Raw genomic sequence first — 72,089 nt, forward strand, 5'->3', positions numbered from 1 at the left:
CAGGAGACACGAGTTCCATCCTGGGTTGGGAAGATCCCCTGGAGGAGGGCATGGCAACCCACTCCAGTATTCCTGCCTGGAGAATCCCATGAACAGAGGAGCCTTGCAGGGTACAGTCCACAGGGTCACAAGGAGTCAGACTCAACTGAAGCAACTGTAATCATCTAATACCCATTTATTTTCCAGTTTTCTCACTTGTCTCAAAAATGTCTTCTTAGAGTTGACTTGCTTGGGTTACATTCTTTCCTTTTAAATTTCATTTCTCTTGTTTTTTCTCCCCTTCCCTATTCTAGAAACCACTTAGAGAGAGGATCTTTCAAAAATACATATGGGACAGTGAAACAAATTAATTCCACAATCAGTGAGAAAATATGACAAAAGGGTGAATACAAGTAGAAAAGACAGATGGAGCCAAGACTGGGTGAGGACGCAGAACACCTGCTGTGAAGTTTCATGAGCCTCCCGTTTCCTTTTGCGTTTTCTAGCAGACATTATACAGAAGACACATTCACATTTATGGGACTCAGAGTTGATAGCTCACAATAAAATTGCTTAGGACAAGCAAGAGTTGAGAGGCATTTTCCTGTGGAACCAGACAAAGGAACATTGAGTAATCAGAAAAACCATGTTCTCCATAGACCTCCACGTTCCCCTGAAATACAAGAGCAATGAGTTTCATGAGGATTTTTTAAAATCACATCCTGAGTATTCTAATGGTACATTCTAGAATCAACTCCCTTAGAGCATAAACATTTCTTGGAGTTCAGTCATGACCATGTCCAGATCCCTTAACAGCTGCCTCGTTGATCTTTCCTAGAGCAGCTCCTCATCTCACCCAGCCAAGCCTCCCTGGTGTGAAGGCCCTACAGGCTGACCTTCCTAAGGGACCACTTTCAGCCTGTTGCTCCCTTGCTCAGGGCTCTCCAGTTTTTCCTTATCGCCCACTGCATGTTTCAAGTTTCTCTACTGCAGTGATGCTTCTCAGCTTACTCTGCTGGTGCTGAGTGAGGACAGAATTTGAAGAAAGAAGGTTTGCTTAAGAGTTTCAAAAGCATCAGAGAGACAGAGGAAAATGAGAGCCTAGAGAGGCCCATGGACTTGGTCACTGATTGTTCATGGAGGGATCTTGAAGAGAAAATTTTCTGAAAAATGGCCAAGGCAAGACAATGCCTAAATTCAGGACCATAGTGTTTAGCTCTTAAACCCTCTTGGCTTGTTTTGTGTAGGCTTTGCCTTTGTGATCCTAGTGCCTAGATTCCAGGCCCAGACACGTCGTTACTTTGGACAAGTCACCTAATCTGGCACTACCTCAGTTTTCTCATCTGTAAACTGAGGATAATGCAATGTCCATCAATAGATGAGTGGATAAAGAAGATGTGGTACATGTATGCAATGGAATATTACTCAGCCATAAAAAGGAATGAAAATGGGTCATTTGTAGTGATATGGATGAACATAGAGTCTGTCATACAGAGTGAAGTAAGTCAGAAAGAGAAAAACAAATATCATCTATTAATGCATATATATGGAATCTAGAAAATGGTACTGATGAACCTATTTGCAGGAACAGAGATGCAGATGTAAAGAATAGATTTGTGGACGCAGGGAGGGAAGGAGAAGGTGGGACATACATATGCTACCACATGTAAAATAGCTAGCTAGTGGGAAGCTGTGGTGTAGCACAGGGAGGTCAACTCAGTGCCCTGTGATGACCGAGAGAGGTGGGATGGGGGAGTCAGAGCAAGGCTCAAGAGGGAGGAGATATGTGTGTACACACAGTTGATTCACTTTGTGGTACCGCAGAAACTAACACAACATTGTAAAGGAATTATGCTGCAATTTGAAAAAAAAGAATTTGCAAACTCAAAAAAAGAGTAGTACTTCTCTGCTGCTGCTGCTCTAGAGCATACTTACAGAGAGACTGAGTGAGCCACACAGAGGAAGCGGTAGATGTCATCCCCCAAGGTTGAGTGCCTTGCCTCTACCTAACACAGCAAGTCTTAATGTTTATTACAGTCTGCATCCCTTATATTTTCAAGAATATAGCAAGAGGAACAATTGTTAAGGTTAGTTCTTTCGATTAAAAACTATATTAAATAGTTACCAGGGTTTGAGGGGAGGAGAATGGGCAAGTTGGTGTTTAATGGGTTCAGTTGCATTTCTGGATGATGGAAAGTTCTGGAGATGAATAGTGGCAGTAACTACACAATAATGTGAATGTACTTTATACCACTGGATTATACACTCAAAGAGTGAGACTGGTGGAGGCTATGTATATTTTATCACAATAAAAATACCATAGGTAATATAGGCTAAGAAAGAATACAATTTAATTAACTCAATAGAAAATGCTTGAGGATGCATAAGCAGTTATACAACTGTAAACTTTAAAAAGCTTACTGACTCACTGGTAAGAAGTGATTTGGTCAGTGATATTCAGCAATAAGGAGCTCTTTCTAGTCAAATGCCTTGTTTTGAGGTCTATAAAGAGGTACGATAAAAACCCCAGGTCACACCAGCAGATGGGCCCTTTGATACTATTGTAAGATGTGGAAATGGGACTGGTTTGAACATATTGGAGATTTTCAAACTTTATTGTCTGTAACTCTATTTGCATTCAGCCATGACCCATGTTTCCATGAGATCATCTTTCATCAGATCATATTATTTGTGAAATCTAATTTTCGAAGAAACAGATCCAAAGCCATTCTTTGGCCACATCAAGGTGTTCAGCGGGATGGCAGAGTCAAGGCGTCTGGTCCCACTTTTCTTTTTGAAATCCACTGAGCACGACTAAAATAGTTCTTGAAAGTTAGAAAGGAAAATATACATGAAACTTGAAAACAGCCCAACTCCTGATTAACACAGTCGGGTTGGGTTTAGTTTAGAGCGGAGGCTGAAAGGAAAGGCAGGACTCTCAGAGCTCAGGTAACACAGAGCCTGCCTGAAGTGGGCCAAGAATTCTAAGGAGAGAAACCATCGGTTTCCGTGAAGGGTGACATCTGTGTCTACAAAGGTGAATTTGGAGGTGTCCCTGCATCACATGAGAGGACTCAGAGCTTAAAGAGGAAGTGAAGAAACATGCTACTTTTGCTAAAAGACAGCATAGGAGAGTGGGTGATGGTCTTGCAGCTGAAGGGAAAGGAATGCTGAGTGCCTCCCTGTTGACCGTTAAGCTAGCCAAGCCTACTACTTCCTGTTGGGTGAGAGGCAAAGCTACAGGCCAGAGAGAAATCCAAGTGGATGAGTGACCTAGCTCACTTCTCCGTACTCTCTGCCTTATCATATTTTATTTTATTTTATTTACTTATTTTTTTAAGATTAACCACCATTTTATTTCTAGTTAGAATTCTGAATACATTCATGTAAATTTTCAGTTACAATTAAACAACTGCTGTCATTACTTAAAGTAACTAAATTAATTACTTAGCAAAGTAATAAACTGACATGACTTTGGAGATGCAAATGTTAAAGAAGTGAGTAGTCAAGGCATGTTTAGAGTAGGCTTTTTTTTTTTACAGTTCTTTATTTGTTTGCTTTTTTTCTTTTTATTATTATTATTTCTTACTTTACAATACTGTATTGGTTTTGCCATACATCAACATGCCTTATATTTTAGAAAATAGTTCACCTGTATAAGAATAGTCCATATAAATTAATGAGAAATCTCATAGAAATATGAGTATTAATGCAAAGAAGTTTGTATGGCCCATGATACAAATATACTGAGAAAATCAATAAATAGATGAGAGGGATTTGGCAAAAGGCAGGTTAACATTCCAGAAAATTAGACCAATTGTAGATACAAATTGTAGAGGAATATTTTTCCATTAAAAATGTTTAAATATGGCTTTTCTGAATAATAAGTCAAAGAAGAGCTATACTGGCTCAAGTAAGAAATAGTTAAATTACAGAAGTGATTTTTAAAAAGAGAAACTCTTAGAAAGAAACTCCTTAGAAAGAAATAAAGAGTAGATTTGGGAAAAAAATAAAAGAAAATAAATGAGAAAGAATATTTAAATATTTGAAATGATTATTGAGAAAATTATGGATATGGGAAGCAGGAAAAAGAATTTCAACTTTCCTACAAATCTTGTCTCTAATAAAGGAAACAGAAAAAATATTCAGATATAACAGAGTAAATATTTCCTTAAATAAGTAAGGCCTAAATCCATAGTTTGAAATAGGCCCAGCTGTTCCAGGAAATAAGAAAAAAGAAGGATCAGCAAAATCAACACTGAAACATGGCTTAGCAAGGCTCCTGGACTTCAAAGATAAAGGAAAGAATCTAGACCTTAAAAAAACATCAAACAGAAATAAGAGGGAAAATATAACTTTGGTTATAGGATTTTTCTTAGCAATATTAATGGCTAGAAGGTGATGAAAAAATGTTGCCAAGTTCTCAGAAAATGTGTGACCCAAGAAATTTTTTACCTAGTCAAATTGTTGTTTCATATTTCCAGGCATGCAAAAGGGCCAGGAAAAAAGAACTTCTGTATCCTTTATTTAAAAAAAAATTACTTGAAGATGTCAGTCAAGAGATGAATGGAATAGCTACGGTGGTAAGGAGAGCAAACACTAAATCTAAGACATGGAAGCAACCCTAATGTTCATTGACAGATGAAAGGATAAAGAAGATGTAGTATATATACAATGGAATATTAGTCAGCCATAAAAAAGAATGAAATAATGCCATTTGCAGCAACATGGATGGACCTAAATATTATCATACTAAGCGAAGTAAATCAGACAAAAACAAATGTCAAATACCGTATGATATCATTTATATGTGGAATCTAGAAAAAAGAGGTACAAAGTGAACTTATTTACAAAATAGAAATAGACTCACAGACATAAAAACACTTATGGTTACCAAACAGGAAAGTGGCAGGATGGATAAATTAGGAGGCTGAGATGAACACATAGACTAATATATATAAAATAGATAACCAACAAAGGCCTACTGTATAGCACAGGGAACTATTCTCAATATTTTATAATAGTTTATTAAGGAAGGTAATCTAAAAAAGAATATATATATATTTATATATATAATATATATTTTTTATATATATTATATATAAGAATATATATTTATATATATTTTTATATATACATATATATTATTTTATATATACATATATATATATAACTGAATCACTGTGCTATATATACCTGAAACTAACATGACATTGTAAGTCAGCCATACTTCAATAAAATAAAAGATTGGGGGAAAAAGGCATAAGTTTAAGCAACTGTAGGAATTATGATTACAGAATATAGTATAATGTAGAAAGAATGATAATAGCTTTAAAGCACTAGTAATTGTGAAACAAACCAAGAATGAGAGATAGAGGGAAAAGCAGTGGAAGCATGATTTCCTCATCTTGTATAGCAGTCTCCAAACTTATCATTTAAAATGATAAACCAAGTGACAGACGTGTCAGTGTATTATTTTTTTTTCTCTCTTTTTTTTAAATTTTATTTTATTTTTAAACTTTACAAATTATATTAGTTTTGCCAGATATCAAAATGACTCCACCACAGGTATACATGTACAAAGGTAACAGCCAGCAATGTTAATGATGATAATATTATAATAAACCAAAATTGGGCAGTGTAGGATAGGCAAGATGGAGTAGGTGTAAGTGTAGTAATTGTCTCATCATTTTTTTTAATATTTATTTGGCTGCAGTGGGTCTTAATTGCAGCATGTGAAATTCTTAATTGTGACATATAGTTCCTTGACTAGGGATTGAACCCAGGTCCTGTGCATAAGCTCAGAATCTTAGCCACTGGTCCACCAGGAAAGTCCCATGTCTCATCTTTTGTAGCGGTGATTCATCAGGTTCTATTTAAGTATTTTAAAATATGATAATAATATGTAAACTTATAAAGGAACAAAGATCTAAAAGATCTTAGAACAGACTATAAACCTTTAGAATGATCAGAATGAAAATGCGCACACAATAAAGAAATCAAGGACCATGTAGGAAAAAATATATATGTGCATGTCTTTAATTTGTGTGTGTGCAACATTGCAAAGGAAAAATGCAGTGAAGGATGATGGAACCTAACATTTCTCTCACATCAAGTATAAACATATTGAAAGAAAAAATTCTAAAATCAGATTACAAAGCACAGTCCAAATATATGCTATTCTCAGACAGAAGCTGCTAAAATCATGTCAGGGAAGTGCAGCAAAAGAAGCAGGGTTCCTAATACTGTGTTAGTTCAGGGTGAATTATGCAAAATTATTAAAGATAAAGAAGGATATCTTACAATGAAAAAGGATATAATACATAATGAAGCTCTAATTTTCATGAATCTTCATGTATCAAATATCAAAGCATCAAAAGTCATAAAGCAAGTGCTACTGGAAATATAAAGAGAACTAAGGAAGAACTTGCTGATAGAGGAGCATTTATTCTCTCATCCCATGAGAATAGGAAAAAAAAGTGAGAATAAACTGGGCTTGAACAACATAATAAGATAGATGTAAGCAGTAGACACAGTCTGTTTTTCTAATTATGTCACCAAAATGAAAAACGCATTTTCTTTTTAACTCTACAACATTTAAAGAAACTATGATAAAGGAATCCTCAATAAATCCCACATGTTGAAAATGTGTTGAATGGAATATATTCTCCTAGCTTAATGAAAAAAATATAAATTAATGTTAAAAATAGACAACAATAAACTCTGTTGTTGTTCAGTCACTAAGTTGTGTCCAACTCTTTGCAACCCCATGGACTGCAGCATGCTAGACTCCTCTGTCCTCCACTGTCTCCCAGGAGTTTGCTCAAACTCATGTCCATTGAGTTGATGATACTATCTGACCATCTCATCCTCTGTCACCGCCTTCTCCTATTGCCTTTAATCTTTCCCAGCATCGGATCTTTTCCAGTAAGTTGGCTCTTTGCATCAAGTGGCCAAAGTATTGGAGCTGGAGCTTCAGCATCAGTCCTCCCAAAGAATATGCAGGGTTGATTTCCTTTAGGATTGACTGATTTGATCTCCTTGATGTCCAAGGGACTCTCAAGAGTCTTCTCTGGTACCACAATTCAAAAGCATCAATTCTTCAGTGCTTAGCCTTCTTTATGGTCCAACAGTCACATCTGTATATGACTACTGGAAAAGCCAGTATAGCTTTGACTATATGGACCTTTGTGGCCAGAGTGATGTCTTTGCTTTTTAATATGCTGTCTAGGTTTGTCATAGCTTTCCTTCCAAGTGTCTTTTAATTTCATGGCTGCAGTAACTGTCTACAGTGATTTTGGAGGCCAATAAAGTAAAATCTGTCACTACTTCCACTTTTCCCCCTTCTATTTGCCATGAAGTGATGGGACCAGATGCCACGGTCTTAGTTTTTTTAATGTTTAATTTCAAGCCAGCTGTTTTCACTCTCTTCTTTCACCCTCATCAAAAGACTCTTTAGGTCCTCTTCACTCTTGCCATTTGAGTGATATTATCTGCATATCTGAGGTTGTTGATATGTCTCCCAGCAGTCTTCATTCCAGATTGTGATTCATCCAGCCCAGCATTTTGCATGAAATACTCTACATAGAAACTAAATAAGCAGGGTGACAATATACAGCCTTGTACTCCTTTCCTAATTTTGAACCAGTCCATTGTTCCATGGCCAGTTCTAACTGTTGCTTCTTGATCCACAAGTTTCTCAGGACACAAATAAAATGGGCTGTATTCCCATCTCTGTAAGAATTTTCCACAGTTTGTTGTAATCCACACAAACACTTTAGCATAGTCAGTGAAGCAGAAGTAGATTTTTTTTAATTCCCTTGCTTTCTCCATGATGCAACGAATGTTGGCAATTTTATCTCTGGTTCCTCTGCCTTTTCTAAATCCAGCTTGTATATCTGGAAGTTCTCAATTCATGAACTGTTGTAGCCTGAAGGATTTTGAGTATAAACTTGCTAGCATGTGAAATGAGCACAATTGTATGGTAGTTTTAACATTCTTTGGCATTGCCCTTCTTTGGGATTGGGATGAACACTGACCTTTTCCAGTTCTGTGGCCACTGCTGAGTTTTCCAAGTTTGCTGACACAGTGCGTGCAGCACTTTAACAGCATCATCTTTTTGGATTTTAAAGAGCTCAGCTGGAATTCCATCACCTCCACTAGCTTTGTTTGTAGTGATGCTTCCTAAGGCCAACTTGACTTCACACTCCAGGATGTCTGGTTCTAGGTGAGGGACCACACTGTTGTGATTATCAATGTTATTAAGACATTTCTTGTATAGCTTTTTTTTTGTATTCTTGCCACTTCTTAATCTCTTCTGCTTCTCTTAGGTCCTGTTTCTGTCCTTTATCAAGCACATCCTTGCATGAACTGTTCCCTTGATATCTCCCATTTTCTTGAAGAGATCTCTAGTCTTTCCCATTATATTATTTTCATCTATTTCTTTGCATCATTCATTTAAGAAGGCCTTCTTATCTCTCTTTGCTATTCTCTGTAACTCTGCATTCATTTGGGTATATCTTTCCCTTTCTCCAATAAACTCTTCTATCCAGAAATTTAAAAGCCAAACAGAAAGAGCAGAATCTCCCATGGAAAAAGCATGCATAAAGGCATCACTCATCTCATGTCAGTGAGTTGTTATGTCACCTGCTGCGTTTACTATTTCATTTACTAAGCTTCTCTTCCTTCCTGCAAAAAAAAAAAAAAAAATGCAAGAATAAAATTAATCTCGTCAATGTCCTTTTTCTAAACTAGAAATTTCCTAATACACATGCACAACTGCTCTACTGTGTTCATCCTAATTCTTTATTTGTGTTAGTCACTCAGTCATGTCAACTCTTTGGAACCCCATGGACTGTACCCTACCAGGCTCCTCTATCTTTGGAATTCTCCAAGCAAGAATACTGGAGTGGGTAGCCATGCCCTTCTCCAGGGGATCTTCCTGATCCAGGGATTGAACCTGGGTCTCCCACATTGCAAGCAGATTCTTTACCGTCTGAGGCACCAGGGAAGCCACAATTCCTTATTTGGGTGTGTGAAATTTATTTAGAATTTAATTGCACTTACCATGTATTATAAGAGAATAAACTTTTAAAATTCTTTACTTGAATTACTGCCTCAGTTTCAAACAAGCAGGCTTATTTCCTTAGGTATTAAGACCCTGCCAATAGCCAATTGGAGCAGCCTGACTTAGGAAGCAGGCAAGATGAGGCTGTCATCAGCAAGGTGCACCTGCCATTGTACTAACTTTGGAATCAGGGGTCAGAACTCCTGGGTTCTTTTCTGTACTTGGCCTGCCTTGGCTGTGCGCTGATGAAATGTCTGTCCTCCTCTTCTGTCCTGTATCTGTTTGTCCTTCTCACCTCTAGGCTGTGTTTCTGCTCTTGGAAACCGCAGAAGCTTGGAAACTACAGATAGCCCCCTCCCATTTTCTTGCTGGGTATCTAGCACTTGACCCACACGACAGCCTGTTGGATGAATAAGCTGTCATGAGTCTGTGCTTTCCTGACTCACTCAACACTCTGCCTCCTCACTACTCTGGAAGGGACTGGGTGCCTTGCTGGCAGAGCTAAAGCCAGCTGTGACTTGGAGACACTGTCCAGATTCTCTCTTCCAGGGACCTTCACCTAGTATTGAATAATTACCCTCTTCTTATATCTTGGCGTCCGCACACACTTCTGTTGTTGTTCAGTTGCCAAGTCATGTCCGACTGCAACCCCGTGGTCTGCAGCTCTCTGGGCTTTTCTACCCCTCACCATCTCCTGGAGTTTGCCCAAGGTCATGTCCCTTGAATTGGTGATGCCATCCAACCATCTCATCCTCTGTCGCCCCTTTCTCCTCCTGCCCTCAATCTTTCCCAGCATCAGTGCACGTACTATTCAGTTTTTATATTGATTTCCTTTCATCTGTGTTTATATGTAAATAAATGGTAAGAAAATAATATCTTATTGAGGGGAAAAAATCAAGTAAGCACATGGTCCTTGAAAAGTCACCTCATTTCTGTACACTGTACTTGGTCCCAATTACTTTGTCAAAACCTGGAGTCAGGGAGAAGATTGAAGCATAGTCTCCGATAAAATTTATGGTGTTCACCACAATGTTCAAACCAGTCTTCAATATTTGGGGGAACATTCTTTGTAGTGAAATCACTCTCATGCAGTATTATGTGTGATAATGGTGAAGGTCTACTTTCTTTACAAAGGCAGCAGCTCTTGATATTTTTGTTCAGGTATCGGGGATACCACAAGTACAAATAGATTCACATATGTCGAGCATTAACTTGTGCATTCAAAAGGCAGGCTCTAAGACTGAACTCATCAATTCCTTTGTAGTTGTTTGCAGTGGTTCACAGAACAAAACTCCTTTGATCTGTTTCTCCTTTATGTACATCACAAACATGGGGCTCACTAGGGCCATCAACACTAGATGACCCAGATGGATACCTACTTTGAGAGGACTAATGTAGCTCTCTTCTGCAACCCGCTCTTTAATGAATTCTAGAAGAAATCACATCCTTTTGTCAGGAATCTTGGAGATCCCATTCAATGCACAAGATTTCACGCATTTTCAATTTTTGTATGAAATTTCTTCCTCTTGCCACAACACAAATATGCAATAGGACAGGAGGCTCAGAGTAAACAACGGCTTCTCAGGAGCCAAACCCAAACATTTCCAGACGTTTCGAGAAACAGTTCTCACATCCAACTGCATAGCCTTCTTTTGTTGAAAGGTTGGACAGTTCTGATGGTTTGAATTTGAAAAAAATAAATTGCACACACACAGTGAAGTGTATAGCCACTGTATCATGAACCCTAAGTAATATATTTCTGCTCCCATTTTGTTTCTTTAACATGGCTTACCCCCAGTATATGGATATTTCTCTGAGTTGATGTTGAGTTGTGCTGAGTTAACTCAGCACTGCCTATATTACCTGTGTAAGTGCTGTGACAGAAGGTAGCTTTTAACAAGCAGCTTCTTTGTCCCAGACTCTTTGCTAATACATGAAGAAGATAAAAATTAGAATATTACTAATTTGCAACCTCTAATGAACTTAGGCCTTGAGCATAAACAGCTTCTAATTTCACCGAAAGAGAGACAACCAAATATTATATGCAACCTGTTGGAAGCACTAACACCACCCAAGAAGAATTCTAGATCTAATTACAGGAAACCCAGAGGACACAGGGCCATGTTAAACAATATCCAAGAATTCAGTCAACACAATGCAAGCTGTGGGAAATTCTACAGGACAAGTGTCCAGTTTTCTTCAGTCAGAAATTGCATGGGGAAAAAAAGTTGAGAGCAGAATGTAAAAATTAAAAGAGACTTAAGAGATATATAACCAATCGCAGTGTAAGGACATTATCTGGAAAATGACTCCAAACAATAAACTACAAAAAATTAAAATTTTGAGGTAATTATAAATTTAAAAACTGATTATATAGTTGATGATGTTGAAGAATTATTTAAAATTTTTAAATGTGATAATAGTAGCCTGGTTTTATTTGTTTTAAAAGAATCTTTATATTTTAAAGATATATACTGAAATTTTCAAATAAAATGATATGTTTTCCAGGCTATGCTTCAAAATAATATGCTGTGGGGTGGAGGAATGGATTACAACATAAATGAAATAAGATTGGCTAAGTTAATAATTGTTGAAGTTAAGTGAGGTACATGGGGATCCTCTACTATTATATCTGTTCTTGCAGATTTAAAAAAATTTTCATACTAAAAAGAGAGAGACTATTGATGAAATTAAGTTTTTAATGTCATAAATTTAAAGGAGATTAGCCAGGATTTGAACAAAGAAAATTTTAGTCTAGAATTGAATTTCTTAAATTTTCTACTACCTCAAAAAATATCTTTAAGGGTGAATATTAATTAAGCAATGACAGAGCTGCACAAAAACAATTTATTACTTCTGACCTCTCTATTGATACTCATTTCAGTCTAAGAACTGAATTTTGAGAACTGAGTGTTTTTCTGCATCTTTTGTTTGAGCTATAATAATGCTCCTATATTTATTTTTTCTGCGATTCCTCTTTCTCCAAGGAAGAACATCCCATTTTCCTAGAGGATGCATACATTCCTGGTAAAGAATGTCTCACAAGACAATAATTATTTTCAAAGGAAATTTAGCCCCAAGCTTTTACTTTGCCTAAAAGGTGAAATTTAATCTCAGTCATTTTACGCTTCTGTGTTTCACTTAAGGATTTTCTAAGTCAATTCATGGTAGACTTGTTGACTTCTTTTCCTCCTTCTCATTGGAACTGTATTCAAAGTCTGGGTGCCTTAAGATATCAGGGCATTGGGAGAGGACAGGTGAAGTGTCTAGTCTTGTTTGCCTTCTATCCATGGGGAATCTGCTACTGTATGCTTTAGCCATATTGGTGTCCAGACATTGGCAGATATACATATGTAAGAGCTCTATTCCCTCATCTGGTCTCTGGCCAAAGTCCAATCAGATCATTGTGCATCTCACTTGCTCCTTCAGGTCCCCTGCCTCTCACCGAGCCCAGCTCCCTTGGATGCTCTTCTTCACCACTGAAGCTGTCTGAGCACCCACTGCCCAGACCCACTGAACTGCCCAGTCTAATCTAGCGCTGCTCTGTCCCCCTAGGGGAGGAGGAGCTCTGCACCCTACTGCTCTTCTAGGATTCACTCCAGAAACAAGACAAGATGTCCTCCACTCTCCTGTCTTCCAATTGGCCAACAGTTCCAATGTTCTTCTTGTAGATTTTTACCTCAGGAGAAGATGGACTGCATGAAATATCCCTTATTAAACTCTCTTAGTATTGCTTTCCTTTTATTCTTTGTTCTTCCTCTCACCCAAGGAAATTGTATCTAGTATCCAGTGGGCAGAAAACTTGCTCTGTCTGCTCATGTAATCTTTCAACTCTTGTCTCACATCTGGACCTCAGATTTTGAGGCTAAAAGCTAAGAATTAACATTTAATTTCTGTTCTCTGCAATCAGCTGTGACCTTTGTGGGCAGTAGATTATCCATATCTATATGGCTAAATGGGGCAGGGTCATGGGTTAACAGGGAATACTCGAAATAGACCATAGCTGTTGACACATTAAAACACTGTCTTGTCACAAGGGGATAGTAACTGTACTGAATGGGCTGCAGCAGAAGTCCATAAAATCTGGAGTGCTTTCTCTTACACAGCTACTTCTGAGGGAAAGTGGTTTCAGTTTGTTCTTTCCAGTATAAGCTGCTATGACTACACCATATATTTTTTTTTTTAATTTTAAATTTTGGAGTATAATTGCCTTACAAAGTTCTGTTAGTTTCTACTGTACAACAAAGTGAACCAGCTCTATGTATGCATATATCCCCTCCCTCTTGGACCTCCCTCCCATCCCACCCCACCATCCCACCATCTAGGTCATCATAGAGCACCAAGCTGAGCTCCTATACTACACTGCAGGTTCCCACGACCTATCTAGTTTATACGTGCAAGTTTGTATATGTCAAACCTAATCTCCCAACTCAGCCTGCTCGCTCCTTCCCACCTTGTGTCCATGTATCTGTGCTCTATATCTGCCTCTCTATTCCGGCTCTGGGACTAGGTTCATCTGTACTATTTTTCTAGATTCCATATACGCGCATTAATATAGAGTATTTGTTTTTTCTCTTTCTGACTTGCTTCACTCTGTATGACAGACTCTAGATCCATCCGCATCTCTACAAATGACCCAATTTTGTTCCTTTTTGTGGCCGAGTCAGCATGTGTAATCATATTGTTGAAATGTCAAGTGGTTAACCACACTTTGATTTTAATGTTTTGATTTGAAGAGTTGAGACTTAATTCAGTGATTTCGCTGAAGCTATGGGCTTCCCTGATAGCTCAGTTGGTAAAGAATCTGCCTGCAATACAGGAGACCCCGGTTCGATACCTGGGTCAGGAAGATCCACTGGAGAAGGGATAGGCTACCCACTCCAGGATTCTTGGGCTTCCCTTGTGGCTTAGCTGGTAAAGAATCTGCCTGCAATGCAGGAGACCTCGGTTCGATCCCTAGGTTGGGAAGATCCCCTGGAGATACCCAGTCCAGTATTCTGGTCTGGAGAATTCCATGGACCATATAATCCATGGGGTCACAAAGATTCGAACATGACTGAGCAACTTTCACTTCATCTGCAGTGGAAGCTCAGAGTCTTAACCACTGGAACGCCAGTAAGTCCCAAGCCAATATTCCATTTATATATGTATCACATCTTTATCCATTCATCTGTCAATGGACACTTAGGTTATTTCCATGTCCTGGCTACTGTAAATAGTGCTGCAATGAACATTGAGGTACATATGTCTTTTTGAATTATGGTTTTATCAGGGTACATGCCCACTAGTGGGATTGCTGAGGTCACATGGTAGTTCTATTTTAGTTTTTAAGGAAACTCCATATTGTTCTCCATAGTGGCTGTATCAATTTACAGTCCCACCAACAGGGCAAGAGGGTTCCCTTTTCTCCAAACTCTCTCCAGCATGTTGATCAGGATACGATGTTTTAGAGTAGGTCTCTGGAGCCTGTTTATCTTGCTTAACTGAATGCTTCTTGCTTGTGAGTCTCATGGTAACTCCTCATTTCCTCCTCTCCTCAGCCCCTGGCAACCACCATTCCACTCTTGGATTCCCTGAGTTTGTCTGTTTTAGATACCTTTTATAAGTAGAATCATGCCGTATTTATCCTTCTGTGACTGGTTTATTTCATGTATTTTATGTCTTCAGGTTTCATCCATGTTGTCATATCTGGCAGGATTTCCTTCTTTTTTTAAGGCTGAGTAATATACTATTGTATATAAATACCAAATCCATCTGTTGACTGGCAATTAGGATGTTTCCACATCCTGGTTATTGTGAACAGTGCTGTAGTGAACACAGGAGTCTAATACTCCTGTGTCCTGATTTCAGTTCTTTTTGATAAATATCCATAAGTGGGATTGCTAGATCACCTAGTTGTTTTAGGGTTTAAAAAAATTTTTTTTGAGGACTTCCCATATTATTTTCTAAACCTGCTGCCCCGTTTTTCATTATAATTAACTGTGGGCAAGGGTTTTAATTCCTCCACGTTCTTACTGTAAAGCACCCTTTGTCTTATTTTGGAAGTGTTGTTTAACCGCATCCTCTGTTGAGAAGTGCAGATGTATAAACTCCAAAGCATTTCTGTGGGTAGCTCAATATCAGGTTGCAAATCCATAGTACATCCAAATTAGCCATTTGATCTTGATTCAAAAGCAAACAGTTCCATAATCACAGTATAACCCCTTTCACCCTGTCTCGCTACCGCTTGCTTATAAGGGAAGCTACATATTTATTTACTGAACAAGACAAAGCTCCTGGTTCCAACTAGAGGAAGAAGAAGTCAAATTGCCATGTCATGATGTAGTCAAAGACTAGTGGTGAATAACTTTGAGGTGACATCTATGTTATAAAATTATTTAGAAGAACAGGGGAGTCTTAAGCACTTGGAATGTCTTTAATGACATTGTCATGGAAAGAATGCGAGTACGTTGGCAAAGTTAATTGTATGGGGACTGCTTTTGGCCATCGCCTCAAAAGGTCCAAGCAGGCCTGAGGTTGGTGGGAACTCAGAGCTTGTGCCCTTAAAAGAAGAGAACAAAGTGGGGGCGGGCCGGGGTGGGGGGAGCAGAATAATGGAACTGTTGTTGCTGGAAGATATGGGCAGAAATTGTCAAACTCGGATCCTTTGGTTTAGGAGAGAAATTTTAAGAAACAGGAATAACCTACCCCAGAAGGCAAAGAGCATATTCCCACTGGGCTCTGATGTCCCTAAAAATTGTTTCCAGATGCCTGACTTCATGGAAGGGGAGAAGAAGCGCCAGAGAGGAAAGGGGGTGGGAAGGGAAGGTATGAACCAACAACAGAAAAATAATGAGAGGAAAGTACCTTATATTTCCTCTGAAGAAATCACATTTTTTTTTCTTTTTATTTTTTTTTTATTGAAGGATAATTGCTTTACAGACTTTTTTTGTTTTCTGTCAAACCTCAACATGAATCAGCCATAGGTACACATATATCCCCTCCCTTTTGAACCTCCATCCCCATCCCACCTCTCTAGGTTGATACACAGCCCCTGTTTGAGTTTCCTGAGCCATACAGCAAATTCCTGTTGGCTGTCTAATTTACATATGGTAATGTAAGTTTCCATATTACTCTTTCCATACATCTCACCCTCTCCTCCCCTCTCCCCATGTCCATAAGTCTATTCTCTATGTCTGTTTCTCCATTGCTGCCCTGTAAATAAATTCTTCAGTACCATTTTTCTAAATTCCATACATGTGCACTGGAATATGATATTTATCTTTCTCTGACTCACTTCACTCTGTATAATAGATTCTAGGTTCATCCACCTCATTGGAACTGACTCAAATGAGTTCCTTTTTATGGCTGAGTAATATTCCATTGTGTATATGTACCACAGCTTCTTCCATTCATCTGTTGATGGACATCTAGGTTGCTTCCATGTTCTTGCTATTGTATATAGTGCTTCAATGAACAATGGGATACACATGTGTGTCTTTTTCAATTTTTGTTGCCTCAGGGTGTATGCAGGAATGGGATTGCTGGGTCATATGATGGTTTTATTCCTAGTTTTTTAAGGAATCTCCATACCGTCTTCCATAGTGGCTGTATCAATTTACATTCCCACCAACACTGCAAGGGCATTCCGTTTTCTCTACATGCTCTCCAGCATTTATTGTTTGTAGACTTTTTGATGATGGCCATTCTGACCAGTGTGAGGTAATATCTCATTGCAGTTTTGATTTGCATTTCTCTAATAATGAGTGATGTTGAGCATCTTTTCATGTGTCTGTTAGCCATCTGTATGTCTTCTTTGGAGAAATGTCTGTTTAGGTCTTTTCCCCACTTTTTGATTGGGTTGTTTGTTTTTCTGTCATTGAGTTGTATGAGCTGCTTGTATATTTTGGAAATTAATCCTTTGTCAGTTGTTTTATTTGCTATTATTTTCTCCCATTCTGAGGGTTGTCTTTTCACCTTACTTATAGTTTCCTTTGCTGTGCAAAAGCTTTTAAGTTTAATCAGGTCCTACTGGTTTGCTTTTGTTTTTATTTCCATTACTCTAGGAAGTGGATCATAGAAGATCTTGCTTTGATTTATGTCATCGAGTGTTCTTCCTATGTTTTCCTCTAAGAGTTTTATAATTTCTGTTCTTACATTTAGGTCTTTAATCCATTTTGAGTTATCTTTGTGTGTGGTGTTAGGAAGTGTTCTAATTTCATTCTTTTACATGTAGCTGTCCAGTTTTCCCAGCACCATTTATTGAAGAGGTTCTTTTTCCCCCACTTATATTCTTGCCTCCTTTGTCAAAAATAAGGTACATATAGGTGCATGGGTTTATTTCTGGGCTTTCTATCTTGTTCCATTGGTCTATATTTCTGTTTTTGTGCCAGCACCATACTGTCTTGATGACTGTAATTTTGTAGTATAATCTGAAGTCAGGAAGGTTGACTCCTCCAGCTCCGTTCTTCTTTCTCAAGACTGCTTTGGCTATTCTGGATCTTTCGTGTTTCCATGTGAACTGTGAAATTTTTTGTTCTAGTTCTGTGAAAAATGCCTTTGGTAATTTAATAGGGATCACAATGAATCTGTAGATTGCATTTGGTAGTATAGTCATTTTCACAACATTGATTCTTCCTACCCAGGTCCTGTGCTCTTGCCTCCAATGCCCACAGCTATTAGAACTAGTGTGTTTTCTTTTGTGGGAGCTCTCAATGGCCTTTTTATATATTCCATAGACACAGATTCTGCCTAGTTAATCGTGTGGATTTAATCTGCAGCTTGTACAGCTGGTGGGAAAGTTTTGGGTCTTCTTCCTTAGCCACACTGCCCCTGGGTTTTAATTGTGGTTTTATTTCTACCTCTGCATGTGGGTCATCCACTGGGGTTTACTCCTGAGGCTGCCCTGGAGGACTTGGGTTTGCCCCTGTGAGGGCCAGGTGTGGAGGTGGTGCATGGGTCGCAGGGGTTCTGGCAGCACCAGGTACTCAGGGGAGTTGGTGGCCAGGGCAGCAGGAAATATGCTCTAGAAGGCTTTGGCAACCCGTATTGGCCAACGCACTCCAATATTCTTGCCTGGAGACCGCTCCATCCCTGACAGAGAAGCCTGGCAGGCCACAGTCCACAGGGTCGCAGAGAGTCAAACACTACTGAAGTGACCCTGCGCGCAAAGTCGCAAGACTTCTTTTGCCTGTGGCAGCTCTGCCCCAGTGAGAGCTGATCATGAAGGTGGCACAGCTGCTTGACTTGTGGGGACCCTGGTGGCACCAAGTGTGCAGGGACACAGACTGCCTCTGCTGCAGGAGTTATGGCCCTATCAGAGTCTTTTTTCAAGCCTCTTGTAGCTGGTGATCAGAAGGCCTCTTTGGCCAGTCTTTCTCCGTAGCTCCACCCATTCAGGCACTTAGAGGGCTCCCTTGCCTGGGGGTCCTTTTCTGTTGTTTGCACGTCAGGCACTTAAAGAGGCACCCTGCGTGGGGCCCTACTCTGTACTTTGGCGCATCAGTCACTTAAAGGGGCACCCTGGATGAGGTCCTACTCTACAGATCTGAGTGTCAGGCACTGAAAGGGGCACTCTGGATGGGGTTCCTACTCTGTAGTTCAGTGCGTCCAGTGTTTGATGGGCCAGCCTCTCTATTGTTCAGCTGCGGATTCTGGCGTGTGAATATACCCAGAATCCACCCCCTACATGGGACTCAGCAGTGTTGCCCTTCTTCCATGGCTGCCTGGCTTTCCTCCACAGGCATTTCCCACGACAGTCTCCTCCCTCACATCCCCTCAATCCATCTCTCTGCAGTCAACAGCAGCCCTCACCCCAGAATTGCTCCACAATCCCTAACTCCAGTTCCCAGTCACTGGGCCTTCCAGGGGATCTACGTCCCTGTCTGGGGTATGTATGGCTGCAGCAAGGACTCTCTGATTCTCATTCCATTTAGGCTGCCACAGATCAGCTGTTTCACTATCAGCCTTAAATGTTTCTCCTCTGACTCAGACAGTTGCCCCAGTGTGGGGATTGGACCCCTGTTGCAGTTCCCCCACCAGCTGAGGGCAGGTCCATTCCTACTAACACTCCTGTTTTCCCCTCTAGTTCCTTTGTCCTTCCGAGTTTTGTGTGGGTCTATATATTCTTTTACACTGGTCAGGTACTCCTGTCCGCTCTCAGCTGCTGTTCTGCATGCACTTCTGTGTCTGAAGGTGTATTCCTGATGTATCTGTGAGAGAGACGTACTCCACGTCCACCTACTCCTCCGCCATCTTGTTCTCTCACATTTTTATTCTTACCAGAATTTGATCAGAGAAAATTCTTCTTCTGAAACAATTGGTACAACTCTTTTTATTTTTATAATTTTTTAATCTTGGCCACACCACACAGCATGTGGGATCTCGTTTCCTGACCAGGGATCGCCTCTGCGTTGGCAGTGTGAAGTCCTAACCACTGGACCTCCAAAGAAGTCCCAGGTACAACTGTTAACTGTGTGTACAACTTCCCCTCCTACTACAGCAGTGAAGACGAGTCTCTCAGTATTGACTGAGTCTATGTGTCAGGCGCTGAGATACAAAGGTGAAGTCAAGGAACCCAGAGGCTCTACCTAGTGATAGATCCCTGTAAACCATGGTGTCTCTGAGCATGACCCACCTGGTCAGACATGGGTCTTCTAGGGCTTCTCTGTTCAAAGCTAGACCCAGACACATGGGACATAGTGACCAGCTGTGGTAGGGACAACCAGAGCCAGGGGAGCCAGGGATCTGACCTTAAACCAGTCTGGTACTTGAGCTTTCTTCCCTTGGAAGGGAAATGAGAAAATACTGGCTATGTTAATATTGAGTATTTTAAAATAAGTAAGCTTTGTTTTTATCATGTTATAAAATGTTTGTTCCCAAGAGCCCTCTTATACTCTTTAGGTGGGTGGTGTGTGCTGCTGTATCAATTTGATGCCCTTATGCCAAGAGGCCAGGCTTCCCAGTTGGCCCTAGTGATAAAGAACCTCCCTCCCAATTCAGGAGACATCAGAGACTAAGGTTCACCCTCTGGAAGATCCCCTGGAGGAGGGCATGGCAACCCACTCCAGCATTCTTGCCTGGAGAATCCCATGGACAGAGGAGCCTGCAGGGTTACAGTCCATAGGGTCACAAAGAGTCAGACACGACTGAAGCGACTTAGCATGGCTGCACACAGGCCAGCAGGCCAACATTTTGACTTCATGGGCTCCAGGAGCTTTCATTTTTGCAGGTTTCTTTCTCCCTTCCATTAAATTTAAATTATATTTTTAAAGTATGTTTTAAATTTATTTTTTAAGAGTTATATTTTATCACTGCATTGGTATAAAGAAGAATATATCAGTACTATATATCAACCTTTTCTTCAACCTAAAAGTTTATTTTTCCCATCGGATTGTAAAAGAATTTAAAGCATTCTTCTAGGTCCTTAAAGTATTGCGGCCTTAGCACAGAGACTGCTGTGTCTGATGAATAAGTTGGTCCCAGATGCCAGCCTAAACTTCATTGTCACGTTAGTGCCTCCAGGGGAGATGGCAGTAGATAGGACGGTTCTGGATTCACTGTAGCCTCATATACCAACCAGCTAGCATGTAGAGATGCCCAGTTATTTCTTTCTATGCATGCATTCAGGTCATTGCTGCTGCTGCTTTCCTGTAGCAGCTCAGGGCATTTCAAATGTCTTTTTAACTTCACTGCTTGTTCTGTGGCCCACAATGGTATGCAAGGAGATGAAAAGTAAGAAAGATAGGATGAGCTACACAACAGAATAATTCAAGCAACTGAGCCATTCTGAAACTCAAGGGAGAGGGAATTGCTCACACTTATCTTATGGATGATCTGCAAATCAAACGCAAACAGTCAGTAATCATTCAATTCATAACAAACATTGCTGATGAAAAGCATCAATAGAGAACAGCATTGACAAAGGCCAAAATTGCACGACATGAAGTTTTTTGTTGCCAAATATGGATAGGAAAAGTAAAATCTTGGTAAATTTTGGATATGCAAAGCTTGACACAGGAAAGTTGGATTTTATAAAAATAAAAGATACAGAACAAAATTCACTTCATCAAAAATATAAAATACAATAGATCAAAAAGTAATCAATGGACAAAACCTTGAAAAGGTGAAAAGGCAAAAGGAAAGTAATTAACTCTGAAATGGCAACCCACTCCAGTGTTCTTGCCTGGAGAATCCCAGGGACGGGGGGGCCTGGTGGGCTGCCGTCTATGGGGTCGCACAGAGTCGGACACGACCGAAGCGACTTAGCAGCAGCAGCAGATCCCAGTAACTTTCTAACATAAATGCAAAATATGAAAATATAACTGCATTGTATAGACAATGTATCATATATAAAAAATAGGTAATAGAATTCAAGTTAGAGAAAATAATCAACTTGAGGAAAATTATAATTAAAATGTTGATGGTCATGAATATGTACTCAATATGTTCTTATAATTAAAATGATGGAAAGTGAAAGTGTTAGTCGCTCAGTTGTGTCTGACTGTTTACAATCCCATGAACTGTAGCCCGCCAAGCTCCTCTGTCCACAGAATTCTCCGGGCAAGCATACTGGAGTCGGTTGCCATGGAAATAACCAAAATTAAGAGTTAAAATTGTTTTAAAAGATTTAGGATATCCCAGAAATCTTAGTGTGGTTTTAGATTATTAAAACAATTTACTTAAAACGTCTGTATTCCTGCAGTAAAGTTTAAGATGCTTAATTTAGTTATACATACACATACTATTGTAACTGCCTGGGGATATTCTAGAAGGATCGTCCCAAACAGATACCAGTGATAATCTCTGGAGAAGGATGTAGGACCACATGGGACAGAGTTTATGAACTGTTGGAGTTTCTAAGAATTTGAGACTTTTTGTTTTTTATTCTGATGAAGTTGAACCAGCCAGTTAGGACCAAAAAGAAGCGTGAAAGTGAAAGTGAAGTCGCTCAGTCGTGTCCGACTCTTTGCAACCCTGTGGACTGTAGCCCAGCAGGCTCCTCCATCCATGGGATTCTCCAGGCAAGAATACTGGAGTGGGTTTCCATTTCCTTCTCCAGGGGATCTTCCCAACCCAGGGATCGAACCCAGGTCTCCCGCATTGCAGGCAGATGCTTTAACCTCTGAGCATATTCTGTCTTAAAAAACAAGTGTCTTGTTGTCCTGCCCATTGGGCGTCCTACTTCTCCAGCAGTATTTCTAGTGTCTTCATCACTTCCATTCAACTTTTTACGCACTTAGCCTTGCTCATTTTCTGGAATTGCAGAAAATTCCCCTTTAGCACTTTCCTTTCTCTCCCTCATCTAGGAGTTTCCATCTTGACTTGTGGTCAGAAAATTTATCCAACTCTGAGGAGTAGGTAGGACAGATTGTTATTCTAATTTATAGATGAGCAAGTGGAAAAGAGTTTAAAGTACTTTTCCCAGTTGTAGGACTGGGTTTATGACCCACACTCCCAGCTCAGAGGTCCCTCTGTTGTAAGGTTACCCCTCTGAACTTTTAACCTGGCAGGTGTAATACAATAAGTGTGCTACTTAAAAAAAGACAGATTCACAATCCACTTCCTAGATCAATCACCTACGATGGATCCTATTGCCTAATTAAAACAGTCCAAGTCTGGATATATTGGCGAAATCGAACTAAGAAGAATTTGGAAAAAATTACAGTGCAAATATAATTATTTTCTAAATTATACCTTTATGACTTCAATTCCCTATTGGGTCTATGTGATTATTTTGCAATTCACTTACTATACAAATGTATTTGGAGAAAACAAGGCAAGAGTAAGGAATAAAATTAATGCTCTTCTCTCATTTCTAAAAAAAAGATATGTAAGCTGTACCATAACCTCTTAATAAAATGAAATGTCAATTCTCTAAGAATTAAGACTGCACAGAAGTCTTGCAGTGTTACAGTCTGGGGATGAGGGGACCCAGCACCTCTCTCTGCCTCCTGCTGTCCTCTTCCTGGGTTTCCCTTGCCAGCTGTGCACTGTTCTGGCTCTAGAGTGTGTGACGGAGCACTGTGTGAGTGTGATGCGGCACTGCCTGAGTCTGTGTTTCTGGTGTTCAGTCACTAAGTCAGGTCTGACTCTTTGCGACTGCAGCACGTCAGGCTTCCCTGTCCGTCACACTATCTCCTGGAGCTTGCTCAAACTCATGTCCATTGAGTTGGTGATGCTATCCAACCATCTTATCCTCTGTCGCCCCCTTTTCCTCCTGCTCTCAATCTTTCTGAGGAAGAAGTGGAGCAGTCTCTCACCACTTTAATTAAAGCCACTATGAACCAAAGCAAAACCCTTCCCACCAATTCTGCCAGCTCCTTTATATTCCGCTACAATTTGTCCTTCATACTATAACCAGAATGATCTTTTTAAAATGTAACTCACATTCTGTTACTATTTCGTCAAAGCCCTCCTGTGGCTTCCCAGCACATTCAAAATAAGTCTAAATTCCTTCCCCTGGCCTAGAGGCCACTCCTAATCTCCTATGACGCTGCACCTCGGTTAGTCTTCTGCAGCCACACGAGCCTGCTTGCTGCTTCTCACACACCAATCTTGTCCTCTTTGGCCTTTGTGCTTCCTGTTTCCTTTGCCCTCAACCCTATTACCCAAAGCTTCCCATGACTTACTTTCTCAGTTTATTCATGCCTCTGCTCTAAGTTCATCAGAGGATCCTTCCTGGCCATTTTGTTTAAAGTGGAACCTATCCACTACTATTCCTTTAGCCTGACTTTGTGCCCCATAGCATCTCTGTTTTTTAACCCATCATGTTATTTGTTTGCTTGTTATCAGCATCATGAACTAGAACGGTCACTCTTTGAAGCCAAGAGTTTTGTCTTAGTCACCACTGTATCACTGCACATGGAATACTGACTGGTCATTAGTCAGTGTTTAATAATATTTGTGAAAGAATGAAAGAATCTTAACCTCAGTATTATAATTTTTATACATTTTCTTAGAAAACCTGAAGGCAGCTTTGACACATCCCTTCAGAAGATAAGACAGTGTTTCTCCCCCGCTGTTTATTCATAGTAATTGTCAGACCTGTTTCTTTTAGATTTTTCCAAGTCCCTGTTGTCTGTGGATGTTTGTGGGCCTGGACAGAAAGCTTCCACTCAAAATCATCTCATCTAGTCCTTAAATTTGGACGCACTATTACACTGCCATCTCTAAATTGCAGTTAGGATTCTCATTTGATTTTACCTGAATTACTCTTCTTTCTGGATAGAGTCTTGTTAACTCCCCATTGGCTCTGTGTTTCTCTGTTCCTCTCCCCGCCACCACCACCAATTTCTCTCAGTGGGAGCTGACTCCGTCAGCAGGTGGGGATTTAGATCTATTCATTCATGACAATTAATACCTTCTTGACTTTTTCTTTGTATCTCTGTCCACCTAATGAAATTACTGTTCTTCTTCAAAACAAGCAGCTAAAATGCTTTGGTTTTTCACTGTTGGATGATTTTCACCCAACTTTTTGGAACTCAAAATAGAATAACTTGCTTGAGGAGAAAGGGGCCTAGACCTTGCCTTAAGAGAAAGTGAATAACCTTCCCTGGGCTTCCTTCATTTCCATATGCCATGAAAACCAGTGCTAGCAGTTGCTGTGTATACCCCCACAACTTTTTCCACACTCATGTAAATAAACACAGAGGGTTGTTATTTGATTAATTAAAGTTGGTATACTATGTACCTGACTCCAATTGCTTTTCTCCCTTATCATGAGCTATGGACAGCTCTCCTCTGAAATCAGTCAAGTGCTCCTTCACTGATTTAAATGCAGCAAAAGAGTCCTTGATTCAGATATTGCCACATATTTCTCATTCTCCCCTTGAAGGTCAGAATTTTGCCTCCAGTGTGTCCAGTGGTGGTTGACAAGCCCTACTTCATGACTGTCACCCTACTGAGCTTTTTATTAATAGATAACTTGATTTCTTGCTGAATGTTTCTACAGAAATTCCAACACATCATCAGAAAATGCATATTTGCTTGAAAAGCTTATAGGTAATTTCCTTAGCATCACCCTCCTTGCTGTTGATTCCATGCAATAATGTGAAATCAGAAATTGTGAGGTGGTGTGGAGTGTTTAATGGGATAAGACTTTGCATGTGCTTGTGGACAGAGAATAGGCACACAGGGAAAGCCTTGCACCCAAAGGCTGGGGGCCAAATTCCAGTTTTAATTCCAGGATTTAACTGTGCGATCTTAATTAAATCATTGGCCCTTTGGGTCTTACGTGCCTTCAGGTTCAATTAGGGAGGGAGGTAATACAATGCTTCTCAGTCTAGGGAGCCCTTGCCATTGGAGTAGGTAGCTGCTGAGGGTTCTTTGGGAATCAGGATGCGTGTTTCTAAGGTCTGTGATTTAAAACTTTTCTAACACAATGTTGTAAATCAATTATACTCCAATAAACATTTTAAAGAAAACTTTTCTATATTTATCATTCACGGACATCTTATGGGATACAGTGGAAAATCAATATGAATGAGACCCTAAAGAAAATCCCTAGCTGTGGTCAGCTGTCATGAGGTTGCTCTTTCCTCTCATCATTGTTTCTAAAACAATGCACTGGGTAGAAATAGCCTAGCAGGGTCTCTTCAACTCTAAAAATGGTGAGGACAGGGCAGTATTCATTCCAATTCTCTCAATTTAGGCAGTGGATCCGTCTCTAAAAAAGGCTGAAATTTTCGTTTGATGTGCAGAAGCTTTTAAGGTTAATTAGGTCCCATTTGTTTATTTTTGCTTTTATTTCCAATATTCTGGGAGGTGGGTCATAGAGGATCCTGCTGTGATGTATGTCAGAGAGTGTTTTGCTTATGTTCTCCTCTAGGAGTTTTATAGTTTCTGGTCTTACGTTTAGATCTTTATGTCTTTAATTAAATTTGGGAAGTTTTTAGCTATTCTTTTTTCAGATATTCTCTGCACTTTACCCTCTCTCTTCTCCTTCTGGGACGCCCAGAGGGCACATTTAGGTCCACATGATAGCATTCCACAGATCCCCTGGGCTCTGTTCACTGTTTTTTCACTCCCTTTTCTTTCTACTCTTCAGACTCAACAGTTTTCTTGTCCTTGCTTGTCCTATCTTCAACTTCACCCATTCTTTTTCTGACTGATTAAATCTGCTTTTGAATCCCTCTAATGAAAGTTTTGTTTCAGGTATTGTACTTCACAGTTCCAATTTTCTTTTTGGTTTATTTTTAGGTTTTCTACCTCTTTACTGATATTTCATTTTTCACACATCCTTTTCTTGACTTTCTCTACATCTCCCTTTCAACCTTTGAACATCCTTAAGATGATTAATTCAAAGTCTTTGTCTAGTACAACTGCTATCAGTTTCAAGGAGTTTGTCTTGACTTATTTCTTTCTCTTGAATGGGTCATACTTTCTTGTTTTTGTATGCTTTTTGAGTTTTTGTTGGAAAATAGACATTTGAACAAAATTATGTTGGAACTCTGTAAGCTATAATGTCTCCTTTCTCCTGGGTTTGCTGGGGTTTGCTATGGTTTCTGTTTTTTTGTTTGTTTGTTTGTTTGTTTGTTTGTTTCAACTGTTGTAGTCTGTCTCTATACCAAGGATCATCCTGGTATAAACTTAAGATCATCTCAGGTCTTTTCTGAGCCTATGCCTTTCCCTCATTATGTATAGTTACTTCCTAATTTTCCCCATATATGATATTGTTTTTTAATATCCTTAGCCTATCCAAAAGTTAACAGAAGAGAATAATGATGGGGGATGTGTTCCAGTCCTTTAAATCCCCTACAAGTTACTTTAGCCAAAGGGGAAGAGGGCTTGCAACCGTCTTGAGAGATAGCAACAACGGATCTCTCCTCTTTGCATCTCTGTGATCAGAAGCAGCAATTAGAGAACAGATGTTTGATATTTGGCAGACAGGATGCATTTTGCCCACCCTGGCTCCTACAAGCTGTGTGCAAGCTGCTCCAGAAACCCATGCACAGCTGCCTGCCATACAGCTGTGGGCAGGGGAGGATGGTCCTGTAGCATGAACTGAGGCTGATCAGAATTAACCACAATTTACTGTTCAAGCCTTCCCATGGAAGTTGAAAGACTTAAATAGACTCCAGGGTTACAAAATAGTTACATCAGACAAGTTCTTCCAGTGCAATTGTTGTCTAGATGGGGAAACAGATTTTTGGTGATTCCTACTCTACCATCTTCCCCAAATCCTCTCCCATTGGTGAGTTTTTGAACAGAGCTCCTCTATGTCTGTGAATCACTCTGGATGCTGCATTAAGAAATGACCACAGGGAGGACAGGGTGGGTAAAGGGAGACCTGATAAGGGACTACTCCAATAATCCAGGTGAGATATGATCATACTTAACCACCATAGGGTTGTTGTGCTGATAAATATTTGAATCTGGATATATTTTGAAGGTGGAGCCACCAATTTGCTATTGAATGAGAGGCAAATAAAAACTCATGGAAAAGGAAGTCAATATAAGAAATGCCTATTTTTGAAATGAACAAAAATAGTCACGGAAATGTCCTAAAAGCCACAAGGAAAATTAGATTTTAACCATTTGTTCTGACATTCCCTATCTTCTTCATTAAAATTCTTTCCACCATTTTTGGTCATGGGCACTGGTATTATAGACCCAGGCTTTTCACTCCTCTGAATTGCACTGGCATGAGTTGGTCTTACCATATATTCTCATGGATAAAGCCTGTGACCAGCCTTTTCAATGGGCCTAAAAACATTCTTTTGGCTTCAGACATGAAAGCTGTTTGCTGCTCCTCAGCTTAGGTCCTCCCAGAAATGATAGCTGATATTTTTTCAGAAATAACTTTTATTTGGACACACATAAGACCACCTGGAAAAATAAGTATAGCCCATTGATGGCTCTCCTGAACTACCACTCTGCTAACATCAGACCCTCCACAATTTTAGCAAGTGTTTTAAATTGTATAATTCTGAAATTTGTATGTCCTTCCAAGAAGTTGTTGGCCTACACTCTTAATGACTGTAATATGTGACGGTAAAACACATCACTCATCTGCTTTTTCAATCTCTGGAACTCTCTATCCCTGAGAACCAGAAAATATCTTTGAGATCCTTCGAATCAGTGAGGCACACTGGGGAAGGGAGAAGTCCCTCACATGTGACAGATATTTTAGGGGATGTGGTTATAATTATTCTTGTTTTCAGACTCCCATCAGTACAGTTCTCGGTCAACATAGCGAATCATGGAATTCTCTCATTGGTAAGCCCCCTCTCAAGGGTGTTAAATGTCTCGCTTGGCACTTTGTTTTATTTAGCTAACTTTTCAGCCTATTTTAACACGTGGAGCCTCCTGAAACATGAGCCAGAGAGCCTACGAATCTAGCTCCATTTCGTTCTGGTCTGTCACTTTGGTGTTAGCATTTTCCTCACTCTTGTTTCCAGTCCGAGTTATGAAACCATTTCAGTTCAGTTTTAATAACCTCCCTGGCATGGCAAGCTCTACGAGAGCTGCCAAACTTAATACGCTGACTCCCTGTGAAGAGGGCAGCGGCTCTGGCCAGGGGAGGACGGGAGACGGATTTTCTATAAACGCATCCGTTTTCCATTACAGCCCTTTCTGATTTGGTAGCAGACTGCCAGGTGCAGCTGGTTTCCTCTTCTATGCACAATCACTTCTGACTTTGGTTTCTGAATTTCCTTGTCTCCTGACTCACCCGTGATCCTCTGACTAAATAAACTACCTCGTGATCAATCTTCCTGCCCGTGGAGTAGGTCCCAGGGCTCAGCAGCTATAAGTGGGGCTAGCTTCACCCTGCAGGACGAAACTTCTGGTCAGCAACGTGTGTTTGTAGAGGCTTCCATGACCACCAGAGGGGAAGCTGCTTTTTGGGGGCAGAGAATGCCGTCTTTGTGGAGTGAAGCAGGATTCTACCTGCAAATGGATTTCCACATGAACTGCAGTCATACCACTGGAGGTGTCAAAACTCTCTGAGTCAGCACCAGTGAGACCTTCTCCCCCAGCCACTCCTCTATGACAAAACAAAGATCAGGCTAGATGTCCAGGTCCATCGTCTTCAGTCTCATTTTTGCCTTAGATTCGGTGTTTATTTCAAATGAAGACATGTTCATCTCATTGAGTAAAGGGCATGAAAATTTTCACTTCTTACAAAATGTGCAATAAACTGTAGATTTCATGGGTTGGTTTACAATATGGAGATGCTCTGCTTTAAGCCAATGAAATGCACGAAATTCCAAATCAATAAACAAATAGAAAGGTTAAGGCAGTATAGAATTACTTGCTTTACAAGAAGAGTGGCTATAAGAAACTTTAAGTAGCTATTCTCTGTCAGGACAATAATACACTATCATTTCTTCTTCAGATAAGGTGAGCTGTTCCTATAACAAGAGTATTCAGTAGGAAAATAGCTCAGGGACAGATCCAAAAGGCCACTCCAAACTGGTGTGTAAATTCCCAGTTGGCAACATGGTCACCTATAATTTCCTTTAGAACCTCAGCTTAATCTGATTACATTTCCACTAAAACTCTCTAGGGGAATTAAGTGGTAGAAGTTAGGGGGTAAACTTTCCTTGGGTTTTAGCTGCTTCTTACCACACAAGTATTTGTGGCCTCATAGCAGAAACCTCAGTGATGCCGAGTCACCGTGTGGAGAGAGGGCAGGCATCTGGGCGTCTTATCACCTGGCAGTTTCCATCTTTTCTTCTGCTACCACCTGTGATGGGGAATGACTTACGCCCATGGGTGCAGACTGCAGGCTGCTGCATCGATAAAACAGACCAGGAGTGAAGCGCAGCTCTGCAGGTCTGCTGAAGCTCTGCTGAAGCCCCACCACATTCTCCCCTGCTCAGGAGAGTGTCTTAGAGTGCAAGTGTATCAAAGTGTTTGGGGAGGGATAACTTGGGATGAAGTCTTACTGTTTTTATGTTTATCATTGAAAAATTTGGTATCTTCTATTTTTAGTAACAGTTTGCTTGTTACAAACATCCCCCCTGAAATCAGCTGTGTAATCTGCCACTATACAGATTGGAGGCCTCAAAGCGGTTGTCTGTCCTCTGAGTGTCCAGGGTCCAAGCAGACAGGGACAGCCTTCCCTCTGGACAGCTCCAGGTCTGGCAGACTTGCTTAAGGGCTGGAGCTACAGAGAGGGGAAGACTCGTGTAGGACCAGGAAACACCCTCCTATACTTAGAATCAGACCTTGTTGCTTTAAGTGACCCTCATGCAGGTGGCTGCTCATCATTCTGATCTAGCCGGTGGTTTTTGTTTTGTTTTTTACTTTTTCTGTTGCAGATGGTCTTCAAAGCACAGCCCTTTTCTGAAATATCGCAAGACATTCGAATTAGCAATCTCTGGCTGTAGAGTTGCAGCTTGTTTTGTGTGTGCTCAGTCGTGTCCAATTCTTGGTGACCCCATGGACTGTAGCCCTCCAGGCTCCTCTGTCCATGGAATTCTTCAGGCAAGAGTAGTGGAGCGGATTGCCATTTCCTCCTCCAGGGGATCTTCCCGACCCAGGGATCAAACCCATGTCTCTGCACTGGCATCCCCAAATAATTAGGCTTTTACAAGCTTTTAAAACCCAAAGTTTGTTTCAGAAACATATCCTTAATTTATTGGTCCTACGTTAAATGAATAGATGGGTAAACAGTGGAAACAGTGGCAGACTTTATTTTTGGGGGCTCCAAAATCACTGCAGATGGTGATTGCAGCCATGAAATTAAAAGACGCTTACTCCTTGGAAGAAAACTTATGACCAACCTAGATAGCATATTCAAAAGCAGAGACATTACTTTGCCAACAAAGGTCCATCTAGTCAAGGCTATGGTTTTTCCAGTGGTCATGTATGGATGTGAGAGTTGGACTGTGAAGAAAGCTGAGTGCCAAAGAGTTGATGCTTTTGAACTGTGGTGTTGGAGAAGACTCTTGAGAGTCCCTTGGACTGCAAGGAGATCCAACCAGTCCATTCTAAAGGAGATCAGCCCTGGGATTTCTTTGGAAGGAATGATGCTAAAGCTGAAACTCCAGTAGTTTGGCCACCTGATGTGAAGAGTTGACTCATTGGAAAAGACTCTGATGCTGGGAGGGATTGGAGGCAGGAGGAGAAGGGGATGACAGAGGATGAGATGGCTGGATGGCATCACTGACTCGATGGACGTGAGTTTGAGTGAACTCCGGGAGTTGGTGATGGACAGGGAGGCCTGGCGTGCTGGGATTCATGGGGTCACAAAGAGTTGGACACGACTGAGCGACTGAACTGAACTGAATTGAAGTTAAATGAACACAAATTCATTTGTAATTTTGAAAATTATTTTCCAATTTAGTGAGAATGTTCACTGAACTATTTTTTTCCTTACAGGGAATATAAAATATTTTAACAACAAAAAGGGGCCTTTCAAAAATGAAAAATCTGTTGTTATTACAAATTTTCTTCTCTCCCCTCCCCTGGCCACTGGGGGACCTACAGAATTCAATTGTCTTGAAGGGGAACTGTTCTGGAGCTTGGTGTGGGGTGTAGGGGTGGCTGGTTTGGTTCATCAAAGCTATGTGTTTAGAACAAACGGAAAAGGGGAAATTACCTTGTTATACAGGGAGTGTCCTCAAGAAAGAAGCATCAGCGGGGCAGATGGGGGCTTCTAATATTTGGCTTTGCAGAGTCCGGTGTGGGCATGAAGTGAAAAGTGGAGAGGGAGAAGGAAGATGCTATGGATTGAATGTTTGTTGCCCCCAGTTCATATGTTGAAGCTTTAACACACACACACACACACACACACACACACACTCCCCCCACAGTATGATGAGCCTTGGAGGTAGGGCCTTTGGGAGTAATTCGGGTAAGATGAGGTCATAAAGGTCGAGCCCCCATGATGGGATTAATGTCCTTAAAGAAGAAGAGACCAGAGTCCTCCCCTTCTCTCCAGCAGATACAGCAAGGAGAAAGATATGCACAAACCAAGAAGAGCGCTCTCACCAGACACGGAATCTGCTAGCACCTTGATCTCAGACTTCCCAGCCTCCAGAATGGTAAGAAATAAATATTTATTGTTTAAAGCATGGGGTAATTTGTTACAGTAGCTGGAGCTAAGACAGGAGGAGAAAATGTTGAGTGGAGCAAATTCAGATTTTTTTCTTCCAACTAAAGAAACTCGGCTTTCAGATAAAGAGGACATTATCTGTTTTAAAATTCAAACTTCTCTGTGTGTGTGTGTATAGACATTCGCCAGGCTTATTATTTGATACCAATCCTCTATTTTCACTTAATGCCAAGTGCAAGTTAAAACTTGGAGGGGAAAAGTGATTATTCTCTAAAAAATAGCCTAGATTTCCTGTGTCTTAAGATTACTTACAGAGGAGGGAGCAGAGGAGAAAATGGATCAAAAGAATTACAGGTAATGAAAAAAGATGATTGTATCTCTTTTTGTATGGGCAACTGCACTTCATATTGTAATACTGAATGATATATAGCTCTAGGAACTCTTCCAGGAAGAGTTATTCAGTAAGGGGATATTCATCATTGGTGCATTCAGAAATTACAGCTCTGGTATGTTTGCAAAGAATCATCCATAGGCATGAAAACTCAAGAATAGCAAAGCCAATGAGTGTATTAAGAAATGTGTACTCCTCTTCTGTGAAAGAATCACTCTGTACATGAATGGCAGTTGTGTTATCAACTTGAGTAACTGTTTCTTCTAAGCAAACAAAATTCGAGCTAACAGACCCATAGATCTTATGAATACAGACCATCCTGTAACAGAATGGAAAGAGATGTTTTAGAAAGCTTTGATTGTTAGTGCTGCCCTTCAGTGTGTCTCAAGCTGATAAATACTATAACATGTCCCGGGAGAAGGTGATGGCACCCCACTCCAGTACTCTTGCCTAGAAAATCCCATGGACAGAGGAGCCTGGTAGGCTGCAGTCCATGGGGTCTCGAAGAGTCGGACACGACCGAGTGACTTCACTTTCACTTTTCACTTTCATGCAGTGGAGAAGGACATGGCAACCCACTCCAGTGTTCTTGCCTGGAGAATCCCAAGGGCGGGGGAGCCTGGTGGGCTGCTGTCTATGGGGTCGCACAGAGTGGGACACGACTGAAGTGACTTAGCAGCAGCAGCAGCAGCATAACATGTCCCATAAATATAAGTTGCAATGGTTTGCAGTGTTATCATTTTGGAAGGAGGGAATTAGACCGAGGAATCTCTTCTCTATGCTATATTCTCAAAATGCATGCAGTCTGCTAACTGAGGAGATCTGGCTTTTATAATAAAAAGGGTACCTAGTAATACAAAACCCGTGCCCAGCGGCATATTGTTTCTGGACTTGATCAGAGACATCAGCAATGAGAGACTCAGAGATGGGGTGGTGGGAGGAACATGGGCTTTGGAATTTGATTCACCCAGATCTAAATCCCAACTTTCAACAGAGTTGTCTGAGCAGTTTGTGAAGGTGCTCTGAGTCTTGATTTCCTCCTTTGTAAAATGAGAACAAAATTACATGTCTCACAAGGTCAAGTGAGATACGAAAATCATCTGGGTAAAAATGCCTTGCCCTTGGTAGCTGCTCATATATACTGGATTTCTTCTTTTCTTGAGTCTGAGAAAGGATGTGTTAACTATCAGGAGATGGGAATCTTGAGGGATTCCGCTAGGCTTCCCTTTTGATATTTTCCTGCGTGGTCCAGGATGCAAGGCCAGTACTTAGAGAAATGGATGGACGTGTCCAGGTAGAAGGTAATACAAGCTGCATGGAAGTTGTTACCATTCACTAGCATCAGTGTGTTGTGTATATCAGTACTAGCTTCCCTTGTTCAGGTTCTGCTGAAGTGTATGTGGTGTTTACCTGCCTGGCGATGGTTCTGTCCATCAGTAGTGATGAAACCTTTAGATGAAGATGCTTTCAGAAGTCCTTTGAATTCCATTTCTTGGAGATGAAGTAGGGAAATATCAGTTTTCTTAGAAATTCTTGCAACCTGGCAAGAACTTTGAAAAATGATGGAGGCACTGAAACTGGCTTGAAATTATCCACCAGCTGCACTCTGTTTTAAATATTAGGCTTCCTGATGAGATGTCATTGAAGACAGATTTCTGTGGCCCCAAAGATTTTGTAAACCACTGGCTTAGTGCAGCGGAGCCTTTGTGCAAGAGTGAAGAGCCCCGTACTAGACTGAGTTCTGTCGCTCATTCACTGAGGGACACTCTGCTTTTATGTGTCACTTTCTTCAGAATTAGGGAAAAGATCATGTATTGGGGGCAAGATAGTAGATTTTTAAAGTCTCGAGCAGTATATCCATCACAAAGATCATCTAAACACCACAGGTTCACTTTGTCCTCAGCAGAAGGTTTTCTGTTATTTCAATTATCTCAATATCATAATGGCCTTGGTGGCCCATGTCAAACCACAGCTGAAATTACTTAGTTCAGTGTGGAAGAAACAGAACACCTTCTTGCTTTCTTATGCTTTTTTAACATTAGGCATTAAGAAGTTTCCTAGTTCTTTCAGTTAAAGAAAGGACATTTATTTTTGTACGAATTGGTTTTTCTGCCAATTCCAAAAAATACTTTCATGGAACAAATCCCAGGAATAACTAGGAAAAAAATTCCCCCAGTTCTAACTAATCAGTGTTTCCTGTGAGTTCATCCGTCCAATTCGTTTGAGGGTGAAAACCACCTCTGCTCAATTAGAGCGCATGCAACGCTGCACCCCCCGCACCTGCTTTTCTAGTGTGTGAACACTGGGCCAGACAGGCATTGCAGACTTGCACCGTGAACACATGTATCTCCGTATTCTCACAGCAAGAAGTCTTTTCCAGAGCAGTGCTTTATAATTAATGACGGTGCTTGTGAGCATTCATAAGAACATTGTGCAAGAAACAAATATTTCATTACTTAATGTAAATGTGACATGAAATGTAACAAACACTGATTTAAAAGCTGACATTAATTGCCAAGAGAAATTTAATCATGTTATTAATTTACCGTAACATCTGGGAGTCTTGATTAAACTTCAATAACCCAAAGAATTGTAACCTGTTGTACTCAAGTTACACCAGGCTTCCCTGGTGGCTCAGACGGTAAAGCGTCTGCCTGCAATGCGGGAGACCCGGGTTTGATTCCTGGGTCGGGAAGATGCCCTGGAGAAGGAAATGGCAGTCCACTCCAGCACTCTTGCCTGGAAAATCCCATGGACCGAGGAGCCTGGTAGGATACAGTCCATGGGGTTGCAAAAAGTCAGACACGACTGAGCGACTTCACTTCACTTTGTCTTCCTCACCATGCACAGCTCTTACCAAATGTAATCATACCATGAGATACCTTTCCTATTTTGTTGAAAAGTGGCAGATAGAACACAGTGTACAGCAGGTTTCAATAGATTTCGAGCTGAAAGGAGTGCAGAAGTTTCATAAAGATCTGCATCATCTGTATTTTTTTAATTAAAATGATTTGATTTGAGAAAAAATTTTAACCAACTGGGCTAAAGAATCCAGTGATAGGGGACTCTAAATGGATTCCAGTCTTTATTGGGAAAGGAGAAAAGAAGGCAAGAAAATCACTTTCCTCATTCTTCACCCCCTGCCCAACAGCCAAAGCCCATGAAAAGGCACTCAGGCTATACCCACTTGGTGACCTCTTGACACTGGCCATTATAGGAGTCACTGATCTGATTGGTCAGAGTTTGAAACTGATCAGACCACATTTGCAGAGGGCATGGCCTGCAATGTCCACCCTCCTGCCGTTCTACCTGTGCCCAGGTGGGTCATTAGCCCCCAAGGCTGCTCCGCAGGGACTGGCATGGTTCCTCCCTGCCTCTCTCTGTAGGACCCACACAGTACAGAATGCAAGGTTTAGATTCAAGATGGTAAGCCTCACATTTGCTTTGGTTCTAAGTTTGATTTTCCTAACCAGTTTATCTGAAGTCTTGTCTTTTCTAGTTTTCAGCTACTTACCCAGATTAAGAAGTTTATATTTTGTGTCTCATTTTCCCAATTAGCATGGTTTGTGTTGTCAAAACCTGAGTGGGGAAGAGAGGCAAGAATAGACAGGGAGTGTTTGCAGGGGAGGAGAGGGAAGGATGTAGAGTACTTAAAAGAAGTCTTCTTCAAGCTCACAGAGCCCAGAAAACATACAGAAAACAACGACAAAGCATGCCAAAGAGGGACATCCTAGAAGGATATTTTCTCCTTCCCCATCCCATCTCCTCTGCACTAGCCACCTGCCGCTGTCTGTATGAAGACTTCCTGGAGGTGACAAGTGGCAGAATCAGAGCTGCATCTATAGTGCCTGAACCGCTACATGCTCGAGACAAAATCAAGCGACCAGAGAATGCATAACTGGGAAAGATAAATTGAAAGCCATGTTTTGTTTTACAAAGTAACATTCTTTTCCTCATTTGATGGATATGTGGAAAAGAGAAAAAAACAAAGCATAAAAAAGGACAACAAATGTCATCGGCATCCTACCAGCCAGGAAGAGTGGGTTTTTTTTCGGCTTCTGAGTTCCCCTTGGCCACCTCTAAGCTGTTGGCTTTCCCACCTGGTTCTGCTTAGACTCGGCGGCTGGTTGGAGTACAGGTGTTAAAGACCTCATTAGCACAGTTCTGCTACTCACTTGGAGAACTAAACACTCTCCAGTGACTCTTAAGTTCTCCCAGTGCAATCTGCTTCTCCAGCTGGCAAGTCCAGAGGTTTGGGAGTTTGTGTGTCGCTGCGTCCTTCTCTTGAACGGTTCTGATTTGTCCTTCTGAAAGAACACGTGTAACCATACCGCGTTAGGCCCTTCTGTTCCTGATTTCTGTGCTCTGGCTTCCTTCCGCGCACCATATTACTGGTTTCCTTTTATTTGGGGGTCAGGGAGGTACTATCACTTTTCTTTCTTTCCCACCACTGAACAGAGAAAAGAAGAAGCAATGGTTTAAACCCATTTCTTCACAACTCCAGTCCAAAGTGTCCAAGGAAATTAAGTCCCCACACAACGGGGAATTGTTCTGCTGGCTGAAAGACATGAAGAGGACAGGACAGTTCTAACTGTTGAGTAGAAGGGCATCAACAAGCCAGAATCCTAGCCATAGTATTTGGTCAACACACTCCAACATGCATGTGCCCACTGGCATTGTGGACATATTTTCTCTTTAAAAATCAGGGCAAGGTCTGAAGAATATAGTTCAAAGAACAGAGAATAAAGTGACTTTTCCCCCACAAATGTGTTTTCTTCCAACATTTTAAGCAACTGTTGTTCAATTGCTAAGTCGCATCTGACTCTTTGTGACCCCACGGACTGCAGCACACCAGGCTTCCCTGTCCTCCACTACCTCTCAGAGTTTGCTCAAGTTTATGTCCATTGAGTTGGTGATGCCATCTAACCATCTTATCCTCTGCCGCCCTCTTTGAAACAATTTTAAGCAATAGCCCACATTTTTAAGCAAAAGCCCAATTTTTCGCAATAGATCACATTAAGTTATATGGTCTCTTTCTGATCATTTCTCCTCTGTGTGCTTGTCAGCCTCCTCTTTCTCCTCCTAAGTATCAACATCTCCAGGGTTCTATCCTTGACTCTTTGTCTTCCTTGTTTACATGCTCCCTCTCAGGGAAGTGCTAGCTTACCTCGACTTCAGGTATACCCCCTCCTCTGCAGAGGAATCCCAGGCCCTCCCTGAACTTGCCAAAAAAGTAGTGTAGCAAAGCTAAAGTGTGCATTTTCTACTGTTGTGTGCCTTTGAGAAAAATTTTCAGTCTCTGGGCCTCCACTTCTCCATCCACACAGTGGGGAGCAAAGCTTGAGGCTGTATCTGAAGGCATTTAAGTATTAGCAAAGCTGTGTCGGTTGTAAATTATCTAGTTTGTTTGTTTGAAAATATCTGAATTTCATTTTGATTAAACCAACTTAAGGTCCCTTTATCTTTTGAAAAAGGAATATATGCACACAGAAAATTTTACAAGGTGTGCACATAGGTAAGTCTCAGTTAACTTCTATCCCTCAGCCACTTTCCAGAAGCAACTACTTTTTTATGCCTCACATTTTCTAGCTGCTAAGGAAATTCTCATGTAATATGTCTTGAAATATGAAATATCTGGTTGGATATATGACACTGTTATTCATTATCCAACTGTAAATTTCAGGTTAATTCCAATTTTTGTTATTAAAATCAGTGGTAGACATGTTGGAATATAACTAGGGATAGATATCCAGAACTGATGTTGATAAGTCAAAGGAGATATGCAGATTTTGTGACTAGGTTTTTTGAGCTATAATTTATACACAATAAAATGAAAGCTTTTAAGTATATAGGTCTGTAGGTTTTGACAGATGCCTACAGTTGTACACCACCACCAAAATCAAGGTACAGAATACTTCTGTCACCTCAGACACTTCCCTTGTGCCTCGTGATGTGTTGAAGCCAGAATATTGTTAAACTTTAAGGAATTTTCGAAGCCAGTAGTTTAAAACAGCTATTATTTAAAATTAAATTACATATACTTATAATTGATATAATTATACTTTTTAGAAGGTAGTAAGTACTAAAAGCTCGTGTGTGTGTGTAGTCGCTCAGTCGTGTCCGACTCTGTGACGCCATAGACTGTAGCCGGCCAGGCTCCTCTGTCCATGGAATTCTCCAGGCAAGAATACTGGAGTGGGTTGCCATTCCCTTCTCCAGGGGATCTTCCCAACCCGGAGGTCAAACCCTGGTTTCCTGCATTGCAGGTAGATTCTTTACTGTGAAAGCTACCAGGGAAGCCTAAAAACTTGTTGATTCCTAGTTATTTGACATTGTACTATTATCTGTGACTGTGAAGTTGTTTATATCTGTTTTATCTGTGTGGTGGAAATACCGTATAATACTGTGTTCTTTTGCATCTCTTCCTAACTCCACGTTCATCACTTTGTCATCACTTTGGGAGGTTAAAGTTGGCAATAGTGGGAATATTTCCACTAGAGTAATTGGCAAATGCTACAAATCAGAGTTTTTATTTGGACAGCTTGACCATTACCTGCCTGCTATGTTCGCACCCTTTTATGCCACTGCCAGACCCTGGCAGTGACTGATAAGTTTTCTGCTCCTATAGTATTGTCTGTTTCTGAATGTAGATTGTAGTCTTTTGAGTTTAGTCTCTTTCACTGAACATAATGCATCTGAGATCAGTCTGTGTCGTATCAGTAGTTCCTTTCATTACTAAGTAATATTCTCTTGTATGAATGGATACGCCACCCTTTGTTTATCCATTCACCTGTTGATTGACATTTGAGCTTTTTTCTGTTTGGGGTGATTATGCATAAAGTCATTATAAATATTAACATACAGATTTTTGTGTGAATATTAGTTTTTGTTTGTCTTGGGTACAAACCTAGGAGTGAGATTATTGGTTCACACAAGAAGTATGTTATACTTTATAAGAAATTGTCAAATTGTTTTAAAGTGGCAATTTTTTTGCATCCTGACAAGTAATATATAAGAGTTCTAGTTACTCTTCATCCTTGCTAACATTCATTTTGGTCAGCTTTTAAATTTTAGATGTTCTAGTGTGTTCATCGGAGAAGGCAGTGGCAACCCACTCCAGTACTCTTGCCTGGAAAATCCCATGGACAGAGGAGCCTGGTAGGCTGCAGTCCGTGGGGTCGCTTAGAGTCGGACATGACTGAGTGACTTCACTTTCACTTTTCACTTTCATGCATTGGAGAAGGAAATGGCAACCCAGTCCTGTGTTCTTGCCTGAAGAATCCCAGGGGCGGGGGAGCCTGGTGGGCTGCCGTCTATGGGGTCGCACAGAGTCGGACACGACTGAAGCGACTTAGCAGCAGCAGCAGCAGTATGTTCATAGTGGCATCTCATTGTCGCTGGAGCATTGATCTGACATAATGTATTACAAGGTTCTTACAAGTATTGGGTTGACCAAAAGAGTTTGCTTGAGTTTTTCCATGTGATGTCATGGAGATATCTGAACTAACTTTTTGGCCAACTCAATATAATCCTTTAATTTTTGAAGAATATTTTCACAAAATATATAATTTATAAACTGCTCTTTTAAGAACTTTGAAGATGTTCTGCTGGGTTTTGGTTTATAATCTTTACGTTGTGAGAAGTCAGCAGTCTTATTATTGAGCTTTTGAAGGCAATATGTCATTTTTTTCCATACCTCTTTAAGAGTTTGTTTCTTTTGTCTTTGGTTTTTGGAAGTTTTATTATTATGTGCTTATATATGATTTGTTTGTGTGTTTATCCTTTCTGGGGTTAGCTGAACTTCATTTATGGTTCAGTGGCTTGATGTCTTTGATCATTTAAGAAAAAAATTCACAACCATTATCTCCTCAAATATCACTTCTTCCAAGACTTTGTCTTTTCTACTTCTGGGGTTCAAGTTACTTGAATTTTAGACTTGTTAACCTTGTATTAGGTTCTTTTATCTATTTTGTCTACTTCTGTTTCTCTACATGCCCAGCTAGATATTTTCTCCTATTTTTCATTATCTGTGTTTTGACTCTTCTGTTAATTCTATTAATTGATATCTTAATTGCAGTTGTTGTTTATTTTTTTTCATTTTCATATTTGTTACAACTTCCATTCTGGCTGAAATTCTCCCTCTTATTTAATTCCTCAAAAATATTAACTGTGGTTATTAAAAGTCTATCTCTATTCCAAACATGGACTTTATAATAGCTATTTTTTGTGAATCTGTTTATAGTGGCTGATTTTTTTCATGATGTTCAGTCCAGATTTTCATTTTTTGGAAGCCTTGTTACTTTTGATCACATGTTGGACATTTTGTGTGGGGCACTGTAGACGTATATAAGTTCCTGGATTATATTCTAATGTTATTTTGACCAGAGAGAATTTCCTTTTGTTTTTAAGAGACAACTAGGCTAGGATACGGAGAAGGCAGTGGCACCCTACTCCAGTACTCCTGCCTGGAAAATCCCGTGGACGGAGGAGCCTAGTAGGCTGCAGTCCATGGGGTCACGAAGAGTCAGACACGATTGAGTAACTTCACTTTTACTTTTCACTTTCATGCATTGGAGAAAGAAATGGCAACCCACTCCAATGTTCTTGCCTGGAGAATCCCAGGGACGGGGGAGCCTGGTGGGCTGCTGTCTCTGGGGTTGCACAGAGTCAGACGCGACTGAAGTGACTTAGCAGCAGCAGCAGCAGCAGGCTAGGATAAGCTCACCATTGTCCAATTAAGGAATGAGATGATCAAATTGAAGCTTCAATTTTTATGAGGTCTGATTTATTTCCAGGCCATCCTTATTCTTAGTATGTCAATTTTGAGGGTCCCAAATGAAATCCAAGGGTATATACCAGCTATACTCCATCTTGGTGGGCTTCAAACTCCAATTTTCACCACCCCCAACCCCCAGCCCTGTGAAACTACTGGAAACCCCCTAACTTTTCAATCTCTCAGGCACTGATTTTGAAACTGTCAGTTAATCCTCTTGAGGGAAAAAATTGCCCCAAATGTCTGATCATGACTCCTGGATTTCCTTCTCATCTGGATCTTGGCCCTCCAAATTCTTACCCTCTTGGTAGTTTCAGATGTTCAAACACATTTTTAAAATACATTTTGTTCAGTTTTGTATTTTCTCAATAAAAGGGTGGGACCTAAACAGGCTTGATAGTTGTTTTGGGATGCAGTACTCCATCAGTCATTTTGAAAAACTTCCCAGATGATTCTGATGGGCAGCTGCCGTAACAAACCACAGACACAGAGCATTAAGTGCATGCAGCATTCTTCGTGAATTGATTCCTTCAAATCTGTGTGGCCTACCTACTGGCCCCCAAGCCCATATACCAACCAGCCTGATGGAGCCATTTCTGATGTGCCAGACCACAGTGTTCTCTCTTACATTCAGCTCTTGCATTTATCACCATTCCTTGACCTACTCCTTTATTCACCCTTTGTATCTTGTTTTAAATGTTACCTCTTCATATACTTGTTATGCAGGCATACTGTCATAATCAAATAGCACACGTAAGATGTTCATCATACAGCAAGTTAAACAGATCACATCCCTGACCTGATTGAGTGCTGCTGTGTGTGCACTCAGTAATATCTGACTCTTTGGGACCCCATGGACTGTAGCCACTAGACTCCTCTGTCCGTGAGGTTTTCCAGGCAACAATACTGGAGTGGGCTGCCATTTCCTCCTCCAGGGGCTCTTCCCGACCCAGGGATTCAACTTGTGTCTCTTGTGTCTCCTGCATTGGCAGGCAGATTCATACAACAATCTGCCTGTTATCTGCCTCTTCCATCAGTTTGTAAGGCTCACTAGGAGCTGTTTGCTGTTTTAAAGGTAGGACTAGGTCTTCTGAGATATTCTGTCAGTCTGAAGTTCCACTTTTTCTCCTTCAATAAGCCTCCCATTTCTTGCTCTTCTGTCCTTCTACCATCTTATAGCCAGTCATTAGGACTGTGAGGTCACTGAAGAAAGGAACTGACACAGGTGCTTAAATAATGGTTATTGAGTTGAATTAAATGAAACATAGTTTTCAAAAGTCAAATTTCATGAAAATAAGACTGCCTCAGAAATCTGAAGTCTGTGTTCAATTAGTTTTTATTAAATTCAGTCCATAAATAGCTGAATAATAGAGAGAAAATATCTGTCTCACTGTAAATGAAAATAGTGTTCAGTTCCTACTCTGTTGAGTAATTATTTACTCTGTGCTGATTTTCCTGGCGATATCATATAATTAACTAATTTTACGTAGAGCTTGATATGTGCCAGGCATGATACTATCTTTACCCATGTGTTTTCCCATTTAATCCTCACAATAGTTCTATGTAGTAGATGCTATTGTTTTTAAGACCTAGAGATACCAGGTCATCTTACCAAGATCATATACCTAGAGAGTTGCTCATCCAGGACACAAAGAATGTATGTGCGTGTGCTCAGTCGTGTCCAACTCTTTGTGATCCTATGGAATGTAACCTGCCAGGCTCCTCTGTCCATGGGATTCTCCAAGCAAGAATACTTGAGTGGGTTGCCATGCCCTCCTCCCTGGGATCTTCCTGACCCAGGGATTGAACCCACATCTCCTGTGGGTCCTGCATTGCAGACATATTCTTTACTGCTGAGCCACTGGGGAAGCCCCAAACAAGGTATATCTAATCGTGAAACTCATGCTTGAGTAACACTACACTAAACAGAGGTAGAAAAAGCACGCCTGTACACCTACAATTGCTTTCTACACTCATTTTCATTGCTAATTAACAGTACCTCGTTTCCATTGCTAGTTCACTGTATATCATACGACAAACGACTTAAAATTTCAGATCTCCAGTTTCCTCATCTATAATAACTGAATTCAATACTTCCCTGAAAAGTTCTGAGAGAAGGGTCAGGCATGATATCAGGTGTGTTACAAGTGCTTGATAAGCATGATTACACACACACACATACACACAAGCACACACTTTGTCCACATCTTTATTTGTTTTTATTGACTTCTTTATACCATCTGTTATTTGACTATAACTACTTTAGTTATGCATTCTTTTTCTGTACTCTAGGCAGTGCTCGCATGGTTTTAACTAACTTCATATGAATTAATTACTTACCAGTAGTGACATATTTATTATCAATTACACAGTTGCTTTATGGAGTTCTAGTGAAACATTACTTCAAGTGTAAAATATGTCTATGTTAAGAACAAATTACCCATGGTAATAAACAAATTTGATATAAGCCACTATTTACTGAGCTTAAAGCTGTGTTCATTGAAAAGCCTCAAGTCATTTCATCTTTGCTGAAGACTCATATTTAAGTAATTGTGTAATATAGTCTTCATTGTTGCCCAGCTACACTTCTCTCTGAGTTTACAACAAAGAACACAGCCCAGAATTTAGTGCATGTTCTACAGGATTATTTCTTATTGGGGGAAAAAAAGACAGATTTCTAAGAATCCTGGATGAAAGGAAAACATAATAGATTAATTCTGTTCAGTATATTATTTCATAAAGTGGTCAGATTTCAGCACACTTGCCTTTGGTCTGTTTGCCTAGGGTTATCTCATCACTTTATTTTTTTTAAAAAAAGAAAGACCACATTGATATTAGTTCCCTTGGTTGTTTTGAATATCAAGATCTGTTTAACAGTTGCTTTCTGCACATCCAGTTGGTTCACCCACGCAAGGGGTCCGTCTGTGACCCTGAGGCGGGTGACGACATCCACGGGTCATTTATAGGACCGGCCGGAGAAGCGGCGACAGTGAAGGGATTGGCTTCCTAAGTCTTTTCTGCTAAGAATCACCTTGGGCACTTATTGAATGCACAGCTTTTCAGGACTTGCTCCTAGCAACTCTGATTCAATGGATCTGAGCACTTGAAAGTCTAACAAAAAACCAAGGTAACTTTTCAAACTTACCCTTGGGTACATTTGGAAAACACTGTTTCAAGTGTTATATGAGCCTTTATTATTTGAGAAAATGGATATGTTTTATCCTCTTGTGCTTCAGTAGGTATGTATACAGAACTCTGCAGGCTATACCTTCGAATGTGTGCATGTTTATCAATCTGCCTCTCTATAAACACATTTTTGTTGTTTTTAGTTGCTCAGTCACGTCCAGCTCTTTGCCACCCAATGGACAGTAGCCCACCAGGTTCCTCTATCTATGGGATGTTCCAGGCAAGAATACTGGAGTGGGTTGCTATTTCCTACTACGGGGGATCTTTCCAACCCAGGGGTCGAACCCATGTGTCCTGCAAGTCTCCTGCATTGCAGGCAGATTCTTTACTGCTGAGCCATCGTGGAAGCACAAAGTACTTTACACTAAGTTTATCTAAGGCTATCAGAAAAGGGACGGATTTGTATATGCACAATTTATACAAAGGGTCTAGAGAAGGAAAGGAAAGCAGCAGCTCCCCTTGATGTGACACTTGGAGCTCAAAGTCTCATAAGTCATATTCTGGGAGGATTCAGCACTGGAATAGCTGCATTAGGGCTGAACAAAACCCCACTTACCAGCCCCCCAAAGGGTTGCTACATTTTAAAGTGAAGTAGCACTCCGTTTTTTCTATGAATGACTCGCTACCCCGTCTCTAGCGGGCTGAACCAGGGATCAATAGAGAAACCAGGGGTAAACCTATGTGTAGTAGGCGTGTGAGAAGCCAGCTGCCTTTACAAAGGCTTGGTGAGAAATTTTCTCCAATAATACCAGTTGCTGTTGGGATGGAGGCATACCAATCAACAAAAACGCCTTTTGGAAAAGAGTAAATGCCAAGGTATGAGATAGCCAAGACTTTCAAGTTCAGACTGCATACTGAATGACACTGGCCAACTGTCCTTGTTTCCTGAAGCACCGAGACCCTGAGCACCTGTAGCTACTGAGAGTCATCACTTATTATACCACAATTCCATAAAACCTCAACAGAGAGGCTTTTCCCCAGAGTCATCTGTTCATGTCCCTTTCTTGCAGGCCTAACTAGCAAAGTAATATAAGCACACACTGTCTGCAACCGAGCACTGACCTTATGTCAGTCAACAGCCACAGAGAGCTGTAGGTCTTGGGAAGTTCAGCATACAGCATATGTTAGCTACTTTGCCTTTAATCTAGAAACCTGACTCTCCTGGTGAAGTTTTATGTAATTCTCAGTTTATACAATGACCAATACATCATGGCACCATCTAACCAGAACGGATGCTGGCTATCAAATACCAACTTTGTTCAGGGTTCTTAGTTGAGAACATACAATCTATTCTAACTAGTTTAAGCAGGAAGAAATTTATTTAGAGGTGCTGAAAGTTCACATACTCAGTGTGAGGGCTAAAGAAATAGACTTTGGTCACAATTTCCAGGATATGTCTCAAAACAACGTTGCACAACTAGAAAGTCAAGGGAGCTGCCACCTCTGACATGATCAAAAGCTGAAGAGTCAGCCAGCTGCTACTCTAACTCCCGGCTCCAGAATCATACAGCTGTCACCATGGTCCACACCAGCAAAACAGATGCTTTGTCATCTACCTCTCTCCCTAGTGTAGAGAGTACTATAGTGCCACTCAAACACCTTAAAGCTCTAAGGTGTGGTCCTGAAGCATAGTCCTGGAGACGCCAGCAATGTTGGCTGCAACTCACCACTAAGAATTTCCCTTGGCCATAAAAACCATGCCTAGCCGGAGGAATGCTTTCCACGCCATTGAATGGTTGCTGCAGGGCTGCAAAGGCCCAGCTTCCTCACTTCAGTTAGGGACAACTCTGAAGAGCCATCCTGGCTACAGAGCATCTTATAGAATCAGCAGAGGTCTCTGTTGCTTTTGTATCTCAATGTAGCTTCTTCTTCCCATCAAAATTATTATTGTTCATTACAATAATTGGGTACAATTATTGCACAATGAAAAACAAGGTCTGAGTGGCAGCCAGAGAGCCTGACTCCTAGAGAGCCATGGGAATGATGAATAGAACATGGCATTCCTAGGACAAGAGAGATAGATAGGCAGCTGAAGAGGGTATTTCTCAATCTATCAATCCAAAGAAATTAAAAAAAAAAAAAAAAAGAGTGGTTAGGAGACTAAGAGCAGCAACCCCCCAATAGGTAGTTCCTAGACTGAGCTGTGGAGAAGGCAATGGCAACCCACTCCAGTGTTCTTGCCTGGAGAATCCCAGGGACAGGGAGCCTAGTGGGCTGCCGTCTATGGGGTCACACAGAGTCGGGCACGACTGAAGTGACTTAGCAGCAGCAGCAGACTGACCTGATTCTCGTATCTGGAATCCACTGACTGAGAGAAGCTGGGTCACTAGTACAAAGGATCCCAGAGCACCATGGTACTTGTATATGGTAATGAGTCTCCCAGCTCCTCCCCAAAGGGATCTATAGCCACATGTTTGGGTGACTATCCACTAGGGAAAGGAAATTACTCAAATATTTTGAGAACTAGTGGACATGGACATACATAGCAGTTGGCAAATCTTCCACACTGGTTTCTTGGCCTGGAGTTTAGAGCTACCAGAGTGGGGAATGACAAATGGAAGCCTTTGCAACTGTCTCCCTCTTCCCGCCAAGTTTGTAAATTAAAAAATAACATCACATCTTGGGGCCAGTGACAGAGATAAATGCCAACAGAAATGCCTTGGGAGTTTTGGTTAGTCTATGAGCTTCAGGGGATAGGAGGTAACTCTTTGAAGTTCAGAGGCCCCGTATGAGTATAGTTTTTAGGGTCTGGGCATGCCAGGGCATCGATTCCAAAGTAGATGATGGGTATTATATCTTGTACTTCCCCTCACTAAGAAGGATATACAAGTATGATAGACCTCTTCGGGTTCTGAGTACAGCAAATTCCACACTTGGGAATATTTTTCCAGGCTGTGCATCAGGTGACAAGTAGGCCCTTCTTGCTGGGACAGGTAGAGACGGAGCAGGAAGGGCAGAACAGTAAAGGGATGTGCAGCAGGCCCAGGCTTCTGGACAAGCAGCCCAACCCCCTTGGCAATACTGCTGCTGCTGCTAAGTTGCTTCAGTTGTGTCCGACTCTGTGTGACCCCATAGACGGCAGCCCACTAGGCTCCTCTGTCCCTGGGATTCTCCAGGCAAGAATACTGGAGTGGGTTGCCATTTCCTTCTCCAATGCAGGAAAGTGAAAAGTGAAAGTGAAATCGCTAGGGTACCCCAATAGAGACATCTGTGGTAGAAAAACAGATGTCCTGTGGAGTTGATGGCAAATTCGTCCTTACGGGGACTCATAACACAGGCACCTAGCAAGGCACTTGATATCTGCAGCATAAAATTATATTTCATTTGAAAAACGAGTCGGCCCTCACCATGGGAGTGAAGTGGTCATCCGAGCAGAGCTGTCCATCTAGCAGTTATATGGTTGGTGGCCCGACAGTGATCTAGCGTAGGATAGAAGCGGGGCACCTGGGGCGGCACAGTTAGTTGCACAAGTGAGTGACCCAGTCCGTGTGTCGTCCACCCCTCTTGCTCTGGCGTCTCTTGGGCCACACACAGGGCCACATGGAAGTCCCCTACTGCCAGCTGACAGAAGAGGGAAAGGCCAAACTTCATCCACAGGTGAGATGCTGTCTCAGATGAGGACAGAATATACTCAGAACCAACCAACTATATACAGGGCTGTGCCCCCAGAAGGCAGAATGCACGTGCCTAGGAACTAAGTGGTAGAGATACGAGTAGCCCAAATTTTCACACTCCCAGGGACCCATTTGGGGGAATCTGTGCTTTCTATCCCTTCACCTTTAAGCGCTATGGCTCATTGTGCCCAAAGACCAGCATTTCAAGGAAAGGAGTCATCACGCAGGTAGGAACAATTGGCCTTGATCACCGGGAAAAGATAGGCAGCTGTTACACACAAAAAACGCAACACACTGCAGTTCTGGCACCCTGATGACTAACTGGAGTTGGCATGTTTTGTTTGACCCTGTGCAATTTTGATGACAAGTGCGGTAGTCACAGCCTGAAAAGAATATGCTGACCAGGGACCCAGACCTTCGCGGGGGCGGGGTGGGGGGGCGGTGGGATCTGGTCACCACACCAGTGAAGCTTCTAGAGCAGTGGACATGATAGCTAGGAGAAAAGGGAATTTAGAAGGAGCAGTAGAGAAGAAGACCATGAGCATCTGTTGTGACCTTAAAACCAGCTGCATCCATGAAGACTGTAGTTCATTAGATCAAGCTGTTTCATAAGTTTTCCCTGAAAATGATGCCAGCCAAAATCCCCGAGAAGCTGTATGCAGATGAGGTAGATGTAGTATAAGCAAGTCGGTCTGAGCAGAGCAGTGGGCGCTCAGCAGTGAACATTAGGGGTCTGGGCTGGGCTGTCCGCATTTCCTCTTCAGGACCTAGGCGCTCATTCTCCCAGCAGTCCAGAGAGTTGACTGCTGATGACTATGCCCATCTTTGAAAATCACTCCTGACCATTAGGAGCCACCTTGCCCCAGGTACGCCTTGTCCCTGGGTTGAGAGGAGGGGAAAGGGCAGCCTATGTCCATTGACTAATAAATACAGGATATAGACTTCCCTGGAGCTCTAGCAGTTAAGACTCTGCCTTGCAATGCAGGGTACTTGGGTTTGATCCCTGGTGGGGGAACTAAGATCCCACATGCCGTAGGGCAGCTGAGCCCTACACCACAACTGGAGAGTCACGTGTGCCGCAACAAAAGGTCCCACGTGCTGCAATGAAGACCCCGAGTGCCGCAGCTGAGACCAGATGCAACCAAATAAATGAATGTGTTTTAAGATAGATGCAGGATACAGCATCCTAGTCTCTTCCACCTCAACTGAGGACACCTCTGAATGGCCTTCCCAGTGCGGAGCACTCGTGCAGTTGATTGAAGTCTGCTTTGCAACTACATCGCAGTTCAGTTTCTCTAAACTCAGTCTGTTCCTGCTTCCCTCTTTTCCTTCTAGGTGTTGTTCCCAAGGACAGTCCCTCATAAATCTTCTGTATCCAGATCTTTGCCTGTGTGCTTAGTCACTCAGTCATGTCTGACTCTTTGCAACCTCATGGACTGTAGCCTGCCAGACTCCTCTGTCCATGGATTCTCCAGGCAAGAATACTGGAGTGGGTTGCCATGCCCTCCTGCAGGGCATCTTCCCAAACCCAGGGGTTGAACCCAGGTCTCCCGCATTTCAGGCAGATTCTTTACCACCTGGGCCATCAGGGAAGCCCATTCTTTGCACAGGAATCAGTTTTCAGGAAGTCAAGACTAAGATACCATAAACTTGATATAAAACCTAAGATGTGGTGCATCTATTCCTGCAGTCTACATTACATGTGAAGTGCTAACTGTAAGGGCCCTGCAGAAAGGAGTAGCTAGCCTTGCAAGCACTAAACTACTGGAAGTCATGCCCGGATGGGGGTGAACTGCAGAGGAATTGATTTGCAGTATCCAACATGGATACATCTTAGAAGCCTGTCCAGGATGCTGGTCTGCCTTCAAAAGTAGGAAATGATGGCTGATAATTATTATTTCTTGGAGCAGAGAGAAAACTTGCTTCTACCTCAACATCTTTGCTCCCCTAATTGTCAACACAGACTGGTTTCTCCTTTGGAGCTGGCTAATCACTGCCAAAAGGCCAAGTAACAAATTGTTCAAATATGTGTGTAGAACAATTCTCTGTCATGTGGGCATGAAAGCTTTGTGAAGGACATTTGATAGTCATTGATGATTTACTTTGTGCCAGCCATGGCCTAAGGTGACTTCCAGATGGATTCAGGAATAGCGATTTGATGTGTTGGAGATCACCATGTAGAAAACTGGAAACAGAAACTGGGGAGTTAAATCGGTGTTTTGTGTTATTTTGTTTTGTTTTTGTGTCACAGTGGCAGTTGTGGGATTTGAACTTTCCTCTGACTCCTAAGTCCATTCTCTTTCCGCAATACTGTGGTGTCTGGTGAAAAGCAGGGAGCAAGTCTTCCTTCTCAACCAGTCTAACTGAGCTGCTTGCTCTATGGGGCTGATGAAACAAAGGGTCATGGTTTTATATTTCCCCAAAAGCTGTGTCTGTCTTGTGAGGTCCCACCGCCATGGAGCATCTCCAGGGCAGCAGTCCATCCATGTGCCACTGGACATGATGGGAATCAGTCCAGATAGACCTGAGAGGCTGGCCACAGCTCCAACACCATCCCCATGGAAACGGCTTGGAGGCCAGGGTCTGCTGAACGCAGGGCAGGAGGCGAGCTTTTGTGTCTTAAAGGCAGTGCATAGTCACTCCAGTGTTCTGCGGAGAAGATGAGCTTAAAGCAGAAGCGTGCAACTGCAACATCTCACGCATCTTTATCATGCCAAAGCACAAGAGGCCAAAACCTTGGTTGGCAAATTAGAAGGCAATTTGGACCTTGTCAGTGACCTACCTGAACATATGGGAAGCATTTTTTCCCATCTCTGCTCAATCTGGGTTGAGAATTGTGTTTATGGGAAAAGAACCAACATTTACTGAGTGACCACCATGCCCAGGCACTGAATTCCCTCAGCTACACCAGGACTTTGGGCATTGTGATCCAATATTTATGGTTTTTTGTTTTTTGTTTTTTAAAAAGGAACTTGGGGAAGTTTAGTAAATCCCCCAACATCCCCACACCGAGGAATACCTGGCTGAAACGCTAATCCAGTCTGTTTGGCCTGAAGCCCACGTGTTGTCTATGATGCTGTTTAGAGAGAAGAGCAAGACAGAGTGAGTATCACTGAGCTAGTTTCATCAGAACTTTTGCTGAAATGCATTTGCTTCATCTATCTTAAGAATCCAAGGTGGTTTTGCAGCATCTCTCTGGAAGGGATGTGTTCACAGATGGTGCATAGATATCTCAGCCAAGAGCTCTTAAATACTATGTGACTCTATTCTCCGAAGGAATTCCCTGAGCACACTGGGTCTCCGTGCCTTAGACTGCATGGACACCTGCACACACAAAACTCACACTCAGCCCTCCGTGTTCTCACACACAGATGCACATTTTCTCCCATTCTCTCACTCGCTCCCTCTCTCACAACACACCTGTTACTGCCTCTCAACAAAGGCCGTTTTGTACTGTGAAAGCACCAATTCAGAGGCAAAACGTAGACCATATGGGGGGAATGGCAGAAGGGAAGTTCTTAAGCAAATAAATAACATAGCTTGTCTCATGAATTTTCCCATTTTCCCTTGGGGTGAAGATGAAGTAAAGGGAACTAGTGCCCACCTGCCCCGGTGTTCTTGCCAACTGCAGTTTGTTTCCAACTTTAAAGGCGAAAAGTAGCTCTTTCCTAGGACTAACCATCGTTGACCGGGGGAGGCAGAGCCTGAAAGTGTCAGTTGCTTAGAGGGACTGAATATAATGCTACAGATTCCAGAATATTAATTAGTATCGAGATTAGCTCCACATCCTAGATAACCAAGAGAAGATGTAATTTGATACCAATTCATACAATTTTCCAATGTAGTCCTACTAAATTATATGTATCTATCAATGTGCAAGAGGTCAGGTCAAGAAAATTTTTTTCTTTATCTCAATAAGTAGAAAACACCATGTTGAATCCCAAGGAAGTTTGCTAAATTGCTTTTTACAAAAGCGTCCTGAGAAATCTGAGTGCTTGACATGAGACAATTCAAAACTGAACAGTTACAAGGTTTTCTCCCATTTTCTTTTGTCTATCCTTCTCATGGAGGAGAAAGAAAACCTTAGCAAAATAAATAAAAGCAGATGAAGTGACCTGGGAAGAAGTGAGAAGCATGGAGTTGGTGGAAATTAAATGAGTCTTTAGTGATCAGTTTCCCAATTTCCCCATTCCCCACAGATGTTGCCAAGATGCTTCTCCAGTATCAACAGCTAGCAAGGAGGGAGCAGGGCCAGGTTCTGACCCCACGTCCAGTGTTATTTTCTGCTATATTACCCTGCCCAGGAGGAGACTGCTAAGGGGAAAGGGGAAGCCTGGAACTTTCCCCGCAGGTATAATTTGTCCATTAGACAACAGAAAAAAACAGTTGTTAAGTTGATTTCATCTTCAAAATGATCCCTGTGTCACACAATTCCTGCAGATGTGACTACCATGGAATAAATCTGGAGAAGTATTAATTTGCTCCCTCCCATGCCCTCAGATGGGTTGACTGGTGCAGTGTTTTGCATCGCATGGCTCCTGATCCAAGTCCAGGGGGTGTCTCGGGTACCAACAGGGCTGGAAGCCAACCTTTGGTATTTCTGTCTTAAATTACACTTGCAGGGCCCATGAGCATCTTATTTTTCTAATTCTGTTTCATACAAAACAAGCCAACATCTGCCTTTTGTTATTTCTAACCCTCGTTGTTTTTTAAACATTTGTAGTACGTTTTGGGAGAAGGCAATGGCAACTCACTCCAGTACTCTTGCCTGGAAAATCCCATGGACAGAGGGGCCTGGTGGGCTGCAGTCCATGGGGTCGCTAGGAGTCGGACACGACTGAGCGACTTCACTTTCACTTTTCACTTTCATGCATTGGAGAAGGAAATGGCAACCCACTCCAGTGTTCTTGCCTGGAGAATCCCAGGGACGGGGAAGCCTGGTGGGCTGCCGTGTATGGGGTCGCACAGAGTCGGACACGACTGAAGCGACTTAGCAGCAGCAGTACGTTTTGAGTAAAAGTGCCTTTACAAAAACTGGCTGGCGGGGCCTGGGCACAGTCACACCACCGGCAGAGGGCTCACAGCCTGCCTCTCCCATGTCACCAACACTCAAGATGCTTCCCAAGGCTATCTAGGGTTTGCCCAAAACGTGTGAGTTCAAGATCTCTGGAAAAGACAAAAAAGAAAGTGAACCAGGCAATTTGTGGTGAGGGTGTCTTACCCAATCAGGAGGGGACAAAAGTGGGAGCCTCCTTTCCTTTCATTGTCACACTTGGCCAACTTTGTTATGCTCCACTGAACACCCATTTTTCATAAGAGGACATTATTCCCCCATCCCACCACTATGTGGAGAACAGAAGAGAATCCTGAAAATAAGAAGAGAAGGGGGGATTTGTTCCACTTTGGTCACATGGAAATGGAAGAGAGGTCTAGGAGATGGCAGGAGGGTTTTGGGGAGAAGGGCTCCCAGCCATGATTCTCTTTTTAAACTAATTTTTATTGGAGTATAGTTGATTTACAATGTTGTATTAGCTTCTGCTGTTCAGCAAAGTGAATCTGTTATACATATACATATCAGTTCAGTCGCTCAGTCATGTCTGACTCTTTGCGACCCCGTGGACTGCAGCACGCCAGGCCTCCCTGACCATCACCAACTCCCAGAATTTACTCAAACTCACGTCCATCGAGTCAGTGTTGCCATCCACCCATCTCATCCTCTGTCATCCCCGTCTCCTCCCACCTTCAATCTTTCCCAGAATCAGGGTCTTTTCCAGTGAGTCAGTTCTTTGCATCAGGTGGCCGAAGTATTAAAGTTTCAGCTTCAGCACCAGTCCTTCCAATGAATATTCAGGACTGATTTCCTTTAGGATGGACTGGTTGGATCTCCTTGCAGTCCAAGGGACTCTCAAGAGTCTTCTCCAATACCACAGTTCAAAAGCATCAATTCTTTGGCGCTCAGCCTTCTTTTTTTTTTTTCACTTTCACTTTTTATTTTATTTATGATATTATACATGTTTTAATGCCATTCTCCCAAATCATCCCCCCTCAGCTTTCTTTATAGTCCAACTCTCACATCCATATTTGACTACTGGAAAAACCATAGCTTTGAAAATCCATAAGTTTAAAAATAAAATTTATAAAGTAAAAAATAAATAAATAAATAAAATAAATCTATAATTTAAAAAAAAAGAATTAAGACAAAATACTTTAAAAAGTATAAGATAAAATAGACATAATTTCTATGTCTATTTTGTTGAATTATTTACAATATTCTTCTATCAAACAAAAATTACTGTATATTATATACTCTTGTCAGAATAAATTATTATAATAATGAAAAAAAAAAAAGAAAATCCATAGACAGACCTTTGTCAGCAAAGTAATGTCATACATATACATATATCCACCCTTTTAAAGATTATTTCCCCATAAAACTGAAAGGGAGGAGGGATTAATTGAGAGATTGGGATTGACATATACAAACTGCTATGCATAAAATAGATAACTAATAAGAATCTACTGACTAGCACAAGGAACTCTACTCAATACTCTGTTCTGACCAGTCATGATTCTTCATCACAAGTTTGGTGAGTCTTTTTAAGATATAGCACAGAGGCTCCTTACAAAGGAGATTATTTAGGTTGCGTTTTTAATCTCTCTTTTATTCACGGGAATTAATCCACGTTCCTTTGAACCAGGTGAATCACAGTTTCTGGCTGGAGTCACAGAAAACCTGAGGCTTTGGGGGTATAGCTGACATAAGCAAAGGTACCCCTCCACACGAGGAATTGTATAAAGTTCTGTCTTAAAAGTCTTACTGCTACTTCACAAATCCAACTGAACTCAGGAATATGGAAAAAAAGGATAGTGTGTGCAATATAATATGAGAAATTACATTTGGAGTCTGAATATTTGAATTAAAATTCTGCTTGTGCTGAATTTCTGACTGGGTGACTTTCTTCGAGTGGCCTGAATTCTGCAAGCCTCAGTTTCCTCAACCATAAATTAGATATTTGGTTGAAAATCAAATAATGTTTTAGATGAAGGCAGTGTGAAGATGCTCAGTAACTATAAAGGCAACCCAAGTGAGAGGAGTGGTCATCCCTGCCCAGCTAGTGGCTGACAGGAAAAAACAGAGTCCTTGAACTGAGTTTTTAGACTTATGAAACAGGGCCTCATTGTGAAATCTTAAACAAACAGAAGCTTTTCCATTCTTTTAATTGAAAACATTGCTAAAATGTTCGCTTGGCCCAATTTCTTGCCTTGTGAAGTAGCACATCAAGGATAGAGCAGGGTCTTGATTTCAGTGCTTTTAGAATCCCCAGCATCACCAGCTGGCCCTAGGGATATGAACATGGAGGAGATTAAGCCGGGAAGGAGGCAGAGAAGAGACTCAGGCTCAGGGACGGCAGAGCGCGTCCTCTACCTGGGGTCTGTCCATGACGGAGCCGGAACCAGCTGGACTGCCAAGTGCCTGACCTTCCACCCTGCAGACCCGCTCCTCTTGCTGTCAGCCCTCTCACACTCGGACCACGGCAGCTCCCCCTCCCATTTGCTCAGAATCAAACCTCTGAGTCCCCCTTCCCTCCTCTGACACCCTCCGCCTTCACTCTGTCAGCAAAGCCATCATTCCACATTCACTCCATTAGCAAATCCCGAGGGCTTTGCCATCTGCTATCCCAGGACCCCACTGCTCTCCACCACTTCCCACTGCCACTTCAGTCCAGGCTGCTGTTGTTTCTCCATAGATCATTTCAGAAGCCTTCTTGCTTCTGCCGCCATCTTAAGGTGGCAGCCAGAGGAAGCTCATTAAACATAAGTCAGATGGTGTCACCCCTTTCTTAAACTCTCCAGTGGCTCCCGCTTTACCCAGATGGCAGCCAAAGTCCTTGTGATGATCCAGAAGATCCTCATATCACAGCTCTTTGTTTCTCTCTGCTTCATCACAGTACTCTTTGTTCACTCTCTCCTAGCCTTGGCATCGTTCCTTAAACAAACCATGAATTCTCTTGCTCCACAGCCTTTGCACTTGTTTGTTCTCTGTCTTGGAATGCTCTTACCCTCGACGTGGTGATCTGTGTGACTAGCCAATCAGGGTCCCTGCCCCTGGAGTGATACAGATTCATTATGCCATGTGCAAAAAGCATGCTGTTAAGTCTGAGCCCCCTCAGAATCTGTGTTCAAATAGGTCTGATGCTGCTTGGGGGCCAGGGAGTGAGGAAAGGGACAAGAGAGAGATGGGTCCAGCTCCTTGTTTTCAGAAAGCCAGTGTCAGGAACCTGGGCTGTGGCTCATGACAATGTCTTTGCTCACTCCCATGTCACTGCCAGTCACCGCCCTGTTCCAGCTCTGAAGCCAAGCCCTGTCCTGCACCTCTGCCCTGCGTGCACGACTGAGGGTCACCAGGGAGTGGGCAGCATACAGACTCAGAGTGCTGCTGGTGGAGGATTCCAAACCCTAATGCTTGCTGCAGAGCCCAGGGTAGGAAAGCAGTCACTAGATTTATTTATTTGGCTCCTTTTTCTTTTCCGAATGGCCACAATCCTGGACTGAGAAACAGAGTCTGATCCCTTCAGCACTCTGGTAAGAAAAGGCTCACAGCCCTTCTGGGGAGAAAGAGAGGTTTATGCCACGCATCTGCTGTAATCATGACGGCAGGAGGCACCAAGAACTCAGGCCCCTCCCCCAAAGGATCTGGACAAAGCTGAGGAGGGGGATGGGAGTTTCTCCATCACCTGAGAGGCGTTGCCCAGGTTACCCTGGGAGACGTTCTGGTCTTTGCAATCAAGGGCTGGGTATGGGCAAGAGAGGCCCTGTGCATGTGTTGGTTACACAAGCTGGAATCAAGATTGCTGGGAGAAATATCAATAACCTCAGATATGCAGATGACACCACCCTTATGGCAGAAAGTGAAGAGGAACTAAAAAGCCTCTTGATGAAAGTGAAAGAGGAGAGTGAAAAAGTTGGCTTAAAGCTCAACATTCAGAAAACGAAGATCATGGCATCCAGTCCCACCACTTCATGGGAAATAGATGGGGAAACAGTGGAAACAGTGTTAGACTTTATTTTTTTGGGCTCCAAAAATCACTGCAGATGGTGACTGCAGCCAAGAAATTAAAAGACGCTTACTCCTTGGAAGGAAAGTTATGACCAACCTAGATAGCATACTCAAAAGCAGAGACATTACTTTGCCAACAAAGGTCCGTCTAGTCAAGGCTATGGGTTTTCCAGTGGTCATGTATGGATGTGAGAGTTGGACTGTGAAGAAGGCTGAACACTGAAGAATTGATGCTTTTAAACTGTGGTGTTGGAGAAGACTCTTGAGAGTCCCTTGGACTGCAAGGAGATCCAACCAGTCCATTCTGAAGGAGATCAGCCCTGGGATTTCTTTGGAAGGAATGATGCTGAAGCTGAAACTCCAGTACTTTGGCCACCTCATGCGAAGAGTTGACTCATTGGAAAAGACTCTGATGCTGGGAGGGATTGGGGGCAGGAGAAGAAGGGGATGACAGAGGATGAGATGGCTGGATGGCATCACTGACTCGATGGACGTGAGTCTGAGTGAACTCCGGACAGGAGTTCGAACATCCGAACAGGATGGACAGGGAGGCCTGGCGTGCTGCGATTCATGGGGTCGCAAAGAGTTGGACACAACTGAGCGACTGAACTGAACTGAACTGATAGAGAGAATGAGCTGGTTTTAGAACGTCATGGCACCTGGAAAGCTCCAGAAAGATCTCAAAACCTGTTATAAAAGGAGTGGTAAAAAGGTCTGGGAGTTTGGCTTGAGAAAAAAGGTTTGGGGCATCCAATAGGAGATTTCAAATATTTGAAGAGAAATTAGGTATGTTCTTCAAACTACCAGCAGGAAGAGCAGGGAGAAGTTGCAAAATGTTCGATGAGTTCTTCCTGTTTTCATCTGAATCAGCAAGAACTGTAACACAATGGAACAAGCTTCCTCTGTAGGTAGTGAGCTTCCTGTCTCTGGAAGTGTTTGAGCAAAGACTGAGTGGTTATGGAGCAGGTTTGTTGTTGAGTGGACTTTTCACTGGGGGCATAACCTAGATGGCCTCTTCCAACTTGGACAGCCCTTAAACCTACAGTGGGCTTCCCTGATGGTTCAGATGGAAAAGAATCCTCCTGCAATGCAGGAGATCTGGGTTTGATTCCTGGATCAGGAAGATCCTCTGGAGAAGAGAATGGCTACCCACTCTAGTATCCTTGCCTGGAGAATTCCATGGACAGTGGAGCCAGACGGGCTACATGGGGTCACAAAGAGTCAGCCACGACTGGGCGACTAACACTTGTACTTTCAAACTTATACTATCCCCTTTGCCTATATGACTCAGTGCCTGACTGTCCACCACTGCAGAGGCTAGGTCTCTCTCTCATATTACTCTTGAGGGAGCAGACAGGAACGATTCTCACCAGAGTGTTAATGCCTCAAAGGCTTTTCTCTTCCGTCAGTAGGCATGCCTGGGCTGAAGCTTGGCTGGGCTGCGGCTCACTCCTCCCCCAGTCAGCTCTTACAGGTTAGCTCGATGTCTCAGGAGAGTCAGCATGGTCACTCTGCACTGTGGCTTCAAGGTAAATTTCTGGCTTTTAAAAAATAGATTCCCGAGGCCTCTGATGTGATACTGATTCAGCAGATCTGAGGTATGAAAATGTTATAAAATGTTAAAAAATAGAAAATGTTTCCAGGTGATTCTGTCAGTCAAGATTTGGGAATACTTTCCTAAACTTTGCCCCGACCAAATTCCTGAGGATTCAGCTGGGTAGGATCATTTTGACCTTAACTGTATCAAACCTGTTGATTCCTGTTGGATGTTCTTATTCTGACCCATGTGTTTGGCCAACCCTGAGCTGCCTTTGTCTTCTGCTCAGAGTCCCAGACCCACTGGCCACTGGTGTTGTGCCCTCGTTGTGTCTGATAGCCAGCACTCTTTGATCCCAGCCACACTTCCCCCTGCTTTCTACAGCCTACGTCTTTTGAGACTACTTATTTCCATGGGCATTATGACCCCGCCCCATAAAGACAGCTAAACGTTTTCAGCTATTCGCACATGATGTTCGTCTGGACTTTGAACCTAATGGGCTTGTTGCACCGTGCGGCTCTGCTCTCTCCGTGTGTCATCCCTGCAGACCCTGCTGACCTCTAGTTCCCGAGGGCCAGGGCTGTGCCTTCCTTTGTGGAATCTCTCACATCTAGCACGAAGCTAGACATAAACCGTGTGCTCAATATCTGAAGAGGGAAGGGATAAGAGAGAAGGATATGCTCGTTCCGAAGATCACGTCTAGTGTCAACAAAGATTTCTTGATAAGTTGTACAAAAATCGTAGTGACAAAGACGCAGTTGGGATTCGGGCAGTGTGTGTGTGTGTGTGTGTGTGTGTGTGTGTGTGTGTGTGTCTGTGTGTGTGAAATGCATACAGTCTGGGGACTCCAGGTGTTACAAATGTTAATCTGTGTCTTATCAGAGCCCGATGTCATCACGAGGCTAAGAGCGCCACTCACCCATCTCACCAGCTTTCAGCCTGTCCCAACGTAAGTCTCCAAGATGTCACACGGCGTAAAGACAGCTGGCTATTCTGATGGCAGTTTTCTAAAGACATTCACTGACACTGTTTTAGCAAAACCCATGAGTACCTTGAGATGAATACATTATGAAGACGACTGTCATCATGGCCACATGTGGTATTATTTACTCACGTCAGTTTGAAGGATTAATGTGACAAAGTGGCTGAGCAGCTAGTAAGATGGAGAGCCGTGTAGGACGATTTCTATGTGATTTCAAACAATGCCCGCAGTGTCTACAGCAAGTTGAAGAGACGTGAATCGCTGGTGCCACGGCCCCCACCTTCCACTGGCTCCCATTCTCCACTGTGTCCTTCCTCTACACTCCCCACCCCCAGAGACTCCAAATTTTCCAACTGCAGCCAAGGAGGAGAAAGTGGAGACACTTTTCATTTCAGCAGCCTGGGGTTGTGAGCAGTGGCAGCTCTCCGGCTGACGTCTCTGGTGACTCCTTAGATGGCCAGGGGACAGAGAGCCTCGTGGGGCCTTGCAGGAAAGTCCGGGACTGCCGGCTGGTCTTTGCCCCCTTAAACGAGTGACTACATAGACAATGTTAAAAACTGAATAATGGTGTTGATGTATGGCAGAAAGCAAAGCAATATTGTAAAGCGATTATCCTTCAATTAAAAATAAACTTAAAACAAACAAAAACACAAATAATGCATCATTCTGCAGAGAACCGTCATTGCAGTGGAAGAGTCTGAAAGAGAACGAGGTGCTACAACAAAGCCAGGGGTCTGTACTGTAGGCCTATTGGTTCTATAAGTATCTAAAATTCTGCTTAGCAAGCACTGGTTTGATATACAGCCCCAGGGAATAAGAATTTCCCAGGCTCTTTCCTTTGCAGAAAGCCTGAGAGATGACACGATAACACAGTTTATCCACATCCATCTTGACAGCTAGTCCCATGCTTGTTACTGTTACCTCACTTTTCCTGAGAGTTCAGCCTTGAGAGCTTGCTAGAACCTTACTGAATGCCTTGAGGGCATTGGCTTGCTTTATCTCCAGGTTTGTGAGGAAACTGATGCTCAGGGAGTTAAAATAAGCTGCGCAGGGAGTGGCAATCCAGGGACTGGCAGTTCCAATCCCTGGGACTGGAATCCAGGGCCGTGTGACTCCAGAACGTGAGTTCATCACATCTGCCTTGGGTGTGTCGCCTGCTTTCGTTCCATTCCTTTAATTTTCGTGGTGTGTAGGGAAGGAGGATGGGGCTCAGCGCTGTGAGAAGGAAGAAGGAGAAGTGGCAGGGCCCAGCCCCCTCCAGACTGCCCACCGCATGGTTTGATGGACAGGCCCATGGGTGACCTATGGGGATGGTGGAGCTGGGAGACGAGGCGGTAGACAAGCCGGGTATCCACCACAGGAGACAGTGAAAAGAAACTGCTTTCTCCTTCTGTATTATAGATCATGGTGCCAATCTCAGCAATGTTGGTTGAAGAGTATTCTTTTCCAAGAATTCTGGAAGAGTTCAGTCCAGGTGTGAGGCAGGACCGCCTACTACATGAAATGCAAGATAGATTCAGCAGAAACTGAAAACTATGAGTGTCTCTTGGAAATATCACTCGTGGCTCTGACCCCTGGGGAGAAGTTTCCTAATACTCTGAAAGGGATCTCCGGCAATCTTGAGGCCCACGATGCACACGACACACACGTCTGGACGTGGCTGTGCTCCTTGTGGGCCGCTGGCCCTGCCACAGGATTCGGGTGGTGGTACCGCTTCTCGTCACCCCTGCAGACTAATCACTGTGAAGGCCCCTCGGGGCCAGGGATGGCGCTGTCTGTGGGGTGCTGACTCCCTCTGTGGTTTGTGATACGAATGTCAGATAAGACCTGGAATCCGAGTCAGTAGCTCATTTGCCTGTTATATGGGGAAAAAACACCTATATTTTTCATGCCAGCAGACAGCAAGAAACAAAAAGCCTCTTTTTCTAAGTTTATAAAGATTTTCAAGCAGATACATATAAGAAAACCAGAATGGAGTGACAGCGTTACATCTAAACCTTTGATTTCTTTGTTACTAAGAACACTGACTCTTATTATGAATTTACTTTATTTCGGAGGTTTATTTTTATTCCTGTTTCCTTCCTGTTTTGACTTTTGATCCAGCATGAGTCATGTTTGACGCAGCATAATCTTATACCACCATTGCATCAATGTTTTCCTATCTTCATCCTGTTTGGGGGATAGGTACAGGAATAAATTTACCTTGAAAAACCAATTATTTTGTAATTTTCCCCTTTCACTAGAATGTCTGGCTAGAGCTACCTGCTTTGACTTACATTTTCTATTGATGTCTTCTGCCTTGACTGCTGTAATGACTGAGTCTATATGGTAAGTGGTAGAAGCACAATCATCCATTGGAAACTTCAGCCATAATATCAGTTGAGGAGGCTTCGTACACTCTTTACTCTTGGTTCAGTTTTGGACAACATTTTAATGAATAACGTGATCACATCTATCCATGTCAGTGATCCATTTTGATTGATAGTAGAGCTCCTTTCAAACTAATGGTGCTGAGTTACCTTGTGCCCATGATTTGGATGCAGTGTTTCTCAAAAGATGTTCCTGGGAGAGAATTGCCCAGAGTGCTGATAAAAATGCAGATTCCTGCTTCCCACTGTAAACCTACTCAAAAGGACCCTCTGGAGGCGCATGCATTTAAAAAATAAGTCCTATACACGATTCTTGGGTATATTGAAAACCACTGGTTTAGACCTCGGGTAATTTGAGCAACACTTTTGGAATTTTGCATGATCAACATTAGTGATTAGGGAAGGTTCAGAAGTCCTGAGAACTGGCATGCATCTTTTTTATTCATTCAGTGAGCCTTTCTTGCATACATCTGATATTCAGTCTTAGACTAAGATGATGAATGTGGGTTCTATAGAAGCCTCATTTCCCTTGCCTTTAGAATAGAAGTGTGGGTCTAAAATAGTGGTTCTCAAACCTGCTTGTATATCAAAATAATGGAGAGCTTGACAAAAATGCAGAGTCTCTCCCTACACACACACACACACACACACACTCCTACACACAGAACCACCCCCACCCCCCCACACACATATACATACACAAGCACATTCTACAGAAACATGTCCCTCCTCACTGGTTATACTTTATGTCCTTCCTAGAATAAGACAAAGTGTTAGGTAGATGGCCTATATCTTAATTCATTACCGCCCTGTTGTTGTTCAGGTTGATCAAGTTCAGTTCTTAGTTTCATAAAGAATACACGCCATGTTGATTTTTTTTCTGATTTTGGAATTTCCTTAGGCAGATATCTAAAAATGAATACTTCATGTGGTAACTTCTCTGAAACTGGCTCGGTTCTGCTTTGCCCACTCTCAATGCCTAAGTGGAACTATGTCCCTGAGAAAGCACAGATAAATCTATAGGCTGGTCCTGGATCTCAAACAGTGGGATCCTTAGGGAGGAGGTAAGGTGCTATAACAAAGAAGACCCCGCAGTACTGTGGTGTAAATGAGATGGAAATTTATTCTTCTTTTACTTTATTGCTCAGACAAGAATGATTCAGGGCCAGTGAGGAGACTCTGACATTCTTAACCCATGGCTTCCATTTCTGGATTTGAAGGGACTACTGCATTCTCATTGTTTTGCAGAGGATGAGTAGGAGGAAGTCATCTGGGGGCGTACCCACCTAATTATCTTAAAGCAAGATCCAAGCATGGCACATACCGGTTCAGATCGGATCCTGTTTGTACGGACTGAGTCACTGGTTTCATGTAGCTGCAAGAAGGATAGAAAATGAAGTCGTTGCCTGGATAGCCAAGTGCTCAGCTAAAGGTGGGAGAAGAGATTTGGAAACACAGGTAGCAGTCAGCTGCACTTCCACCTGGGGTCTTGGAATCCAGAAAAGCAATCCAGAAGGGTTTGTGTACTGGGGCCTTTCCTCTACGATCCCTGTCTTGCTCAACTCTGAGCCTTCAAGATGTAAGCATTAGAAACGTGAGAGTCAGATAGCGAAACCTTTGCTAATCTGACAAGGAATCAAGGTTCATTACACTCCTAAATGTGGCATTTTTATAGAGTATGAACGTACTGGAGTTGGCAAAGTGCAGATGTCATTAGCTCCAGGTTCATTTGAACTCCATGGTGCATTTTTCCTCTCTCTCTCTCTCCCTCTCTCCCTGACTTTGCCACTCTCTGCCTCTCATTCTCTGCATTTCCTTTCTGTTTTTGAACCCTCCTTTCTGCTATTGATAGGTACACAAGGAAAAAATTTAGGGTGTCAGTGGAAAAAAAAAAAACAAGTTCTAAAGCAGAATTTTCAACGAGAAGCCTCATGAACAATGGTCTATTCGCACAGCTGAAAGCTCTACTCACAAATCTCTCTCTCTCTTTCAGATTTGTGAGGAACAAGGGGTTATATTCTCTGCATGGGATTTTGCTTCTGGGTTAGGGTTGACTGCAAGTTTATTGGAATGAGCACTACGTTTTGTTTTGTTTTTACCATGAGGGACCTCTGCAAAGAGCCCCAGTGCTTGTCATGTGTTACAAGGAAAATGGAGAGTTTGCAGAACAGTTCTTTCCCTTCATTCAAAATTAGGTTCAAGCTGAGAACCACTGGTAATTTTTCAAGTCTTGTTTTAGATGAAATAAGCAGACATATTTGAATTAATTTACATTGCAAGGCAACTCTTAGCACTGAGACTTAGTGCCTAGGAGAAGGAGCACTGAGCCAGCAATCTTAAAGCTCCTGTCCTATCCTTGGCCTTGCCACAAACGCTTTGTAGGACTATGGGCAAGTCACCAATGCTTCTGCACCTCATTCCCCCAGTAACATAAATTCAGAGATACTTACAGTTTTAGAATGATTAAAGATACTCTAGTCCCGCTTTCTTATGATAACAGGAAGACTGAGGTTCAGGAAGTCCTTGCTGATCATCCTCCCCTCTATGATCCAGGTAAAGTAGACCATTCCCTTCTTGGAGACCCCTGGACCCTACACCCTTGTTCACTCAGTCATGTCAACTCTTTGCGACCCCATGGACTGTAGCCCGCACCAGGCTCCTCTGTCCATGGAATTCTCCAGGCAAGAGAGTGGGTAACCATTCCCTTTTCCAGGGGATCTTCCTGACTCAGGGATCAAACCTGGGTCTCCTGCATTGGAAGCAGATTCTTTACTGTCTTAGCCACCAGGGAAGCCTTACACCCTTGCACTCTGTACATCTACTCTTGTGTGTCTTATAATATTTTATTTATGGGTCTGACTTCCCATGGACTTCTTAAAAACAGAACTCATTTCTTACCTGTCTGTGTTGCTCTACAGTGCCTAGTCCTTAGCTGGCTCATGTACTGTGCTTAGTCGCTCAGTGGTGTCCGACTGTCTGCGCCCCATGGACTGCAGCCCACCAGGCTCCTCTCTCCATGAAATTCTCCAGGCAAGAACACTGGAGTGGGTTGCCATGCCCTCCTCCAAGGGATCTGCCCAACCCAGGAATCATACCCAGGTCTCCTGCATTAAAGGCAGATTCTTTACTGACTAAGCCACCAGGGAAGCTCGGGTTGGCTCATAGTAGGTGCTTGATGTTGGATAAATGAATGAAATAAAGCACATCCAAAGTCAGATAGCTGGCAGGGTGCTGGCTAGTGGCTGTTTAGGGCTAAGTCAAGTGTCATTATTCCCAGACCAGTTTTTTTCATATTCAACCTCTTAGTACCCTCAAGAACAAAGTGAAATGTGATGTCAAATGTAAGAAGTGCTTGAGCACAGGAGATTCTGGTACAGGACATGAGTGATTTCCTCTGCTGAGGCTTGATCTACTGTTTCGTCTGTTGATCCTTCATAATGATTCGTTCTTATATTTCTCTTCATTTTTCCTCAGGAATCTCTGTTGGAAGTGGTTGGGTAGAGGTGCATGCTTGCTAAGTCACTTCAGTTGTGTCTGACTCTGTGGGACCCTATGGACTGTAGCCCACCAGGCTCCTCTGTCCATGGGATTTCCCAGGCAAGCATAGTGGAGTAGTTTGCCATACCCTCCTCCAGGGGATCTTCCCAACCAAAGGATTGAGCCCACATCTCTTATGTCTCCTGTATTGGCAGGCAGGTTCTTTATCACTAGCACCACCTGGGAAGAGGTGCCACAGGCAAAACCAAGGAGGAGGGTGTTGCACTGAGATGCAGCACACTTTGTAGGAACTTTTAATGTCAAAATCTGAAGTCCACAATATCCCCTAAGAGGAGGAATAATTCGCCAAGATGAGGCTTGCAGGAGCTGCCCTAAGGAAGGTAGAGTGCCTCTTGCCTTTGGAATGGGGCCCAAGACCTCTAAGCCCATGCCTGGGGCTGTCACCCAGGTCTGACACTGCTTAAGTTAAATGGGGTCCATGCTCTGGTGGTCAAAATAACCACTCAAGGCAGGGAAGGACATAGCCCAGAGTCTCAGGAAGTGAGAAAGGGGCTGCTTTTAGCACATGGGGAGGAATACAACAACCAAAGCTACAGCAAACAAGCCGGGGAGGAAGGAAGGCAGCTGCGGGGTCAGTGGGAGAAACGCTTCCTGCCATTGTCTGGCCTCATGGCTTGAAAATAAAAATAGGTGGAGCTTGAAGGCTGGCCGTGTGCATCTGGAGCCAGATCCACACAGAGAGTCTGTGCTGTGTCTAGGGGCCAAGGCGAAACGACCCAGGGCGTTTCAGCACTGTGAATATAGGATGTGAAGGTCAGAGATCCAAGGAGCGAGGTTGATAAACCCCAGCCATGCTCCAAGCCTTTTAGAGAAGAATTTCTCAGCCAGCCATGCTCCAAGCCTTTTAGAGAATTTCTCAGCCTTTGGGTCCTCCCCAGCAATATTTGATAGAAGAGAGAGAAGCATACAGTGCAAAGCACTGAATCATGGAACACTTAGGGCAAAGCACAGAGCAGCAAAATACCAGTTCATGAATGCTGAACAAAGGTGGAAAGTCAGGCTTTCAAGCCTTCTTTGACTCTCACCTTGTTTTTTTAAGATTTGTTGCGAGTCCAGAAAGGGGCTATTTGAGGATCTTTTTTTTTCCCCCTTCACTTTTTTCTTTTCTGCTGTTTTGTTTTAGTTTGTATATGGAGAGTATCAACTACACATACAAAATAACATAATGATCTAATGAACTTCTATGTACCCATCAACCGCTTTCAACAATTATCAACTCATGGCCAGTCTTATTTCATCTGTATCCCCAGCTCCTTTCTCATCTCACATTACTTGGAAACAAATTACAGACATTATGTAATTTCATCTAAAATGTTTTGTGTTGTATTTCTAAAACATAAGGATGCTTTCTGAAAACCATAACTATTCCATTGTGGTGCCTAAAAATATTAGGACTCTGTAAGGTCATCAGATATCCAGTAGTGTTCACCTTTCCAGCCCCTGACATCTAACTTTCCTCCTGGAAAGCAGACTTAGCCCACAAGGAAAGGAACTGTGAGCCCGGGTCCATTTGTTCCCACTATAGAAAGGTAACAAACGCATGGTGTGCTGGAAGCAGAGGACGACCCCAAAATGGAAGGCAAGCGCATTGGCAACATAAAGAGAAAGTAACTGACAAATCCCGAATTCTGAAAGATACCCAGAGAGGCTGGGCCTTGAGCCAGGAGCTTAACAACTTTCCATTGTTATTGGCAGCCGACAAATTTAGAAGCAGACAGGGGACCTTCTTATCATGGGGAATTTTGTTAGCTGAGACTGTATGCATTAAAAAACATAATCAACCTGTAGTGAGCTAAGGGATTAAACATGATTTTTCTCAACTTGAATGACCCCTCTCCCTAAATTAAGCTGCCTATTTAGCGCCCTTAATAAATACATAGATAATTTAAACCATGTGGCAGCAAATTGAAAACATGGGCTTTTTGAACTATGTATTTTCTTTCTCATGTTGGAACATTTCCCTCGAGAAAATCTCAGGTCTCATGATTATGGAAAAGAAAGATCTGTGTATCTTTCTGATTAAGTGTTTCATGATACACACATACACACTGATCAAGCTTTTTCTTTTTTTTTTTGGCTGCAGTGAAGCATATGCTTCTGAGAGAAGCGTTCCATCGACACTCCTCTGGCAGCTGCCTTGTATATTTGTCAACAAAACAAAATGTGAAAGGATTATATTTCTATAAAAGTAATTACATTTCAAAGCAGCTTGTAATTGTATACCATGTGGCATTACATTGAACCAAGATGCTATTTTCTGCCTGATCGTTAGAAGTAATGATCCGTATTCACAAGTCAGTAAAATAGTCAAGTATGTATCTTCTCCTTTGCTTCATTAGGGAAAATAATACTCCGCTGGAATACCTGGAGATTTGAACTGAAAGATTTAACATGTCAGTTTTCAGATATTCATATTCATCTACTGATTTAAAATACAGCTGACACACGCAAACACAAAATATTTATCTTAACATTAGGGATCTTGATTTGAATCAAAATTAATGTGACAAAGATTTTTTTTTTTATAATTTCTGTATGGTAAGATTTTCTCTTTTCCTTGAATGAATGAGTCACATCAAAGAGTGTCTCAACTTTTAAAAGCTTTGTTACAGTTTGCTTTGGCGTCTTTCATGTATATATAAAAAAAAAAAAAGTGTCCATAAACATTTTTCTGTGCTCACGGGGCCCAGGGGACTCATCTGGTCTCCTCATCTTCTTTGTGGTCAGAGTTCTACCCAGTTTTCACTGCAAATTCTCTAGAGATAAAGTCTGCAGCTTCCCTTCTGATTCCAAGCTTGTGGCCTTCTTTAAGCAGAGAGTCTTAGACAAAATTGCACAATAGGACAAATCTTGAAATTCCAGGTTCCATCTGTACTGACTTTCTCTTGCTATCAATGTGGCAAGTGAAGGACTTGGCTTCTGCAGGCACGAAGGCTATTTTTCAAAGAGAGGATTCAGCTACTCCAAAACTGGGGAAATACTCACGTAGGCCAATTTCATCTGGTTAAAACTTTTTTGTTTTCTCTTGGAAGACAGATGTCGAAAAACAAGTCTTCGAGGCCAGACTTCAACAGGACAAGAAAGCCTAATTGTCTGCTAAAGTGTATGAGGAGACAGAGTGTTAGCCTTTTGAGCCCATTACGCAGTAACAGGCCATGGAGTTAGCACCACGCCCTCTTTGAATTAGTTTTCTGAGTGTCCACTGCCTGACTTCTTTTTGGCCCTCTGTCTGATGTTGGTAATCAATGGTATCATTTGAAGGAGCCAGTCTTTCAGACAGAAGCATGAAATCTTCTGAGGAGACCTTTATACTCTATTAATTTGTAAATCTAAATATTGCATACAGCTCTTTGTTCAACAATGCTCCTCTTTTTCTGAAAACTGACTGAAACTTATTGGATGCAGGGCACAGCTAGCTGGTGGGCAAGTCGAGATGTTTCAGTTAGCTTCTGAGACAATACATGGCAGAAGAAAGCAAAACTCCCTGGCCTATTTTCTTAATGATGTAATTAGTGCATGTCTCCACAAGAAAGGAGCCAAGAGATTGGCCTTCACAAATTATTTAGAGGTTATCCTCAGCAGTAAATAATTTGTATTCATTTTAGAAATTATCTGAGTAGTTCAAAAATAAAAAGACACAGGAGTATTATAGATAGCAAGTATACATTCTCATGTTTTAACTTCCTTACCAGGATTACAGAAAAGATAGGTTATACAAAGCAACAGGACTGTTTGTGATAACTTTTCTGTTGGATCTAGTGTTACTTGTATAATCAAAAATGAAAGTGCTTTTTCTTTTCAATTTCTCATGTTGAACCCCTGGTATTTATAGAATGTATATAACACAATGCTATAGCAAGTGGTATATTTTGGTAGTGCAAGGGTGACCAAAGCCTAGTAGAGGATGATGCAACAAGCCCCGTGAATTTAGTTTATCTAGACTAGCCTTCTAAAGCCATGCTGTCCAACATGGCACCCACTAGCCATCTGTACTTATATTAAAATTAAAATTGAAAACTCAGTTTTGAGTTGCACAAGCCATATTTCAAGCTACCATTTTAGACATTTCCATCATTGCAAAAAAGTTCTTTTAGAAAGTGCTGCTCTAAAGAATCCTAAATTCACTGGGTAATTATTCCAGCTGTCCATACTTGATCTCTGCAGTTTTTCAACTGGGAAATAAGAAAGTGACATCACATAGTCTTTAGGATTCTCTCATTTTTGAATCTCTCATCTCAAGCACTTTCTTAATACTTGGGGGCTAATCTGCCTGACAGTTTTCAGAAAGGCCTCAGTAAGAAAGACTGCAGTATTGTGGAGAAAAACATCTTGGAACCTGCTACAGAATGTAGTAACTGCCAGCGCCATTCATTCAAGCTACATAAGTCGGGAAAAGTCACTCAATTCTGTAGAGTCTCTTTACTCATTCATCAAATGAAGGCATTGAGCTGAATAATGTCTGAGGTCTGCGTTTACTCTAAAATTCTAAAATATCACTGACTTTTAAAAATATCCCTTGCTTATGAGGTTGAATCAACCAGATTTTGGTACTGTGTAGTCTAAGCTATTTTCTCTGAAAACAGTCTGAATTCTCACAACACCCATTCAAGGAAGGGGAAACTTATTACCATTTTCCTTTCCCTGAAAGGTCTGCAGTGACGGAGTCCTCCCTGCACCCAGTATTTGGAAGATGTGTGAAAAATAGCCAGTCAAACAGCTGTTTTCAATATAAAGATACTTGGCGTCTGTGTTCTGGGTATCAGAATGATAAAAGTTTTTACTTTACTTCCAAAAATATCGGTGTCTTGTCAACTTACCATGTGAAAAATACTTAGCTTAGTATTTTAACTTGATCTGTAGCTAGTATACTATGGCCATTACGTTTTGGTGGCTCAGACAGTAAAGAATCTGCCTGCAACGTGGGAAACCCTGGTTTGATCCCCGGGTCAGGAAGATCCCCTGGAGAAGGAAATGGCAACCCACTCCAGTGTTGTTGCCTGGAGAGTTCCATGGACAGAGGAGCCTGGCAGGCTACAGTCCATGGGGTTGCAAAAGAGTCAGACACAACTGAGCTACTAATGATCTTAATATTATAAGCAATATAGAAAAAAATTTAGACACTTTATTTCATTTATTATAGACACTTTTAGAGATTTCATTTGTCATAAATGTTTTCATCAGTGTGGTCTTTGATCAGTTGACATTACATGATTAATTATGAAATATTTTCATATAGTGAGTTTATTTAGAACATTAGAAGATTAAAGCTAAAATTAAGGAAAAGGATCTATAAATTTACTCAAATGATATTTAATGATTATTTTCTATATGGCAGGCACTATTCTAGAAGTTTAGCACTCAGCAGTAAATAAGAAAAAAAAAAAAAACCTCTAAAGTTGCTGTATTCTAGTGGGGGAACTCTGGAAGAATATATAAAACATATTCCATGAAACGAGATTTTTCTGAAATATTAACAGCTTATAGTCAAACAAAAACTATGCTCAAAGATGGTGAGGAAATTGTGTGCTAAACAAAATTAAAATTTTGTTTGTTTATTACTGTAGAATTTCCAGAGTATTGCCAGGTACATTGTAAATTTTCAAGATTAGAATATAATAGGGAATGTAAAATAAACTCTTTTGATCACTGAACCCTTTTTGCCTCCTAGAATACTTCAAGAAAATGATTAAAGCTCTGCTGCACAGAAGCAGCTTGATAGAAAACCTTTATCACTGAATGAATGGTTAAGTCATTAAGACTGAAACCTCTTACAGTCCCTTAAATAGACTCCAACCAATACTTTCAATTCGCTAGTCTTTTCAGGGGGTTAGCCCTGGACACCATTCCAGGCCTGTGAAGTATTTGGGCAGGCTACTGAATCCACAGCTGGTGCTTGGTCGTCATCAACAACCATAAGATCCTGAAAAGGATCATAGGGTATGGTGGGAGTTTGCTTTCTAGATCAGAGCTGTAGCAACACCACACCGACACTGCACGATATCCAAAGTCCTTGGGCTTTAGACTTGGAAGCCCTGGGTTGAAATCCTAAGTCTACCTTTTATCTGCTAAGCATCCTCAGAGAAGACACTTACTTTTCTGAGCCCGTTTCCCTGCTTGTAAGAAAGAAGGTATCATGGCCACTCCCTGAGCTCATTATGAGCCTCCAATAAGATCTTGTGTGAGCACAATTCATAATCTTGGCTCTGAGTATGGAACAGGCTATGCTGGCATGAGCCACGTGGTCATGCCCCTCATCCAAATGGGTATTTTGGCAAAGCAGGCAGCTGGGATCCATAATCTCTTATTATATACCTACATGACAGAACATGACCCTTCCCCTGCTTATAAAGGATTCTTGATCCAGCCAAAACACTCAGCACTGAAGATTCAATAATGGATAAAAATTACGTTCAGATTTATATAATTTGAGTACAAAAAGTATGCTTACGTTTTCAGTACACTGTTAAATATGGCATTGCTTATATATCCCCTGGAGAAGGGAATGGCAGCCCACTCCAGTATTCTTGCCTGGAGAATTCCATGGATGGACAACCTTGGTAGGCTACAGTCCATGTGGTGGCAAAGAGTTGG

The 72,089-nt window shown here is 41.9% G+C and overlaps 1 long non-coding RNA gene across 1 annotated transcript; it reads left to right on the top strand.

Annotated features, from left to right (window-relative positions):
• The first annotated feature begins 31,917 nt into the window (after positions 1 to 31,917).
• Positions 31,918 to 60,096, top strand: LOC129624088 (uncharacterized). Its single transcript, XR_008700740.1, has 3 exons — positions 31,918 to 32,019; positions 50,963 to 51,096; positions 59,472 to 60,096. It is a non-coding gene; the product is annotated as an uncharacterized LOC129624088 (long non-coding RNA).
• The last annotated feature ends 11,993 nt before the right edge of the window (positions 60,097 to 72,089 follow it).

This window comes from Bubalus kerabau, chromosome 12, assembly GCF_029407905.1.
Source record: "Bubalus kerabau isolate K-KA32 ecotype Philippines breed swamp buffalo chromosome 12, PCC_UOA_SB_1v2, whole genome shotgun sequence".
NCBI lineage: Eukaryota > Metazoa > Chordata > Mammalia > Artiodactyla > Bovidae > Bubalus > Bubalus kerabau.